Source organism: Lichenostomus cassidix, chromosome 1Aa (genome assembly GCF_008360975.1).
Source record: "Lichenostomus cassidix isolate B80296 chromosome 1Aa, HeHo_3.0, whole genome shotgun sequence".
NCBI lineage: Eukaryota > Metazoa > Chordata > Aves > Passeriformes > Meliphagidae > Lichenostomus > Lichenostomus cassidix.
Genome location: NC_139480.1, coordinates 29,563,339 through 29,635,427, shown reverse-complemented (window position 1 = coordinate 29,635,427; position 72,089 = coordinate 29,563,339). Strand labels below are relative to the sequence as shown.

The 72,089-nt window shown below is 40.0% G+C and overlaps 1 protein-coding gene across 2 annotated transcripts; it reads left to right on the top strand.

Moving 5' to 3' along the window:
* Positions 1-38,836: 38,836 nt before the first annotated feature.
* On the top strand, positions 38,837-55,067 carry SLC38A2 (solute carrier family 38 member 2). 2 transcript variants are annotated; one of them, XM_085043866.1, is made up of 16 exons: positions 38,837-38,978; positions 39,657-39,844; positions 40,079-40,160; positions 40,292-40,407; positions 43,278-43,351; positions 43,453-43,545; positions 43,741-43,822; positions 46,742-46,824; positions 47,768-47,826; positions 47,951-48,100; positions 48,833-48,912; positions 49,013-49,113; positions 49,507-49,631; positions 50,286-50,430; positions 50,548-50,645; positions 51,412-55,067. In XM_085043866.1, exons 2-16 carry the CDS (start codon positions 39,726-39,728, stop codon positions 51,508-51,510), a joined length of 1,506 nt encoding a protein of 501 aa, XP_084899992.1. In that variant the 5' UTR covers positions 38,837-38,978; positions 39,657-39,725; the 3' UTR covers positions 51,511-55,067. The 2 variants fall into 2 exon arrangements, with proteins under 2 accessions (XP_084899992.1, XP_084899984.1); XM_085043858.1 differs by having other exon boundaries at positions 50,286-50,645.
* The last annotated feature ends 17,022 nt before the right edge of the window (positions 55,068-72,089 follow it).

Sequence of the window (72,089 nt, the reverse complement as noted above, 5' to 3'; positions counted from 1 at the left end):
GTTAAATAACTTGACAAGTTTGAATGGGAATCTGAACACATCTAAGGTAAGATTTTAATATAGAAGTGGCCAACACACTGTACAGGAATTTGTTCCTTTAACAGATGCGTTATCAAATATGTGAAATATCCCAATTTTGACAGAAAAGAATGGACTAAATCCTCATCTCAGTTACTGACTGGCTTCAGTTCCCATGGGATGGAATTTGATGTGGTGAATTTAACAGGAAACAATAGACCAAGCAGTCTCATTGCCTGTAAAAATTAAACACTGTATTTTCATAACTTGGGAGTTATGTAAGGAATATCTCAGAGGCACAGTTGTAAGAGCTCCACACTCTGCAAATGCACTTTGAAGGATAAGGCCAAATGATAATTGCCTCCAGAACTTGGGAAGTATACAGATCTCAAATAATTACAATCCTTAGAGCATGATAATCCCCAACTGCATGAGCAGTTTGGAAGTGGTTTAATGCACTTTTGGAGAGAAGATGTGGGAGGAGAGGGAGCAGGGAAGGGAGGAGGCCTTTGCACAGCCAAGTGTAATCATTCTTGCTATATGTGCACATGCATGTCCTTAAGTAGTTACGCACCTTGTTCCCCTGGAAGTCCCTAAGAGCAGATGTAGGCCACATATACCCATACCACTCACATGCACAAGATTGAATACACCCCACCATTTTCAGGAGCAGAAACTGAGCTGCGACCATCTTCAACCTCACTGGATTAGCTGCTTTTCCATCAGTAAAAATATGTACAATTTGGTCATGCAGGACAGTGGAAATTGCATACACACCCTTCTATGTGTACATTGGCTAATGGAGATCTCAGCCCAGTGTTGTATCCTAAAGTGCTGTATCCTATTTATAACTAGCTCCTTTTAAATTTAATAAAATACACATATTTGAAAAGATTTATGAAAACATTCATCCAGCTGAGAGAGCGGCTCTCAGGGCTGGTGAGGACTGGGAATAGGAATTAGATACAAAAATTCTTAACAGCCCAGCCTTCATCTTTTTCTTGCTTTTTAATTCTTCCCCGACAATTGAGACACCAGGACTGTGGCTTTTGGGCCTTCTGTCTTCTGCTTCATGTTTCCCCTAGATTCAGAGCTAGCTTGCTTATGACTGGGAAGTGATATTGGAAGAAAAATGTAAAGTCAGATTTTGAAGAAAGATTTGAAGAATGCAAGCAGAAATAAAAATTGGCTGGAAGGGAGCTGCAGGAAATGAAGAGAAAACTTCTATCTGCAAGCCTCGTGTTCCAAGAGAGGTAGATTTGTAGAGCAAGAGAATCACTGCTTGAGGTTCCAACAGGCACACCATGTGAAACTCTAGATTTCCTTCAGAAGAGCTCTAGCCTGACCCTGTGTCCCATTAGGTGTGTTCCTGGAGAACATTGACAGGATTAGCTTCACGCAAAAGCATGTCAGTCAAGATGTGTACTCCAAGACTAGCAGCTCAGTTTGAGGACAGCCAGTGGTGATGATGGGAATGTTTTCTGCAAAAAGCATTTCTGATCCAAACTTGCTGGACATGCCCTGGGAGACATGACATTGCAAAGGCAAGGTAACCAGACAAAAAGAGGCTTGCTGGAATTTTGAGCAGGGAAGAGATCTTTGAGCTCCATGTGGGTATAAATTAGGAACTCATGCAGACCACACAATCAGCTCATGGCCCTGCCAGACCATGTCCCACAACCGTGTATGCAGCCCATGCTCTCAGTATTTCTATACCCCCAATACTCTCTGGATGTGAAAGAGCTTTTGAAGTTGGCTTCATATGTATGGTTTTGCTTCTGTTTCACATACCTCATATCAGAGCTCATAAGATGCACTTAAGACCCAAAGAAAGATGCAAGTCTTCAGTGCAGGGACTACATAAGCCTAGGACTGAGTGTTAGCACTGGACAGCATTTCTAGATATTTCTAGATATTCTTACACAGAAATACCATTTAGCCTAAAGAAAAATCACTGAGCTGATTCTGTGTGTCGTCATTTAAGGTAATGCAAGAAGTCCTTCGAGATATTTCCTGGAAAAGTAGTCCATTTTCTCATGCTGCTCTCTGCAGGGCTGGTACCACAGTAAAATCAAGTCTTGGTAAAATGTTCCACCCATCTTTTTAAACACATACTTTCTGAGCTCTAGTCTCAGAGACAGAAGCCTGCTATTTCCAAGGTTTTCTCTACTGTGGCCATTCAATGCATGCCAAGGAGACAGAGTCAAGGTCCATCACAGCAACAGAGCACCACTGCTGGATTCTTATAGGACCAAGAGCAGCTGGGACTATCAGACAGTAAGGAGGGAGATGCAAAATGGAAGATAAGCCTTCTGCTTCCTTCTGCATTCATGCTGAGATTAATGTGGGAAGTATGACCGGTGAATACAGGCTGTCTTTTCAGGCCATCATCAATGCCACACTCATGGTCTGTGGAAGAGTAAAGCCCCAGCTCAGGAGCAGCCAGAGTGCCTGCTGGGGCATGCAGGACCCTACATGTCTGCCAGGCTCAAATGAAAATGGCAACAACTCATGTCCTCCAGGCCACTTTTAAAGAGCAAGGTATATATCTATGTAATATCTAATTAAAATAATTAAGCTTTAAGAGTAAATTACTACATAATAATTCATTTCCTGCAAGAGATGTACCTCTGTTCCTCTTTCCCACTTAATTCTTTTGCCTATCTGCTTTTCTGCACTTAGCAACAGAGGTCAATTCTTGACTCCACTATATCAATGGGCATTTCCTACTGGCTTTCAGAGGACTTGTAGTCTTCCTGTCTTTATCAATGGAAAGAAAGCATAAAGACTTAAGTAACAGATATTCATTAGTCATAAAGCTAGATTATTTACTAATGCAAATAAGCTGTTGTTCTGGAGATACAAATCCATCCAGAATTATTCACAGAAATGGTTTCTGAGAAAACCCATTCCATCAATACCAAAGGGCAGAGGTGCAGAAATTAGGTTCCAAGCTTGAAACATAACACAAGCTGCAACATGCAAACAGGCAAGTGCAGCCCAGAGTATTATATCAGAGTGCTTGTCCCACATGCAAAGTGACAGTTATCATCCGGCGGTGTCAAGCTGTGAAGTGTCTAAGGTGTGGTTCTTCCTGAATTTCAGAACATTAACAAAACAGTGACCATATACAGTGGCAGGATCTTCCTTGGCTACCAAACATCATCCTGTTCCAAAGCACATGATTTTGTTTCCCCCAACCTGCAGGCTCATTCGTCACTGTATCATTTGAGTTTCATGCTGTTATAACTCTGTTAGCACCAGGTCCATAGAAACTCTGATCGCCTGCTGATATTGAAAGAAAGTACACATCTTTCCAGTAACATAAAACCAGGTTTTGTTCTGTAGCTTTTTCCAAACAAGCTGTTCCACTGAATTCAAGTGCGTGACAGCTCTGTAAATTAAGGGCCACTTGGCAGCAGAGTCCTAGAAAAGTTAAACAAAATACTTTATTAAAAGTCAAAACTTGCTTACATAAAGCAGGTGGTTTTTCATCCCTTCCTTGTACATTATTTAACTTCTGATTTTTTTACATACTTGTATTTGTTGTATACTTCTTTTGCAAATGCCATAACAGGAAAAGAAGGGGGAAAAAAAGAAAAATAAAGTCAATTTTTAAAAATATTTATTTAACATTATTATCCAGGATATTGTCCTCCCATACTCAAGATGAATACACAGCAATACCCAATAATTTTAAAATCAATAAAAGAAGAATTGTCTTGTAGTTGTCTTGCATTTAGCCATTTCAGCTGAAAGAAACAAATGAACAGCTAAAAACAGCTGAATCCAGTAGAATGTAAATAGGAGATCCTTGCCAAATCTTTCCTGGTTGCAAAATGCTCTACCAATTTTAAAGATTCCATTGCGATACCTTTGTACTTTATTTATAAGGCTTTCAGTAAGCCACTCCCTTTCCATATTTGTTTGAGCTTATGCCCGTATTCCCATGATTAGTGCAGAACAAATCTAGGTGAAAGGTTGATCCTCTTTCACACCAACATTCATCTGAATTTTTCTCCTCTTTCTGAAGATATATTTTTAAATCAGCAACTGCAATCTTAGAAGAATTCAAGCAAAATATTTGAAGATCTGCTGAAGTTTTTATTTCTTCAGAAACAAGGCACCTTTCTCAAAGCACTTTCACTGCCCATTGTGTCTTAGAGATGTTATTCTAAGGAGCTTTTATGAAGTTTCCAAATGAGGAAAACCTTTTCCTGCTTTTCTCATTTCTCCAGCGGACTGAGAATTCTTTGAATCAGAGTAAAGAGACCAACTATTTGGCTATCTTTTCGCTCCATCGGTGATATCTATACAGTACTGGATGCGCTCCCAAAGTCCTGCCTGAACATATTCCAGGCTGAGCTGTGCAGGACTTAGGAGGGGTTTTCTGAATGCTGTCTCTCCTCTGCACCTTCGCTGGGAAAGCATAAATGCGTTCCCAGGGTGTTGCACAACTTTGCCGCAGGTAAAGCATGAGATACCGAGTGGGAATGGTAATTAGAAAAAATTCGAAACTGAGTGACCTTCCCTCAGCACTAACATGCCATATAGTACTAGTTTTGTCCTAACATGTGAGGCACTTCTCTTCTGTATCTAATCCAGGAATCACTTTACATTTCATGAATCTACATGCACTGTGAGTCAGATATAAACAGAATTGCCCAACCCTTTAAAAAATTCCATTACACTTACTCTTCCTGCCAATTCAAGTGAAAGTTTTCAGCAGAGCAGGTGGCCTACAACTCACCAACCTTTTTCCTCTGGCATGAGAGGCTGGGATGAGACAGTGGGAATCACTATCCACATGCAGACATCACCAGCCGTGTTTGCTCAGCCCAGTCCTGCTGAGGGCCCTTTTCAGGTCTCTGACACACTCCAGTCTCTAGTTGGCCTGATCCTTTTTGGGTGCCAGTCTCACTGAGACTCACCAAGGATGTGCTTCAGATGTCTCCTTGTTCCTTGCTCTCATGGCACAGGGCTGGCCAGACAGCTACAGAGTTCAGGATCGTCCCTTGCTGAATTACACTGCTCCAAGACATACCCATCTAGAGCTCTGTGGCTTAAAAAATAAGAGGAAATCCCTACAATCATGAAGTATACTTTCTTTTTTCTTTCTCTTTTTTTTTCTTTTTTTCCAAATCTCATTATATCTCCTGCCAACCCTTGAGCACCACTAAAATGGAATGAATTTATTTGACAGGCAGCTCCTCTTTTACTGCAAAAAAAAGAAGCTGTGGGGGGATTTACAGATACAGCCTTGTAGGTACCTCACAGGTTCACAGGCAAGCTGAAAGAAAACAAGAATGTTTTGTTTGCAAAAACACAGGATAAAATACATTGTTTTCAAGTCCTTGGTGCTGAACAGTGAAAGAGGCATATATTCACTTGCCCTGTACTGCACAAGCTGCTGGCACAAAGGGTAACCATGGTTTTCTAACCAGAAGCTGGGAGAGGCTGGCTGATATATACCAGAGAGTTGAATTTAAAATGAAGAAAGTTCAGAAAAATTAAATAGAAAAAAAAATTAAATTAAAAATTAGATGTGTTTAGAAAAAGTAGGCTCTTAGGGTTAGAAAAACACAGCTTTGCCCTCCACCTAGTTCCTTCCTGAAGTGCTTGCTTGCTGGCTGGTTACTGCCCTCCTCTCCCACTATAAAACATTACAAAAAAATCTTTATCTCCAACCTCACTTCAGTGACTCACACCAAAAACATACCCTTTTACTTCCCTGAACTTCTGAGGAATTTAGAGGTGCAATCCTCAAAGCCCCAAGGGAAGTTTGGCATTTCATAATAGCCTAGGAGCCCCACCTGAGGTATGAAGAATGCTTTGAAAACATGCCTGTGATTAATTAATTAACATATTGGCACGTAACTAGCTTTATAACACTCCACCTAATGTTTCGGCTTAGAGCTGCCTGTGCCTGTCACAGACACTGTGTGGACGGATGCCATTATCTTGTAAAGAATAATGCATTTTACGTCTAAGTAAACATAACAATGTAACATAGATACAGCAACTTGAATTAAGGATTAATTACAGTGATTCGTAGTGCTTAAAGAGTAGGCAGTTTACAAAGCAAGGAAGCAATTACTTTTAAAGACAGGGTTTTTTTGCTTCAACATTTCTGAGTGGTTGCATCATTCTTACTCCTGACAACAAAGGCAAAATCAGCACAATCAAAAACAGCCTCTCCTGTGAGAGTCTCAGCTCAGCCCTTACCATCTATCTGCTCTCCTAAGAGCAATGAAGGGTTGCTCTCCCCACCTAAGGCTGTAGCCCTCCAGTTTCTTGGGTAGGTGGGTGATGGTCAGTGGCCTAACCTGGACCCAGGGTGAGGTCCTCAATGGGCACCGATAGATGACGGATAGCTGTTCCAGCAGCCATATGCACCAAGCAATGTTGTGGATGACATGATTCAGATAGTCCTGAGATTTAGGCCCCGTGCACTCTTTCCTATCACCTGAGGATCTCAGCTGCATCATTTAATTTGTAGAAAAATATGTTTGCTCAAATATGGGGAGTTACATTAAACCTTCCTTGAAGTGTTAACTAAATTACTTGGTTAACCAGGGTATTTTTGAATATTTCTGGTTGTTTAGGTAAGCATAAAACCCACACAACCATAACAAAATACAACCAAAATACTTAAACACAAACCCTCTTTCCCCCTTTCAGCTAGTAGCACAACTTCTTTGTTATATGTGAGAGGGTCTTGGGCAAGTGCAAAATAAAAGTGAAGAGTTTTGCATTTAGCCCTGAGAGTAAGGAGGTTCATGGCCATCCATACATCTGTGGGAACACATTTCACCACACAGCTATAACTGTCTCATTTGCTTATGGCTTCATCTTGTTGGTTGACAGTTTTATTATTGCAAGGGGACTGACAGCAGGGGATTACTTCATCAAAGGCAATGCTGGTAGGACTGCTACTAGGTATCCAGGTGGGATTTTTGGGTTATTTTCCATCCACTTGGAAGGGCAGGGTCAGTCAGCAATAGGAGGTTCTGAACTGCTATTAGGGTCTGTCAACTCCAGATCCATGAAGAGGAGTTCATTAAGAGTTGAGAGCAGTTGTCCCTTCTCTTTATTTTCTAATTCATGTACTATCTTTGCTTTGGTTTGACTGTAGGCAGCAAACCTCCTGAAAGACTAGGAAGCACTAAAAAGACAGAGGTTGTTTATGAATGTCCTGTGAATCAGAGGAAAGCTCATTTGTATTTTGTTTTCTAGGTTAAAACAGAGAAGAAAGAAGTAAGCAATACAGGATTCCCTTTTGGAAATGGTGTGAAATCTAGATCTTGCAATCATGTTCGTCAAAGGCGGTTGCTCTTCTTGTGATGAGCAAGTTGCAAGATGAACATCAAAACTGGATTAGTGTTCACAAATAAAACCTTGAGACAAAAAGTTATGATGGAAAACAAGCAAGTGGGATTCAGTTTCTGAAAAAAATACTCAGGAAATTACTAAACCCTTTGGGAAAGAGCAGCCTAGCCTCAGTCACTAGAAAAGACAGAGTTGATACTGAATGCCAAAATGTTTATATGCCTGGAAATTTATAATTCTGCTCTGTTGGTACAGAACTAAAACATGTTCATATTTCTCAGATATCTGGAGATATCCAAGATATGGATACCCCAATACCAAAATGACAGCCACAAATTAGAAGGAATTCAGCAAAGTGCAACAGTGGAAATACAAAACCTACAGATTAATGTAAGTTGAAAGAGGAAAGCCTGAAGGTAAAAGAAAAGAACTGGTAATTCTTACAAAATATTTGAAAATCGTGACCAGCAATAAATTAAACTGTTTAGATTGCTATGCTAAGAAGTAAGAAAAGTGGAATTAAGACTATTAATCTATCCTACTCCTTGTATTACTAAAGAAATACAAGCATTGTGTAATCAGTAGTCTCATCTGGAGGTGGAAACTAGGAACTTGTTTATTTCAATTTCATTGTTGCTGTGTTTGCTCTCCACTTTTTTTACGTACTAGTGTAATTTTTTTCTCTAGAATAACATCATAATATGCAGAACTGGTTCTCCAAATGACTTCACTCTCTCTCTCTAGACATATATATATAAGGTAGCCAAGAAAAAAAAGTGGAGTTTTTTTCTGCTGATTAAGTATCTGTCATTTCCACTTTTCTCACTTCTCCACAATTTTCCAAATTGTGTATTCTAGGAGTTACTATGTTTTCTCTCAGCAACAAAAGCATTACAACCACAGCCAATGTCACGGGTGCTGAAGACTCAAGCATGTCCTACAAAGGTGAGTCTTGACCCGACCACTCATTGAGGACCATGAGAATAACCCCACACCACTGCAGGTGGTCAAGTTTGGCTCATGATTACATGACTGTTAATAGACTCAAAGGTGCATTTGTAACCAGAGCCCTATTGCCTTGACAGGACCATAATTCACAGGCTAATCAAAAATAACTGATGAAAGCATTTGTTGTTCAAGAGACGGAAATAGCCTTTGAAGGCCATTTGCACCCATCAGATTTCATTACATAACACTGAAATATATTTTTCTGAGCATCTGGAGATTTCACATTTTGCACCTTTCTAATGCACAAACTTCATTCTTTCAGAAAGGGATGATAGGTGAGAAAAAGCTATCAGGTAAAAACTCCATAATCTGTTTTTCTTAGTCTCCCTTCAAATTTTAAGTCAATTGTATAGCTAGAGTCAACAGCTGAGTCAGCAAGACTCAGCTGACTCAAAATATCTAGAGTGATTGTATATTTATTACATTCTTCACAATTTTTATTCTCATTGCATGGTACAAAACAGTGTGATTTCAGTAAGAACCACCCTCATAAATTGTTACATTTACCATTTAAGAGTCTCAGTTAGTTTTGAAAAAGTTAAAGGAAAAGTTTGAAGAAAAACAATAAACATGGTTATGTGAGAGCTATAACACATCATGCTAACAAGCTGTATAAACTGATTATACATTTATATGGAAATCTAGTCAGAAGGGATCATTGAAACACAAATTCAGTAGCACTGTATGCCACTAACCTCCTTCTTGGAAAAAAATTACTTATTTATAAAAAGATCAATTTTTAGTTTCGTCAAATATTTGGATAACAAATGCAGTGAGAAAATCCAGTCTCAATTACTCTTCTTCCACTCAGCTTCCCTTGACAAAAGTTAACCTAATACTATTACACTACTGATTAATTATAGTTTAAATCCTGCATAACTTGCTTTATGAAATTTTGTGGTTCTAGTTGAGAAAAATTACTTTTGAAACCAAGTGGAATGTTGATATATCAGATCTGCAAACTGCAGTCCTACACAGTTGTAAGGAGTCTAGTTGTTTGTGTATGAAAACAGCAATACAAAATAGTCCAAAACCTAATTTAAGAGCCTTGATTTGGAAAGAAAATGTGTCCCAAAAGAGGCAAAGATTCAAGGACTTGCGTTTAGTTTTTAACCTCTCAGATTGTTGTATGACTTCAGCTGCGGGTGCCAGCACATTTTCTCAGTTGTTTCGTGGCTGTAGCAGATGTGGTTTTTGGTGGTCCTTGCTGGACAGATGGCCACAGCCAGAAACTGCCCCTGCAGCTGGCCATAATTTGTACATTTGTTAGGAGAAGGGAGGCCATCTACAATGTCATTCCATTCTCTCCTAAGCACATGTTAGTGACCCTTTCACTGGCTCTGCCCAGGCTTGATTTCTCCCATGGCAAAATTCACTGGAGGCTCTGGCAAGGCTTGCACTGATTTCATGCCTTATGACTGTGTCACACCCCAGCTTCAGAGACTAAAATTATCAACGTTATGTTTTCCATCGCATCATCAGCAATGAAAAAGGGAAGCAGGACATTAAATTATCGGCCACATGAACAAAACTCCAGGTGGGGTAGGGTGTTGTGCGAGCATCCTCCTCAACATCCCATCCTTCTGGTGTTATGGGGACAGCCAGCACTTTGAGGCTGAGAATAATTTGGCAGTATAAAAAGCCAGATTTATGCACAGCCAGCGTTGACAGGATTGACCTCTTGAGCAGTCCATGTCTTACCAGTGGAAGTATTAATCGCTTACTGGGTGTTAACCCCATAGCAAGGGAACCCAGCTATGCCGTTACTCCACACACACCAAGGCAGGTAATACATTGCCTGAGATGGGATTCTGCTCCATTCAATAATCTGACCTTTGCAAGACAGAAAGAGCCCATTAGGAATTAATGTACTGCACATAGAAATGTCTGCTTGCATTCCTCTTTCACAGACATGTGTTTGGCGCCTGGGGTATTAACTTTCAGACTTTGTTTCTTTTTACTGCATATTCGTCTGCATACTGTTGCCTACAAATGGGGTGCAGTAGAAAAACAAGCTGTGTTGCCTTTGCCCTTTCCCTTTTCTCTTGGATGCAAAGGTCATTCGTTCATAGGATCATAAGTGACCTTAATAATTTCTTATATGAGGCGCCATAATCTAATGAGAGTTTACGTAGAATTTTGGTCTGAACAGTAACCCATATTAAGTTTCTATTTATAAGTAATACAGGATTTTTTAATACTGCGGTAGCAATAAAACAAACAGCATTGTAATGAAGTGTCTCTGGAAAATGAGATGAAAATAATAAATGCTTAGACAAAAAAGTAAAGGCAAATCGTTGTTTAATAAACATAAAGTTGCTTCCAAAATTTTATATCCTTATCTGCTTCAGAGGTATATTATACTCTATTTTGATTAGGCATCTTGCATAAATTAAAAACAATTCTCATTTTGCAGACATGAAAATGTAAAATATTTTCAGCAGGATCTTAGTCAAAAACCATCCAAAAGATAGTTTTGACCATAACGCAAATAAATCAATCTGACCAATGAATTTAGAATTTATGCTCTGAAAACTATTCACACAACAGAAATTACTAAATTTCTTCAGAACTAATGTATCCCTCAACTTCATATGTGAATGTAGCCTTAAGTTCAGTCCAGCAATTTTTTTAATATAGTTGAGAATATGTTTTGATTCTACATCTTTCTCTGTGTTCCTGTGCACTTTTCATAGTTCTACTCCCTTATCACTATTTTGCAAGAATAACCATGCAGGTTTCTATTTTGACACTAGCAAGTTACAACACTCAACAGACATCAACAATTATATAACTTGAAAAAAAAATATATATAAATTGTTTGGAAAACAGTAACTAACAACCACTGGAACCTGTGCATAATGCATATCATATTCATGTGTATAACACATAGTCTTCCAATATTAAGCAAAAAGTAATTTCAACAGTGTGATGTAAGTGCTTACGCATCATAAAATAAAGGAAGCTGGAAAGAACGTTTATGTGAATACACTGCAGAAAAGAGTAAACGGAAGGAAAATACTTGGTGCAAAAGCAATTTCATCATCTTTTAACATGACAGCAACTGTGTGTCCACATGTGCCCAGCCACTCATTGCAGAAAAGCTGAGATTAAAATCTCCTGTGCATGAATACATGTGGACAATGATGTTAACACTCGTCACTCAAAAGGGGATAAAGAGGCCATGGGTCAAAAAAGGATGTGAATTTTGTTAGCACCATTATTCTCATGTATTCACTAGCACTAGACCTTGTAAGGCTTTGAGAGCAACATTCCTTGTTGTGTATTCATGGTCAGAAAAGGCTCACACAGACCATAATAAACATGTACTTTCACACACTGAAAGGGTTAAAGTACTCACCTTACCAGATGGATATTAATGGCGATGATGTATTTTGGGAAAAACAAACAAACAAATTTTCGTCTACATGAAACACAAATAGTTTATTATTAGTATCATTAGTATTAGTATTAGTATTAATATTTTTGCTCATTGTTTAAAGATACTTCTAGGTACCTCTGGATTTCTAGCTTAAGATCCCCTACTGGGAATTTCTCTATGAGATTTCAAACACAACAAAACAAAACCAAACCTTTCCTTGGCATTTTCACGGGTCTGTCTGGTACTGTAATGTATCAGTAGTCATTGATAACTGATTGCCATGAACCACAGTAGCACCTGTTATTTTGCTCATAGAAAGGCATATCAATCTGCAGCGAATTTAGTGGGGTTTATTTCATTATTCAACAACAGTTCTACTAATTTCAAACAGCTGCACAAAATGGGGTGTTGTTATTGTATAGTTAATAGTGCATTTGTAAAGAAAACCTAATCTCAACGCTCTTATACATACACCTCATTATACTTGCAAACTGAAACAGGCAAACTTAGATACAAACTCTCATGTTCTTAGTTTACTCCAGTGAGAAATGAGTACTTCATTGTCTGTCTTGACATGAATTTTAGCCCCTATTCTTTTGCATACACAGAAGAGGGAGCTCACATGTGGGTTATACTCCTCAAATTGTCTCTCTACCATCACCATTACCACTCTCACTCCAACCTCAGGTGGTCAGAGAAGCAACACACCAGTAAAGGAGCACAATACCCTTCCACATGAAGCAGACCGTCCCAGGAGAGATCAACTGCATTACAATGCTACATTAATGAACTTTATTACACATATCTAAAGAGGAGTCCCATCTGAAAAGTTTTCTTTGACAACCACCATATGGGACCTTAGTGGGCAATGGGACCAGCAGTCATGCAGCTCCAGCTGTGGATCATGAAAACATTAAATCATCAATCACATCAAACCATTACCTCTCCTCTTCTGGAAAATATGAAGGTGAATTCCCTTCTCTCCATACCTTCTTTGCTTTTGCCTACAACAACAGGTGAGCAAAGTTCCTAACCAAAAAAATCTGACACATCCTTTTACTATAATCACTTCAGTACACTATTTGACTCTAATTAGTCCTTAGTTACATTACAGATACTTGGCCAGAAAGTTGTCTTGCCTGTACTTGATAAAAATGAGCAGAAATGCTCCAACGAATGCACAGACAAATCTTCTGTTAGCTATGGGTATAAATCCCAACCTTAGTGTTCTACTAACACATTTCTAAACTGAGTATTTCTATTTCAGTTAATTTCCAGTTTTAATCACCTAGATTTTAAATCAGCTGCCCCCAAGAAAGGTTGTGAAATCTCATTTACTTCCTCCTCAAATGAAAACCAGACAGCCCTTTCTCTTCACAGACAAACAATATGACTCAACCATTATTTTGTGAAACTACTCTATGAAAGCAATAAGATTTGGAGATGCTTAGAGGGAAAGAAAAATCACCAAAAGAAAGATTCTAACCAGCTCCATGAACATGTTCCTCACAAGTGATTAGTTTGCTTCTCAGGAGAACAGTAGAAAGCATAAGAGGAAGGAAGGAAGGAAGGAAGGAAGGAAGGAAGGAAGGAAGGAAGGAAGGAAGGAAGGAAGGAAGGAAGGAAGGAAGGAAGGAAGGAAGGAAGGAAGGAAGGAAGGAAGGAAGGAAGGAAGGAAGGAAGGAAGGAAGGAAGGAAGGAAGGAAGGAAGGGGGGGGGGGGGGGGGGGGGGGGGGGGGGGGGGGGGGAGGGAGGGAGGGAGGGAGGGAGGGAGGGAGGGAGGGAGGGAGGGAGGGAGGGAGGGAGGGAGGGAGGGAGGGAGGGAAGGAGCTAGATTTGGTGGCTTCTGGTCTCCGTCCAAGGCTTTCTGAGTGATCTTGGCTTAGAAAATTCTAAATCACTCTGCTCCCTAAGTCCATGCATTACACAGAGATGACAGTAATACCACCTCTGTGAACCCATAGAGATAGTTCCTTAGTGGAAAATCTATCTCCTAGTAAATCTGCATCAAGCACCTAGGATATTATTGATCTCTTATGCAGGTTGACGTGCTGTATGATGTAGATAATGATGATGCAATTGCTGCTCAACAACTTTCTGAGAAATATCATCAACACCTTATAGAGATAAAGTTAACCTTTTGCACTTATTCAGTCCCAAATAAATCCTATGGTTCTGTCTTTCCTGCTGCCTAATCCTGTATGCACCTATGTCTTTGTCAGCAGAGTTCTTCCGTACACTATCTATCGCCTGCATGTGACCCAAAGTCACCAGCAATTGCTCTGTGACCCATGGCCTCTGATATCTGCAGTGCCACTGGGCACACTTCCTAGTGCTGTGTGGCAAAGGGACACACTCTCTATGTAGGAGTAAGCAATGGAGGAAGTGTTGCAACTGATGTTTACTTGAAGGAGAAGTCCTGTTATGCAATAGCTTAACAATTACAGAAGATAAGAAAAAGCTGCCCCCAGCTCCCCAGCAATTGCAAACCCACCTCTGCCATCTCTCAGAGGTGGCCTGAAGCAGGAGGCAAGGCCATGCTGCAGTAAGGTGTCCCTGAAGCAGTCACACTGCATTGCAGGCTTAAGTGATGATCCTGTAATCTGAGTGTGAGAAAGAGCCTGTGTGAGTCTCCAGTCATGGGGTCATGTGCTGGCCAGGAAGGCAGGACACCTGAGTTTCCAAACCTGCTCCAAGTACAATAATATGTAAACAGATTTGTGTTATCCATGGTAGAAGAGCAGGTGAAACAAATCTCAAGTACTCACATATACTCACACAAATGCAGGTACATAAATGTGCCCTAAGAAAAATGAGTCACTCCACATCACTTTTGTCTAACCAGGCTAATAACTCTAAGGAAGACTTCTGAATGGAGGAAGCTCCACCTACAAGCTAGAGATAACTCCAAAGCTAAATAAAGGGCTCAAAACATAATAAGAAAATAATAATAATATTAATAATAATATTAATAATAATAATGAGAAACTGGGAAAGAGCGAGGCCAGGTGTTTAGAGGTCTGCAATGGCTCCAAGTAAGGAAACAATCAAATGACTCGGGACTCTAGTCAGGGAAACAAATGACTGAGGGATGTACCAGAAATGTGTAAAATCACAGGCATCATGGAGAGGGTAGACTGGCACAAATTTTGTGCCAGTTCAAAAGTGAGCACTATCAAATGAAGCTCCAAATAACAATTCAAACCAAACTAAACAGTGTAGTTCTCATTAAATGGGTGGAGTTCCTAGCAAGGAACATCAAAGATGCTAAAAGTTGATATGGACTTAATCAGCAACCAGATCACCTCTTCCTAAATTTTTCCCTAGGCCTTTCACTTAAGTTTACTGGTAGTTTGGAGGTAGAAATATTTTTTAATTCAGGAATAAGAGCAAAAACAGTCACCCACATCAAACATTTTAAAGTCAAGTTCCCTGGATGTGGGGAAGTTGCAGGAGTCAGTCTACTTGAAGTACCAGTAATGAGGCTCCCTCTCTAAAACCATCTTCATGATCAGAACACCTCCCTGTCAGATAAGTATCACAGACATTGTGTTGGGGCTGTGTGAATCCTTGCTCAGACCTAGCACAGCCCTTCTTATGCTCACCCAGCCCCATGGTATCTCTGTTGATTATCAGTGTCTACTGATATTGACTATTCACATCAACTTGTTTCACTTACTAACTCCACACGCCTCCCTGCTTTGGCACCCACTTGTTCAGCATTACTTACCTAGAAGATACATGGGCACTGCAGGTTGGAGTGCTGCAAGCCTTTCCTTGCTTTTGAAGTAACACTTAGAGACAGCTCCATGGTGCTCAGGAGCAGTCCAAGCTCTGAAAAATGGACACTGTCAGTCTGTTAAAGAACAAAGCTGGGAGCCTACACATATATAGGGCGAAGACTGGCACTCCTGAGGAACAAGCTAAAAACCCCTGTTGAGTAGGGAATTACTTGCAGGCAGCCAACTGGAGATAATTTTTTTTTAAGGAATACATTAAGGGACACATTCTCTGCAGCTTGGACACAATAAATACGTCCAGTGGATGAAGATGCAGATCCCAAAAGGCAAATGAGCCTAACTGGAACCAGCCATAGGTGCTGAAACAAACATTCATAATAATACACAACTCGCTATAGTCCTGTACCTTTGAAAGTTACCCAGGTTTTATAATCTCTCTCCTTGGCTAACTTCTATCTAGATTCCACAAAAACTGTCAATGGAGTATTTTGGACCTTGCCCTCAACACAAACATGTCTTAAAAGGAGAATCAGTTAGCTAAATAGAAAAAACATTGATGAAAACTTAATTAAAGCAGATGGAAGAAACTCCATTGTGCATCCTACTCTGGGAATACATGAACCTTATGGAGTTTGAGGTTTTGTGAACCTAAGGGATTTTTAAACTCTCTGAGGGCTTACAAAATGAATTTCATTTCTTTTTACTCTGTCATTTAAACTCATGGTTTATTTTATTTCATATAAGGATAATTCAATCTTTTTAAACCACAAAAAATGTTTTTCTAGCTACAGACAATCATGTGCAATGTATTAAGGACAGAACAGCCTCCAAGTCCAAGGTTTGGCACAATCTCAATCCTAAACAGACATACTTACAAAAATTGGGATTTTTTTCTTTCGCTTTTCTCTGCTGCTTTCCCAGGGTGTCTCTTTCTTTTTCACACTGTCAGCTCTCTGACTCTCTTCTCACCCTGTTTTTTGCCATATATACTTGTCTTCTCCCTTTTGATAGTCATCCTCAAAGATTTAAGAAAAATGTGCTCCCAGTAATGCTGAAATCAACATCAAATTTTTAATGAATAATATTTCAGCAGGCTTGGAATCTGTCAGAATGATTTAGCCCATGTCTAATAAGAACAAGATGTCCATGGATTATTTCCAGCACTCTCTCTTGTAAGTTTATCGCTTCTGATTCAGAAGCACTGCATTTTGAACAGCACCAGGCCAAACTTTCAAACAGTATTTATGCAAATTAAAATTGAAATTTGTTTGGGTGTCTTCATGCTCCCATTTACATTCACTTACCATTAATATGCCAATATGTGCAATGATGACAAAACTAATCAGGCTAAGGAGCTAATTTTAAATAAATACATAAACAATTCAATAGTTGTGTAGAACCTAGGTATCAGTACTTTTTTTTCAAATTTGAGATAGCTGTAAACAGTTAATGGGGATTTCTTTAAGAAAAGAGAACTCTAAAAATCAACACATATGTATCGGTAAAATATTCAGCAAGAATACTGAGCATTCTCTTTATCAGTTACAGGGTTGAAATACTGGCTCATTCAGCTACTCTGAAGCAACAGCCCAACCTCCAGGGCCACCAACCAGCAGCAGCAGCAGGAACTTTAAACCCAGCTTCTGTTATGTGGCACATCATCAGTAATGGCACATACACCTCAAATCTTACCTATCCTCATGCAAAAGCACCTTAAAATCTAAGAGGTTTATTTGATATTATTCATCCCAGGACACTGGAGTAACATCATAATATTTGTGTGAAAGATGGATCAAGAGCCACCAGTTTTTAACTGGGTTCTTTCCTTAGAGACAGGTAATTCAAAGTCCAACAGCATCTTCCAAGGTGAAGAAAATTCTAACATTTATAAAGCAAGGTAACTTCCAAACAATAGTAAATAATGTGCTATTAGAGGCACAAATTTCACAAATCACATTTTTTACAGAAAGACTAAACAGAAGGTGCATTCACGTACCAGCAAACACTGTTTTACCTGAGTCTGGTGTGCACAGAGCATGCAGTTTATTCATTCCTTCTTGTGTCACAAAATGTAGAGTAGTTCACAGGCTGCAGTGATTCAAATTTCCATGTTTTGAAAGACTGCAACTGCTTCTCCAGATTGTAAAACAAAACCTTTTCCTTGTGCCCCAATGCAGAGCCTTCCAATGCAGACAGAAGATGATCAGAAGCCTCTCAGTGCTGGCCACTCTGCACTGGTTTAAACACTGAAGCAAAAAAAAAATCAAAACAAGTGAGGTTTGCACTGATTTTTAGCACACTTTGTTTTAGACTTTTATAAATCTAGAAGCATTTGCTGCATCAAAACTACACGCAGAAACCAAGTAAGTGTATTTTGGATCTGAATTTACTTTTTGTTGCATTTTTAAGTAAGAGTCCAACAATATAGGTCAATCTATTCTCAGCCTACAGTCTTTCAAATTATAGTGATAATCTCCCTATTACTGTCAGCAGTGTTAGCATTTGCCTGTTACTCTGTTGCCTGGAAGTCCTTGGCAGAAATCAGGATTCTGCCTGTGTAGATGCCGCAAACAGGATGTCGTGAAGAAAATCAGTATTAACTGTGATTATTAAAGTCAGCTGTAACCACTGCTTAAACCACTGCTTAAAGGAAACTTTTGGAAAATCTTAGACCCACAGTCAAACTAGCTGCTCTGGCCGCTTATGTGGTAATTGCTCAGTCTGTAGTTTTGAAACCCTTAACTGCTAACTCTGGCTTTAAATTGGAGCCTCTCTTCCTGTTAAAATCCCAAGACACAGAATCAACAGACACAATGGAGAAGAGGATGTTATTCTGCTTCATAAAGCATTAACTGAACACAGAACATGGGTAGAGGCTGTACTAAAATATAAGCAAACCACAGTTTTATATATTGCAGGCAGTAAACTGTTCTTCTAAAAAGTACTTTCTTTCTCTCCAGAAGCAGGAGGCTGTAAGTACAAACAAATGGTAAAACTACTATGAACAAAACAGGAAGAACTAGGGGAGAAAAAAATAATGGACTAGTCTGTCTCTTAAATTGCTAAAGACCATCTTGCATTGGTGTACTTGCATAACCTCAACCCCCTTTATTATTAAGAAATGAATGTAGATTGTTTCCTTTACAAATATGGCAGCCAGAGTATTTCTGTACTACTACATAAAAGGTTTCTTTCCTTTACAAAATGCCATGACTCCAGTTAGCAAACAATACAGTTTTATTAACTCGTTACCCAACCTCACATGCAAAGCCATAAAACTTGTGATAAATTGTTCTTGCTCCATGTCTCCCACAAACAAATGTCTTTTGACAATAAAGAAGCAATAGCCCCCATCCTCTCCACTGAATTTGTGTTAGTTTTGCAGTATTTCTGTACTACAATGAATCTACACCAAAGATTTGAGGTGAGGGCACATATTTCACAAAATATGAAACAAAATGCTTACATTGTAAATTCCTCTGTATCCACAGTTACAAGAGACATGCAGCAGCTTGCTGCTTTGCTGTTGGAGAACCTACAATGAAAAAACCTGAACATTAAACATTTTAACAACTTGATCTTGCAAGTTGTTGAGGCACCACCAATGATTTCAACTGGAACATTTGTGCTTAAAGATAAGAATGGGCTTGAGAACTTTTCTAAGTCAAAGCCAGAGAATTTGACTTCTCACAGCATTTGTATTTCTCCTCCTTTGAAAGAGTAAAGTTGATCGTGACACTTTCCTCAGCTGCTTTAATTAGTTAATGTGTTCTAGATCTAAGCAAATTAGAACATGCTTTTCTTTTCACTTAAAACAATATTTTTCCTGTATGCCTAAATACTTTAAAGAAAACCCTTTCTCTGCCTAACCTGAAAATAACTCATTGACACATTATTATATTTTATAATGAATTAAAGGGGGTACTTTGAGTTTGTGATTTACCATGTTCTTTATCTGATTGTATTTGCTCTCCCTTTTTAATCAAAAAAGAGGAAATAGATTTATCTATGGTGAAAGCATGACACAATTACCAATTCTGACTTACTTTCCAGAATCTACGATGAACTTTTTGTACCAAGGTTTTACAACTATTGTGACTCATCTTCCTAGCACAGAGATGTCATCATGTTTGTGAACCTATGTTTTCTTTTTTCTTGCCTCAGCTTCTGTTCTGGCTTTAGCTGAACAGTTTAATCTTAGACTTTTCCCATTGCTTCCTGTGTTAAATCTGTGCTGCTGAGAACACTTTGCTGATCTCTTAACCTTTAGTATTCATGTTTCCTACATACTGCATAGTCATATTAAAATCAGATATTTTCTTGGAAACATTTTTAAGATGGTTGAAGTATTTTGGACTCTTGCCTGTTAGTAATCTTCCTGCACAGAATACTATAAATCAGTGCTTAGCCAGTTGAACTGTGATTCTTGCTTGTGTTATAGGTGCTCTCACATGTTCTCATTCTCAAATTACTGGGATTCTGTTGCAGCAGGAACTCCATAAATACAGGAAGAAACAGGAAAAAAGAACACACTGTTGCCCAGATTATACAGGTTTTAAAACTTTACCCAAAATGACACATGACTTTCATCAATTAACTAAGTTACAATGGTTCTCACGGTCTTGGCCAGGTCAAAACAGCTGGTTTATTAGAGAAATTTTTACAGATGCTAAAATGTTTGTTCAGTGCTTCACTTTTTATGCTTCTAAGTTGCAAATTTCAAATGCAAATGCAAATGGTCACAGTAATTAAGTTTAATACATCATCCTGCAGTGTTCTCTGGATCTTAAAGTCAAAGACAAAATTTGGATGTTCTTGTTTTGTCATGTTGAAAAGCATAATAAATGTGCATATTTTCAGACCACTTGCTTTAAAAAGTTGAAAAAAATAAAAAAGTCCCACCTGTGCCCAGTCATCTCCAGTCTTCCAAATAATTTCTAGAATATTTTAACATATTTACTCTAGGATCAATTTAGACATTGTCTCAATGGTTGCTTCACTTGTCACTGGTTTCTGCAGCAAAACCAGCTCAAGAAACCTGGTTTTCTCCTCTTTCACTACACCAGTTTGTTGCCCCCACAGCAATCCTCATGGAGCTGGTAGTGGGGCTCCCACTAAAGAGAAGGCAAATTGCAGAAAGGATCTAGGTCATGAGAAAGTCTGGAGAGCCTGATACATTGTGGTGTAGGGGCAGGAATGGGAGACGTGCAGAACAGGCATGTGCAAGGAGGCAGGATTCCTTGAACTGGCATTATCTTCTTAAAACAGACTGACATCCTGAAAAATACCCTCCAGTGGCTAGGGACCAGCTCTGCAGAGGTGTGAAAAACTGTTCCAAGTTCCTATAAAATCTTCAATGAAGGTGAGAAGTCACCATGTTTTTACCAGTAGTTGTGACTTCCAAGGGCAAGTTAATCATAAGCATTAAAATAGGTTACAAACTCACCCCCCACACACCCTAAAGCCTACAAATTACAGCTACAAAAATTCCTCCTTTTCCTGGGAATGTTTGTTCCTTTAGATGTTTTGATGCTGTTATTTCACTGATGCTGCTGTCACCTCACACTTTTTTCTTAAATGAAAATTCACTAATGTTGAGGCTAGATTTAAAGAAAGCCCTGTCAGAAAAACTTCTCTGGCCATGGCCCACCCAGAGTCAGTGCTTACCCAGACAGACTTCCCCAAGCTGCTCTTTCAGGCCTCCATTCTGGGTGAGGTGCCACTGCATGAATAGTCTCCTCTAACCCAGTTCTGTCAAATCTGATTCAGTTTTTTTGTTGTTTGTTTGTTTTTTAATCTTCCACTAGAAAGTATTTAAAGTCACTCAAATAATTTTGACAGAATAATGTTAGTGAGTAACCAGACATTCAGTTCTGATGGATACTGGAGGTAGGTAGGGGGATAAATATTTACAACTGGAAGAAAAGTTGCAGGCAGGTGACAAAAGCCTGGGTAAGTCAGACCTGTCACCCCATTAGCAGATGCCATAAATAGGTGGGCTAGTCTCATATGGGCTAACAAAGCCAGTCCTAACCCTTCAGTTACCACTAACTCTTGCTTTTCAGTCAGTCTGCAGCACCTGGTACACAACAAGTAGACAAGGAAGTTCTAGTCCAAACAGTATCTGGATTTTGGGGTAAAAGATGGAAGAGTAGCAACAAAAATTAAGTCTGAAGTTTTGTTGACACGTCACAAAGTGAAAAAGAATTAAAACATCCATTTAAGTTTCAGCTTCTCATTTCAAGTAACAATACTGCTTGAAATGCAAAATACCAGCTCTGAATGAGAGTTGCAAAAATACGGGGCAAGTTAGTCTCTTAAGTTACACATTTCCTAATTTTAATACACCATGGAGAGACCGCTGCCTTATCTTATTGTCTTGGATTTCTCAATTTCCTTTTTCCATCAAATATGCTTCTGTTGTGGTCATATGTCATTGATTTGGTAACTACATTTGCTCTCTTTCAGACTAGTCTTGTATTGAGTAAACCTTGAGTTAAATCCCGGTCAATCCATTCAAACTGTGGTTGTGCCAGAACTCGGAATTTTTTATGCCCAAAATCACTTATTAATTATTCTGATGTTTGAAATACTATTGAATTATTCTGGTTTTATTATGCTGATACAATTCAGTGTCAGTCAAGAAGAATATCAATATAAAGCAAAACAATGCTTGATATCAGGCTATATTGTTGTTCACTGAGTAACACAGCAGCAGGAATCAGCCTCTCTGAATAAATTATATCTTAAGGGAAAATTATCAGGTTGACACATAATTTTTTATGGTAATTTTTCCATGCCTTACTCCTTCCAAAGGAAATATAGGGCTATATTTTAGAAACCATGTAATACATAGCAGGTGTGGTATTTGGTAACTTTACTTGCATTAAGTAAGCAAACACTCATAAATAGCCCTTGCAAAAATCTGAGTTTGGTCTCAGGAATCCTGTCTTGCCATGCCTAAAACAAAGGAGTTATGTATAAGTGTGTATTATTTTTGCAGCTAATTTCGAGGTCGACGAGAGCAAAACATACTAAAGTGTTTCCTTGTGGATCTGAACTGTTTCATTTACTGAGCTCAATGACAGAAAGGGCAAGTGCACATGCAGTTCAAAATATTTATTTTCTTGTAAATAGCCTTGGAAAAGAGTGCAATCATTGTTAACAAGAACAGCAAATTCATCTTTATCATGAGTTTAGAAAGGGAAGATTTAACAGGAAGTTCTAAGAGAGAAAGGCAGTTTCACAACAAAATATATTATCAAAAGACCATTCTTGTAAAGTATCTATTTATTGGAAGTTGTTAAAAAAACCAACTGTAACAGAAATGTAGTTCAAAACACATGAAATCTCAAAAAACTACACAGAAACTGAAATATATTCGGTGCCTTATTTTCATGGAGAAGCAGTGATGAAGCAAAAAAAAGGTCTTTGTCAGTATTCTTTGAGAAAAATACAATTTCCTAATGAAACATGACATTTATAGCATTTAAATGAGGGGGGAAAAAAATCTCTGATTTCAAAAGTGAAAATTACAAGATTTTCCATGAATAGGAAAACTTAAACACCATGGTTTGCTCTGAGCACTACAACAGCTCTAGTTCCTGGTTCTAGTTCTAGTCCCTTGTCTAGTTCTAGTTCTAGTTCTTGTCCCAACAATATTTCTACTTCCTGCTCATATTTCTCACTCTTTCTTTCTTCCCCCACTTAAGAATGCCCTTTTTATCTAGAGAAACTGGGCCAAACTCTATTATTTAATTTTTCACAAAACAGTTTTAATTAGGATTTTTTTTCTTTTTTTTTTTTTTTGTTCTGTTATGTAGAGCTGATTTCATCTGACATCCACAAGCACAAAGATGGAGGGACTGGAGCAAATATAACTCCCCTGGTTCTATGGAAGAGCCACAGATGCTTCAGGCTATTGTCTTTTTGGCTTTGGGCTTTATGAGGACCCTCATCATCACTGCTGCTGAAGAGACTCAGACCTCCCCAGATCTGGATGGTTGGATACAACTTCACTTGAACTCTCTCAAGTCATGGCATATCAGTAGAATAATCATCTGTTCACACCACACCTGTCCTGTGAGCTGCAGTAATGAAGAGTCAACTGGCCAGGACATTCCATACCCATTCCATTGGACTGTACTTACCCCAGATACAGCACTTTTCAATATTCCCATTAATGGTTTGCACAACTGAATTATTAGCACTCATATCAGCTTTGCGAAGGATCCAGTGCTTGGAAAAGCCATAATATCTATGCACACCACAGGATTTGAATTCACTGAAGAAATAGAGAGGATGCACTACCGAAACAAGATGCACATGGTCATTAAACAAATGGAATGTGTTTCATTGTGGACAAATCCAAAGTATAGCACTTGGGAATAACTGACTGAACAAATATAAGACAGGGATGACTGGATAGCAGTTCTACAAATGGGATAAGAGGTGGCAGTGGGTCACAGAACAAACGTGTGTGAGCAATGCCACAAAGTTGCAAGGAAAGCAAATATTATCCTCAAAAAGGGTCAATAGAAAGACTTTGTTCACATGGAGTACTATCTTTGGTCCAAAGTATCATTTCCGGGTATGTCATGAATCAAATAGTGAGAGTAGAGAGGAAAGCAGGGAGACCTCCTTGAGCCTGGGAAACATCGAAAGCACCAGGCTCTTCCTCATCTACAAAGGAGAAGACTGTGGGTAGACATGATAATGGTCTTCAGATGTGTAAAAGGCGACTGCAGAGAGACCAGACACTAGTGGACTTAAATTACAACAAAGGGAGAACTGGACTAATCACTGCCAAGAATGATTTAGTCATCCATGTCTTGAGAACAGAGGACGCACTAGATGTCTTTTAAGAGCTACTTTGTCTGTTTTCTATGACTCCTTAACTGTAACCTTCAATAAAATCTTTTAATTGCTCCAGAAGCAAAATACAAGCATTTCAGCACATTTGGAGCCTTCTTTTTCAGTGTATGTTTAAGTCAACCTAGTATTCCCCAACTGAAAATTACTACCTCTAAATTTAAAAAAAGGCCAATATGTCTACACCAACTGTGAGAAAAGGTAGAAGATAGAAATACGACTTCTTAGGAAAGAATGAAAATACTTTTGAAAAAAGAAAAAGAAGAGAGGAAACAGTAACAAGACGATTGCTCACAACAATCATGACTGTGTTAATGCCTGACAGCTGTAAATGAATACTATACTAAAGACCTATATGAATTTGCTTCAAGACAAAATGAATCAACAAGCTTTAGCAAAATAACTATTTCTTCCCCAGACACAAGACGTTGGGATAAAGTATTCACCTCATTCTTTAAAGGAACGTTTTTTCCCACAGAAGAAAGTTAGCTACAGAATTAGAACAGATTAATTATTGTAACTATTTTACCACCACCCACAAAAGGGAGGAGATTGGATCCTTAGGCTTCCAATTACCCAGAACCTGCTCTTTAGACTCCAGACCCAGTGTTCCTCTTTTTTTTTTTTTTTTTTTTAAATTCATCTAGATAAAATTCTAGGAAGGGTTTTGACTGCATTACTTCTTTACTCAGGAAAGTATTTCCTGATATTATCAAAGTTGGCAGAAGAAAAGAAGTGAAAGCCTTGTGTCAAATACTGCTCCCGTGCAGAAAAAACATCTCTGTCACTGATTCCATTCACAAGCGCACATGCACAAGAAGTCATAACCTGGTGTTTTAATTCAGAGGAAGGATTGCACAGATAGCTTGGAATAAAGTCTGTGATAAGCTACAGGTAGTAAGAGTCAATTAGCAGAAAATATGCCTCAGCATGGACTCTGCCTTGCACCACTTGTATGGCAGCATTTGATGTTAGTCAATATCTGCCCCTCCTTTACACAACTCTTATCTCACCAGAGTACAAGCGCTTAGGAGTATGTCATGCTTTGCAAAGGTGAAGGACAAGTTTTACAATATGGTTTTGATAAACATTCGAGTTGGGCATTGAAACAAAACTCTGTGGAGCAAACAGAGTGGAGAATATTATGTTTGAGAGTCAAGTGGAAAGATAGACGGAAGGGAAGGGAAGGGAAGGGAGGGAGGGAGGAGGGGAGGAGGGGAGGGAGGGAGGGAGGGAGGGAGGGAGGAAGGAAGGAAGGAAGGAAGGAAGGAAGGAAGGAAGGAAGGAAGGAAGGAAGGAAGGAAGGAAGGAAGGAAGGAAGGAAGAAAGGAAGGAAGGAAGGAAGGAAGGAAGGAAGGAAGGAAGGAAGGAAGGAAGGAAGGAAGGAAGGAAGGAAGGAAGGAGGAAGGAAGGAAGGAAGGAAGGAAGGAAGGAAGGAAGGAAGGAAGGAAGGAAGGAAGGAAGGAAGGAAGGAAGGACCACCAAATGGAGTTAACAGTTAGAATTTCAGATTTTGCATATGCAGAAAAAAAAAAAAAGACTAATTGGATGACCAAGCTTCTGTGTAACTTGAAGCACGTAAATAAATTTAAATTTTCACAGTAACTGTTTGCTACATCTGGAATATGGAATAACCTCTTCAGTAATATTCTATCATAAAAATCAGAAGCAGTACAGGAAGACCAAAAGTAAGCTATTTAATGTTTCATTTCCATTGGAAATAGGAGATTTATAAAATGAGAAAGGCAAGACTATCAATTACTGCCCACATGTTTTTTTTTATTTATAGACCTTGAGAACAGTGAAATACTACTCTTAAGAATGCATGTCATAACGAAACCCTGTGTCAGCTCATCTTGGGAAACTTTGACACTATTTGCCTGTATATTTAGGCACAGTATTAACAATATCTGATTGTAGAAACTAATGAAAATTAGAATAAACAATTAATTTTAAATTTAAGAGTTTTTACCCTGTATCTTTTAAACTTGACTGGCATAAGCAACATGTTCATTTGTCAGAAGAAAACTAAGAGTTTCGTTAGCCTTCACTGTCTTGCAGCTTCAGTAGTTTTAAAGAAGGCAATATTTGTATTTGAGTATTTAAACAGAAAGATAAGTTTAAAATGTTCTACCCAGTACTGAGCATGAGAAAATACGAACTTGGGTCCTGATCCTAATATCTGTGTGCCTGTGAGGAACCTACTGACTCCACTGATTGCCAGGATGTACATGCCCCACTGAATGAAGTCAAACCATAAACAAAAGTAAAGCAGATCCCATCATACTTCGTGTCTTCTCCTCTTCTCATCATGTGCACCCCTAAACACACCATGTATCTCAACTCAGCCCAGCTGCAAGAACAATTATCAGTAACCAGATGTCTGTAATCACAAATGTAGCGAAAGATACTCTGTCAAGAGCTGACATGATGGAAGACATGAGCTCTCTTTATGCATTGCATGCAAAACAGCTTGTGTTGTTTAGAATTATCCTCGAAAGCTATTGACTTTGCACTGACACAAATGAGGAAAGTTCCCAGCCAGTTGGGCTGTGGGAGCAGTAAAACTCCAGTGCAGCACAACCTTTCCACAGCAAGTTTCTTATCATGACATTAATGTGTGTTTGGAACCTGAGACCTTGCTTGGCTCAGAAGGATTACAGCTTCAAAGACAGTGGCTAGGAGGAACCGACTGAAGAAAATCCAACTGCCTGCCCACTTAGATTTACACTACCAATTATATTATCTGTTCTGCATTCCTGTGTGCCTAGGTTCTACATGATTATCCACAGATAGATAAAAGGCTAAATTAGTCATATGAGTTCTGATAAAGTTTAAAAGAATTACAGATTGGTTATTGCAGCTGCACACATTTTACAGGCACATAAAAACAAGAATATTTGTAACTTCTACTGTTGAATTTTTTTTTAATAATTACGTGGTCTAATACAGCAATTATCATCTACATATAGTAGTGTTTATTTATCTATTTGTGTGTACAGAAGCATGAAACGTGATAAGACAATATCTTAAGGTTCTACAATCCTATGTGCTTTAAAAAGGAAAGTGTTTGCATAGTACTGTTAACTCATTTGGGTAGAATTCTCCCTATGTAATTCATTCAATAATAAAGAATGAAAAACCTTCAGATAAGATGTTACAATAAATGTACTGGCATGTCTTTCGTTCTATAAACTAATGTAACACCTTACTATACTTCAATACTTTTAGCTTGTGGATTTATCATGACAAGGAAAGAATAACAGCTATACTTTAATATGCAAAGGCTGTTTCCTGAATGCTGGATTTAGATAGAAACCTATTAACCAAGCTATGCGTGCAAACATAGATCATCATAATCTACTACCATATCATCTTCATCATAAGCAACAGGAACTTCAGACTTAATTTTTTTTCAAGTGTAGTGCTGAGTAAGAAAGTATTTTGTTTACCTGCAAAAGCTTGTAGAGACTCCACACAGAGAGACTCACACACCTTTCTGTTAATAACTGCAGGGTTTGGACCAAATCCTTGGTGAAGGTCTTTGACTGTGAACATATTACTATGTAAGTACAAAATCCCTACAGTAATAAAAGGTATCTTGAAGTGCTGTAAAATTTTGGAAAAAAATTATTTATTTCTGCTGCATGAACTGAAAGTTGTCCTGAAAGATATAGCCTGGTAGCATGAAGCTGTATCATCTCCCTAGGAAAAATGTTAGTATATCATGAAGATGTACAGAGAAGCTGGGTCTGAGGCTATACTTTTACCAACATGACCAATGAAGTTAGGCACTATCAAGAAATGAGACAGATACATTTTGCCACAAGGGAGGATGAGAGAGAAGCCTATGGGAACCCCAAGCCAAGCAGGCAGAGACCACCAGCACCCCCATAAACAAGGTCATCCCCCATTCTGGTAGGGCCAGGGTGATGGTAGGGTCACATTTCACCAACAGACCATGAACTAGGTCCACGGTCCATCCAGGGGGTGCAGCCAGGTGTTCCTGCAGGAGAGCAACAGGGCCAAGGCCGACTATCATGTGAGTTCAAGGTCCAGTCAGGAAACAGGGCTGGATACAAGGCTGCCTACAGTGTAGGTTAAAGGGCCTGCCAGGAAGGCAGCCAGCAAATCTGGACTGCAAGAGACAGGAGCTGGACAGAGTTCCACATATACAACCACACAAGCAAGAATGGGATGCCCAGGCCTGAGCTTCAACAGGCAAGGTGTGGGTGGGAGTCCCAAGGAGGCTTGGACACGGCAGCTACAGCTCATACAAAACCCAGATTTCACAGCTCATACAGAGAGAGGCTTCTTACAGGAGCCAATTCTCAAGCAAAGGGCCAATATCCTGGCTCTGGCACTACTTCATAGCTTGTCAGTACCCAGGTCCTAGCCTGTGCTTCTTCCTCCCATGGCTTGGAGATATTTTGTTATAACAGCAAAGGACTGACAGGACAAGGTTATGCAGAAGAATGGTCCATTCTGGGTTGTCAAAGACCTTAAGGGACATTGGGAATACATGAAAAATGGGACCAAAGGGGATTTGTGTCAGTCACAGGTAGTCTTACACTCAACGGTCTTTCTATTTTTGGGAAGATGGTGTTCAACCATTTTGCACCAGTGACTGGCAACAAGATTATACATACGCAGGGGAGAGCTCTGCCTAGGGCATACTGCAGTACAGGGTCCATGACAAGATCTCAATGGAAATTTAGTGAACACAGTGATAATCTGGTAGCTCAATGAGTTTCTGGCCTCCCTGTGACTCCTAATAAGCCTTCCTCCACCCTCTCCCATCACTTTCTTTTGACAAAGCTTCCTATATGTTCATTTCAAAACTTTGCATAAAATCAAAAACTACAGAGCAGTTTTTCTGCATCATTAAGGTTTGGCAATGTGGCAACCTGATCTGAGGAGTAAGGGTCCTGGACCTGAAGCAGAATGAAAGGAAGTGAAGCAGACAAAGAATAACAGAACAAAACATTTCTTGCCTGCACATAGGGGAACTAGATGGAGAGGACTGGAAAAGCAACACTGTTAGCTGTGTTTAATTTTCTACATTTTCGTATGATTTTCCATAGGTCAGTTATTCTTTTTACTGTGATATTGTCCTATAAAGCGGCTGTAAGAGGAAAAAAATCTAAATTTTTATACTTTCTGAGATCATTTCGTTCACAGTCAAGGTCACTAAGTTTCTATTTGACCACAAATGTTTCTATTTGACACACGAATGACCACTAAGTTTCTATTTGACACACAAATGACCACTAAGTTTCTATTTGACACACAATTCCAACAATATTAAAATAAAGAATGCAAAGTTTGGGGGAAAAGCATAAATGATGGGTATGTCTAGTACACTGATACAATAATTAAACTACATTTCCTTCATCCTGTAGCAAAATTTTTATTTATATTATCTCATCAATTTTGTTTGTGAGACTTTTCCATTTCAGACTGTTAACTAGAAAATCATACCAAATTAGATCATGACCTTGAGGAGTTCTGTAAACTAACATGACATTAAAAATAACTTGGCAATCAGAACAGAAGGGAACAAATTGTGTATCATGATAGCGTTCACTAGCCACAATTGACTCCAAAGTCCCATTAAAACCATAGGTTTCTCTTTTTAAATGTATTACTTATTTTATATTAATTAGTGCATCTACTTAAACATATTTAATAATTGTTACGGCCCAAGCAGCTGAGATAGAACTCAGTGCCCTTGAGAATGTGGAGGATTGGGATGCAATGGGAGAAGTGCCAGAAGAAAGTGAAGAAGAGATGGATTATCCCAGTAACCTCCCAGAAAAGTATTACAGATAGTATAGGCCCGTTATCTCTCTCCAACCACTCGACGCATGCATATCTCATTGTTAGACATTGGTAAATTTAGACTGTAAATTACTTGTATTCACTTTTCTATTTGTTCTGAAAACTTGTAAACCCGCCTAGTTATATACCCTTATAACCTGTTGTAGAGCCTTTGTTCTGGGCTCTTCAGACGTCTCTCCAAACTCTCCTATCCCCGATGTAACCCCAAATAAAGCTGAAGAGACCTCATCTCGTTCTCTCGCCTGAGTCGACTTCCAGAAGCCCAAATTCATCTCCTGTGTAGCTCAAAACAGCCCTTCTCCCCACGGAAAGAACTTTCCTGTGGCATTTAAAGCACTTCTGGTTATGACTTCAGAAGTAGCCGCCACAAATAATATTTTAAATGATGTTGAATTTCTGATGAAGGGATATTATTCCTCCCTCTAGCTTCTTTATTCTTTAACAGAAGCCAGTATCACATCCTTAAGCTTGCATGTGCTTACCTGTGCAAGTCAGTGTACTGTATGTGGAATAAAAATGGAGAGTTTGTGAATTAGGTTTTCTGTGTTTCTTAATTTGAGGTACTTATCAGTTGTATATGCTGTTCCACATGTGTACTAATCATGAGTTGAACAAAAAAAAATTATTAGGTATTCTAGACGTTAATTATTTATAGAACCATCTGTATTTTAAAATTATTCAGATAGTTTGTACAATTTATAGTTACCTTTTTATGTCATACCACAAGAAAAGTGTAACTTTTTTTAGTATGGCATGTCAAAATCCCATGTCAAATTCCAGGGACATAATTTCAATATATTCCATCACAAATACAGCGACATGAAATCTATCAAATCTAGTTCTGCAAAAGCTGTAGTACATGCACAAAAAATCATGTACATGAAGACCATATGACTATTCAGATGAGTAACTTTCCCACACAGTGAACTCTCAGTATTATGGCAACTGAGGTACCCGTGGGCTACAAGAAAATCCAAACTATCTGAATCATAACATAATCTTTTTTCAATCCAAGAAGGCCATCAGAAGAAGGGTGTAATAAGCACTTGCACAGCAGCAACCAAATAAATGCAGTCACTCTTTCCCTGCTGAATGCAATGACAAAACTTTTTATGGAATACTACAGGAGTAAAATAAACCTCCAAAAATGTACATTTACATGCCAAATTACATATAAGTTGTTATTGGTCAAAGGTAAATTTCCATCTCTGTTAAAAGATTATACCTATACATTTAACAACAAAAAAAAAAAAAAAAAAGGCAAATTAATGGCTAAATGAAACACGAAGAGCTATGCTGGTTTTGGAATAATTCTGGTTCTAACAGCAACATAAACTAACTAACTACTTAAAGAATTTTAAAGTAAGTAATAGCTGCAGATGTTTCTGTAAATGTAAACTGGATTCTGCTTGTCACAGTCCAAACATGTACTTAAACATTCAAAGAAAAGCCAATTTAAAACATCATATACGAAGGGGAAAGAAATGTATTGAACATATTTATGGTTCCACAACAAAACCTTCCTACATTTTTAAAGAAGAAGGCAATATTTACAGCTTCTTGTAATTTATTTTGGCCTCACAAACTATTCATGTTATATATTGGTATTATAAATTGTAGATTATTTAGGCTTAGACTTAATCACTCTAGCTATGTACATGTCTTTCTTGAGTTGAGAAAACATTGCCAACAGAGTTCCGTGTCTCTCTCAGATCTACTAGTACTCATATATTCAGACAAAATTTCCTCTGAATAACTGCACTGCAAAACTGCCACTTCAGCACATTGAAATGAATACTACTACATTATTTTCTTTAATAGCAAATCATTACTGCCAGTAAATAATTCAATGTGGATAGATTTTAATTTGCGCTACATGGCTGCCTAAACACATTTCCATTCCCCTGCTTATAGCATTTCCAATGAAGTCAGCTATAATGCTGTGTCATACTTTCATTTCCTAAGTAAGGGGCATAACAGTGCTCGCCTGATACACAGGCGAGAAAGTCTACAGTTCCTAGGAGAAACGGGGCTGTCAGTCATTCTGTGAAAGTGTGACTCAGCAGCTGCATATTCTGTAAAAGTACTCTGCCCATAGGAGATAAACAGGAGTGAAGATGTCATTACAAGCACATAAATCCTCCGGTATGTATATAAACAAAAATGTCCTTACCACCATACAGAATCTATGTAATAATTTTTTTACTAATTTATTTCAAATCTTCTCTTTGCATACAAGGAAGACTGTATAAACTAGGTTATTTAAACCATTCTTAATTGTTGCCAGGAACTGATCCACGAAGATTTCTCTGACCAAATTAAAGATGTCCATTTTGTTCACCGAAAAACTGTACACACTAAGGTAGGAGAGTGATTTTTCTTCCCACATGCAATGAGTTCACAGATGTAGCTCATAATTATTTGCAACTAAAAACCATCTTTCAAAAATAAAAAAGAAATGGCTAAAAATTTTCTACACATGGACACCAGCCAACTTAGAATACTGAGACCTACAGCAAACAGTCAGTCTTAAAAAGATGAGGGAAAAGTCCTTCCTCAGAATGTGCAGATGAACATACACCAGCATGAAAACAGAACAACAACAAAAAAGGTCAAGGTAAAATCTACTTGCTGCCATTTTATGAGAGACTCCAGGTCTAAATTTCATTCTCTATTGAAGGAGAAAACATCTATAACCTCTTAAACAATCCTCATTTTCTCTACTACAGGAATACAGGGGAACCAAAGATATTAAAGTTTCTATCAGATTGACTAGGACTGTTTGGCTTCAAGAAAGACAACCATACAATGTACAACATAGGTGTATAAAACCCAATTCTTACTGTGCAAAACATGGGAATCTCAAATGAATTGATCAGGAAAAAGTCTGGGGAAAAATTAACAAATGGAAGAAGTTTTTGTAAATGCCTAAGTAAGCTTTGTCACTGCTTATGATAAATATCAAACATGGGTTCAAAAGTGATTCAACAATTTCATGTAGATGAGTATCAGAAACTATGAAATACAAACATATGAATACAACCTTTGGTTCAGTAAATCCTAAATCTGAAACACCAGATTGCTCGAACATACAACTGTCCTGTCCTCTTTCCTACTCTTTGTCATGGAAAAATCCTCTACTGGCCACTGTCAAAGTACCAGATTTTAGGGACCTATTGGGATACTGTAAATAGCTATTCCTGAGCTTCATCCAATGAATATAAAAAGTGGAATTTTAAGTTCAGAAGGTAACGGTTGTCTACCACAAGGTAGGATCCAGTCCTCAAGATGTTTAGGAATAACAGCAATTTTACCAAAACAAGGTTAATGCATGTTACCTTACACACATGAATTTACTGAATGAAGATCCAGTAGTAATATGTTTTTATTGCCACCTGTTTTCATGGTATTTTTTGACAAGAAATACAAAGTAAGGAGCTGATTTTCTTGGTTCACTGGGGCTTCATTATCCATCAAAATATAGTGCTTGTTGATCTCCTGCCCTAACTGGCCTTTTTCTTTGCCATATCAATGCATATATGCTTATTCTAACTGGTAAAGCACAGAAACCTCTTCATATCTACACAATTGTTCCAGTTTTATTTGCTTCTGCATACATCTCTTGCATAGCAACCTGCCCAGATAACTTCATCTAATTTCTTAAACTTACACTATTTTTAAGGGAGTCACAAAAATGCAAGTGATTTTCAAAGAGGTGAAGCATTATTTGGTTGACAAACAATGTCCTCAAAGATCTGCTGACAAAATAAGTGATACTGATGCAGAGACTGCTGTAATTATGGCAATAACATCTCTGGGAATTCAAATGCACATCTTCAATTGTACTCTCTGCCACCAGCAAACGGTAAAAGAACAAAAATAGTAGCTCTTATTCCAGTAAGAATCTAAACAAAAATATTTGGAATGGCTTATAGAAAATGACAAGAGTTTCAGTTAATTAACAAATACCATTTCCAAAGCTTTTCTAGATTTGTACTATTAAAAAAAAGGACCAATAATAAAAACTAAAACAAAACAAAAAACCCAAACAAACAAAAAAGCCCACCACAACCTAAAAAACTTATGTAAATTTCACACAGGAAAAAAAGCATCAGTTTGCTGAGTGGAAAAGATGAATCAAGATTAATGGAGAAATGCTATTTTTAAAACCCCTAAAAATGCTACAGAGTTAAAAATATCAAGTAAAAATTATTTTTATAGCAGCTGGCAATGTCCATTTAAGGCTGACAATTTCTTTCAGATGACTAGTACTACATATCTCATGTAGCTCTCACTGTTTTGAGTTTATTGCAGTATAACAGCATAATCAGATGGTTTTAAAACTCAGAATCTCTCCCTGTTTTTGGCTTAAATCCAAGTTATAATTATAGTAAATGTACAATTTTTTTGAAAGAATACTGCTGCTTATATTCTTAACATAGTGATTTTGTTGTTTTCATCTTGCAAAACTGAAACTAGACTAGGATAAACACAGAGGGAAAAAATTAAGGCTTAAACCAAGTTTAATATGTAACTCCAACGCACCATCACAAAGCCCAAGAGGCAGGATATGCAATCCTGCATTCCTTGTGCACTCGTAATACCTCTTGGCTTCAGTGGAAGTTTTGTTTAAGAAAGCATATAATCAGAACCTATAATTTCATTAATTGCATGCCAGAGGCAGTCCATGTGAGGTAAGAATCATGAACCAAACTGGTTGGAACGATGGTGGAACCCACTAGCCCCGCCTGCATCTTTGTGGACCACTGAGTCTACGCAGCAAAACCATGAATCCTCGTTTTCCCCACTCACCCATACTTCCAGCTCTTCCTCATGACAGGCCACATCTGTCATGTAGACAGTAGTGCAGATGTTTCGTTCAGGACACAATACAGCTCTCAGGTCTGTGTTACTGTTCTCCCTTACCATCCTTCCCCAGACTTTTGGCAGTATTGAGGATTTCACCCAATGCAGATCCCTACTCTTTTGGGATTTTTATATTATTCATACTAGGCACAGACAAAATGAACGTTATGTAGCTCTTAGTACAGAGTGCTTTAACATATTACATATTTCATTAGATATCCTTTGGGCAATTTAGGAAGTATCATCTAAAAACCATGTGAATGGACTTGACTTTTACAGTATTACTGTATACATAACTTTTCCATGCATACCATAAACATAAATGACTCTACTGGGTGTGTGTTACAGATAGTTTTATGGTATCACTTAAGATTTATTTGTATATCTAGGAAGAAATAGCATGAAAAAAGAACCTCCCATATTATAAAGGCCTTTTATTTGCTCAAACCTGAGCAAAGAAAAAATACGGGCACTTGCAAGCTACTTCTTTTTCTAACATAAAAACAACTAATCAAATTTTAAAAGAAACAATTCACAGGATGAAAAATTACAGGCAATGTTACAGTGAGCCATGAATCTACAGATAGCTCTCCGCTGCACACTGGCATTTAGAAGCACACAGCAGACAGTTCTTCCAGCTACAAAATGCCCATTACCTCCCTGTATAATAAATTGAAAAGTCTAGTTAATTTCTACCTGTGTCACTGAACACAACTCCATTTTTGCAACACCTAACTAACAACTAACTTACAGTTTCTTTTACAACAGCCTTAAAACATAAAGCGGGAACAGAACCTCCAGACTAAAAGGTAAAAATTCATTCTTAACTATCCTAAATTCTCAAACTTTGTAAGGAAGCTTGCCATGTGTAATGGCACACAAAAGAACAAAATAAAAAGGAAACAAACGGAAGGTGTAAAAATGAGGGTGACTTAGGGATATGGAGGATGAAAACAAAGGAAACGAAAAAAGAACAAAAGAACACTTTTTAAAAGGGAGAAAGAAAAGCATGACAATGAAAACAAATGAATCGTTGAAACTATGGTGGGAGGAACTGATGAATATTAACTTTTATTATTCCGATTACAAAATACATTTCAAAATTGGATGAAACACATTCTATGTATGTTTTGCCAAGGACATTCTTGGCAATTACAAAGTCAGGAAAATTATAATTCAATCAGTGAGGCATTACTTAAAACCACTTGAAAAAGTAGATCATTTGAACCAGCAAACAGACTGCATGAGTACAATTTTAAAGACTCAATATTCGGTGCAGATTGCACTCGCATGTTGCAGAGTTCCAATAACGGGGCCGTTAGAAAAACAGCAATTTTTCTTCCCGGGTGCATTTCATTAATCTTTATTCTCATAAATGAGCAACAAAACCTCATCATCATTTTCCATATAAACTGAGGACAATTCTAGTAAAAAAAAAAAAAAGAGCACTTGTAGAGTAGAACTTTTATTTTGCTAAAAAATCTGTTTTAAACTTTTAAAAAAGCTGTACTGTCCACGACAGCTAGATCACATCTCTAAAGATGGTTGCTGTATTTATGGGGCGCATGTGGGACACTTAACCATGCACCAAATCGGTGTGTTTGCCTTGAAACGGATGATACAGTCCTAAAAGCGTTAGGAATACGTCATTACGTCTGTTGCTATGCTGCCAAAACCCACAACAAACAGGTCACCTTGACCTCTGCCAGGTACGCTGTAATTTCACAGAACTGCTGACACCCGAAGAATGGGATTGACTGAAAAATGCACCAGGCATTGACCATTCCCACTGGAAAATGACTGTACCCTGCCTTCCCCGCAGCAGTGCTTATTTACATATCGCTGGGATTGCGCCGCGAAGGGGAGCGGCGCAGCCTTTCGTCAGGTCGCCGAAGCCTTTGCAAATTGCCGTCGTGCAGTCAGATTTTAAGAGGACAGAAATCGCCACGGACTGGCACTCCTGGCGACTCTACCAGCCCTCACGGTCACAGGCCCCCAAGCCGCGCTCCGCCGCGCCCGCAGCGGGGAACAGGCGGGCGCCGTGCGCCGGCAGGTGCGCAGGGCCGGAGCCGGCCGCAGCCCGGGACGCCCCGACCGAGCCCCGGGGCCACACTGCTGGCGGCTCCCGCGGAAGCAGGTGCGCCGCCGCCGCCGCCCCTCGGAGCCCGGCGCTGCGCGGGAAGGCGCCGCAGCACATCCCCGCCGGTCCCGCCCCGCCGGGCTGCGGGGGGTGCGTGACGTACCGCGCCGCTTGGGGGCGGGGGGACGACTGCAGTGATGGAAAATTTTCGGCTCCTGCATCTCCTGCGCGTGCCCTCGCCGGTCCCCGCCCCTTCTCCGCTTCCACTCCCGCCCCCCATCCCGGCGGCGGCGGGGGCGGCCCAGAACCTTCGGCGGCGGGGACGGTCGGGTGCCGCCGCCTCGCGCCGCCCGGAGGATTCCCGCCCGCTTGCCCCGGCGGCGGTCGCGGGGCAGAGTCACTGTCCTGCCGCCGCTCTCCGCCGTGGGGAGCCTCGTGTCCCACTCAGAGCCGCGGGCACGGCAGTGGGCCCAGGAGCTGGGATAGCGGTTAGGGATTTGCTGTCCCTCCACGGTGCGAGCTGCTCCCGTGTCCCTGCGGCCGCCACGGCCACGGGACAGCAGGCAGGCAGCCGCCCCTCGCACCCTTCACGGGCCCTCGATGCTGCGGAAGGAGGGAGGGAGACAGGGAGGGCGATAACACAGAGGGGTCAAACGACTCGGTGGCGGGGCATGCTCCACGCTCGAGGCGGGCAGCACCAGACTGGCGTGGGAGTGAGCTGCTGTCGCAATGGCAGGAGCTGGGGAGGCTGCTTTGCAACGCCCTGTCGCTCTGGAGAGATAGCAGCCAAATGGGCCCCCCAGCCAAGCCTCCTCCGGAGCTGTGGCCTTGCTCCGTGTGTGTGAGGGGCTGCGGCGGACAGTAAAGCCCCGCCGCCCACTCCCACCGAGGACCGAGCAGCAAAACTCTCGGTTACCTGAGCAAAAGGAAGCAAGATATCTGTTTTCCCCTCTCTTCCCTACAGTGGAGTTTATCGTGAATCACATCAGTAGGGGTAGTCCGTCATTCCGGCTCACTTCCCGAAGGAAACGCTCGGGGAGTGTGTCGGCTGCCCCCGGTGTCCGGGCTTGCACGTGCGCTGCTGCAGGTGTTAAAAATAGCGAGTGACTGCAGCGAGGAACTATGACGGGCCGGCGGCACCGCGTCCCCTGCCACGCACCCAGCTACGGGGGGGCGCCGGAGCCCGGAGGCAGGCGCGGGGTGGAAAGAGGAAGGCAGATCCTGGGTGAACCGGTAGCCACCCGGTGCTGCAGTATCGCTGCGGATGCTGCACCGGGCCGGTGGAAGCACCTCTCAGGCAGGGCGCTCTTGACAAGCACCGCAGCGTCCTGTCTCCGCCGCGTAACCCAGTGCCCCAATGTAAACACTGGAGAGCTGCTCGGCTCACGTGCTAGCGGCCCCGCTCCTGACCCCCGCCGGGGCTCGCCAGTGACCGGCGCCACCTTTCAGTCGGGGACGCGCCCCCTCCCCCGATGTCCCTCCGGCCCTGCCGGGCGGCGGCAGGGGGTCAGTCGGGCAGAGCAGGGGGGCGGCGCGGCAAGCGGGCGGGCGCCGCGCCCCTTGCGATGACGCGCCCACATTCCTGCCTGAAGAGCGGCGGCTCCCCGAGGGGGCCGTCAGACCGGGAGCGACGCCGGAGCGACGCAGACGCGATTCTTTCTTTCCTTTTGATACCGCTGGCTTTTTTTACGTGATCTTTTTTCTACCTTTATTTATCTAGGGTCTTGTTTTTGCTGACATTTTATAGTTAAGGGCTTTTTTATCCCTTGCAAGAAGAGACAGGAGCATCTCTTTATTCCGAGGCTTCGGGAGAAACCCTCGCTTTCAAGCTCTTGCGCAGAAGGTACGGCAGGGGCTGGCTGCTGCCGGGCTGCCAGGAGGAGCGGGGCGACTTTTCGGACGGAGCGCGGCTCGTCCTTCGAGCCTTTGTCCGGCGGCAGCGCCCCGGCTCGTGGCCAAGACTCTGCCGGGCTCCGCCGAGACTCGCGTAGGGACGCGCCGTCGCTGCATCCCGGAAAGGCGGCAGACCGCAAAACGACTGCGGCGCGACGCAGTCCCCCGAGCGGTTTGCGGGTTTCCACTGAAAACGCCGGGACGCGCGGTGTCGCCGGCGCGGAGGAGGGAGGGAAACACGGGGAGGGACAGGCGCGGGCCGGGAGTCTCCGGCAGCCGATGTGACAATCGCCCGTCGGTGTTGCATCAGGCTGCGCTCCGCTATCGGGGCGGGGAGGCAGAGGGGGGAGGGGGGGGAGTGCGGCGTGGCGGTGCCGCTGCCTCGGTGCGGTGCCGGCCGGGCGGTGGCGGCGGCGGCGGCGGCGGCGGCGGCGGCGGTGGCGGTGGCGGTGGCGGTGGCGGCGCGGGCCGGGCGGTGGCAGCCGCGGCGCGGGTCTCACCTTTGTCCGCGCGCCCCCCGCCCCGCGCGCCTGGTACTTTTCCACTCGGCGGCGGGCGGGGGCCGCGGGGCCACGTGACGGCCGCGCGCCTGCTGCGGCACTGACGTCGCCTCCCGCCCCCTCCGCAGGCGCGGCGAGTCCCGCCGGCAAGGACAAAAGAGCGGCCGCCGCCGAGCCCCGACCCCGGCCCCGCCAGCATGAGCAGCGCCGAGATGGGCAAGTTCAACATCTCGCCCGACGAGGACAGCAGCAGCTACAGCTCCAACAGCAACGACTTCAACTACCCGTACCCCACCAAGCCGGCCGCCATGAAGAGGTGAGGGGCTCCGCGGACCCGGCGCTGCCGTGTGTCTGCCGGCAGTCCGCACGGGAACGCGGGAAGCGCCGCGGGCAGCGGCGGGCGCGGCGCTCCGCGCGCAGACACGGGGCAGGTGGGGTGGTTCTTTCGGGGTTATGCCAGCAATTCTCTCTTTTCCCTTGGAAATGGATTGGAAATGCTGATCGGCAAGTTGCCCGTGAGAGTCACTAATGATGCAGTGTTGTCTTGCAGCCACTATGCGGATATTGATCCGGAAAACCAAAATTTCTTGCTCGACTCCAATCTTGGAAAGAAGAAATATGAAACTCAGTATGTAAGTACCTAGCAATGACTTTCCAAATAAACAAACAAACAAACAAAAACGTTTTGCCAAATTTACGTTTGTTTTAATTCTGAGATGAGTAATAACTTTCTATTAATTATTACCTATCTCCCTTTCCTCAGCATCCGGGTACTACTTCCTTTGGAATGTCAGTATTTAATCTGAGCAATGCTATTGTGGGCAGTGGCATCCTTGGTCTTTCTTTTGCCATGGCTAACACTGGAATTGCTCTTTTTGTGTAAGTATCTTTTGGTTCATCAAAAAAAAACCCATCTTTCTGCTTCGTAATTCATAGTGGAAAAATACTTGGTGTAAGAATATGAGCCCTAGAAAATAACCAGTCATTTTCATAGGTGCTGAATTGCATTTTAGGATTTATGGCTTGTTTTAAATTTAAAGATTGTGATACATTCAGAAGAGCTTGCAGAAATTAAACAGGTTCATTGCAAGTTCTGCAAACCTCAAAAACATTTTACAGTGAATTTTACTTGACTTAGTTGTAGCTTCTCCATGAATAACTGATAGACTTCCCCTGAAAGTCCCATTATCCAAGTCCCGATCAGGGATGTGGTCTCCCTTTCCTCAGCTGACATCATTGTGCCAACAGAGTTGCAATGACCTTAACCAATAAAGAAGTCCTTTTTATTGCTATGCTTGTACTCAGTTCAGGGAACTGGTTTCAGTTACACCTATAAAAATTGTCTGCCTGCAAGGGAGGATGTGGAATGACCAGCATATCTTTATTGACGTGTCTACAATTGGCAAAAGCTTTGAGGTGTAAGACAGAACAGCAATAATGACATAAGGAACGGAAATGACATAAGGAAACAGTTATGTACAGTGGTTTTAAATCTTGGGAAAGTACATTTTTCATGTATTGGTGGAGGCAGTTCAGCTCACACGACATGTAACATCAGTGACTTGACTGCAAATGAGCATCCATGGATGTGTTTAAAGGAACTTTGTGTTTTTATCCTGGAAACAGATCAATGTGCTGAATGTTCAAGAACGTGTGAAGAGTTTAGTTCAAAATTTCCCTGACTCTGCTGCCAGATTTCCAGAAAGTAGGTCAGATTTATTTCCAGATGTTTCACAGTGTATCAGGGTGGTGCTCAAGTTTCCTGAGGAAACTACCAATGTGTAAAGTTGTGATCGAAAGGATTTTAAGTATATGGTCACTTGTTAATCTTTTACTAAGATTTTCACTTGCTTAGGTGATGCTAAACTGAATTAATGGCTTAGCATGAATCTATAAGAGATACTTCATCTCTCTATACATCAGTTTCATGCTCTAAAGACGTTCTGCAGCACATGTAAGATCATCAGTGTAATGCACATTAAAATGTCTTTGAGGAGAAAAGACAATTTAAGGCTAGCTATTTGAAAAGACGGGAGGTCCGTTTTTCTGAGGAAAAAATGTTCAAAACTGTCAATTCAACAATCGGGTGCTGAGGCAATTTAGTTGCCTTATATTTTCAGATACTGCATTCGGTTCTATTTGTATTAGTGCTGTTTCTAAGACAGCTAGCTTGTTACCTTTCAAAACTTAGTATAGATTTTATAGTTCTGATGCAGGAGAGCAGTTAATCACAGATGATACTGAGGAATTTATGATGGCACTGAGGGCATTAAAGGCTTCCTTAATAATAGGGTTACAGATTCAGATCCAGATGCAGTTGATTAAGGCAGTAAGTTCTTCGAAGACTGTGGAGTCACTTGTGTCAGTGCTGTGACTTGTCACTTGTGTCAGCACTAAATGAATTAATAAAATGGTCTGAAAACCAGAAACAGAGTGAGCTTCTAAGATGAGTTTGCTGTCTGATCTTGTCAATGCTGTAGGCAGCCATTCTAGATTAGGTCTGAGAGGTTCAAGGTCTGTGCTGTTTTAAAGTAGTGTAACCCTGGCACATCTCAGCTGTGCTGTTTCTAGTTGATGGCTGAGTCAAATCCTAGTTAATCTCTACCTGTCAGAAATAGAGAGGTTTATTTGTGTGCATGTGTTAGTGTTGAATTGGCACAGTAACAGAAGTTTCCTATACAGATCTGTGAAGCTTCTCAGATCTTCTTGTTTCCAGTTCTTTGTGCTGCGTTTACTAACTTCACCAACATTAAAAATGACACAAAAGGAAATGTGCTCTGAGAAATTAAATATGCTCTTTTTGAGCCATTTTTGATATGCTGATTCTCGGGTTTCCTATAAAGCAAAATGCTCGTTTTTGTGTAAGAAAGACCAGGGTTCTTTTTTAATGTATTGTAATTTTCCACTGTGTTCTCCAGCAGCCAAGAAGTCCCCCCTAGCGTGCCACTCCGGGAATTGCATTTGTTGTGGGAGAGATTTGTTGTTGAGAGATCCGAATTTTAGGTGATGCAAATGTGCTTCTGGAAATAATATGCATTGCCTGTAAAAGCTGTGGGGAAGATAAACAAGCCACTAGTGATTCCCATGTAAGCACACCTGAAGAGTTAACTTCTGAGGAAAGATTTTTTTTTTTTTTAATGACAATAGATGTGTATTTCCATTTGAAAATGCAGCTCTCAATGAGTCTGAATTTTCAGTCAGTCCTTTAAGGCTTTTGCAGTTTCATCCTTACATAAAGAAAAGACATAACACAGGTTTAAGCTGAAAAGCTGATTTAAGACCAAGAGATAATCTTCACTTCAGCTGTAGTTAGCCTCAACTGAATGTTCAATGTGTGCACGACACACTATTAAACAGGGATAGGCGGAAACATAGTTTCTTACAAGGATGCAACCCCGCCCAATTCGCACACATCCCCATTATACTTTGTTAAGTTATTTATATCAAATGTGGCCAATTATAATAGCCTGACGCTTGGCGAAGCTTATGCCACTTCACACTGAATAGAATCATTGTTCAAGCCTACACTAGAATTTCTTTGTATGCCTCTGAAATGCAATTTAGTATAAAATTCTTTCTAACCACGGCATTAGTTGGGTTTCCAGAACGCTTTTAACTGACCTTAGAATCTACATTTTTTCCCATATATTTTAATATGGATAATGTTTATGTTTGGTACATATTTATATAATAGAGTTACAGTAAGTCATTTATGGCTATTACAAATTTGCATGTTTTTCTCTCCCCAGGATACTCCTGCTGTTTGTCTCAATATTTTCTTTGTATTCAGTGCATCTTCTTTTGAAGACTGCCAATGAAGGAGGTATGGCAAATTACTATTTTACAAACAAGTAATATTTGTTTCTTACGGTATCTTTGTGAAACACACCCTTCTAATGAGATATCTGTTCTATTTTGTTTTAGGATCTTTATTGTATGAACAGTTGGGAATGAAGGCTTTTGGTATGGCTGGAAAACTTGCTGCTTCTGGATCAATCACAATGCAGAACATTGGAGGTGAGGACAAGATCTTAAAATGTCTGTACTGTCAATAGTAATTGTTCCCTGCTTATTCTTGGAGACTTATTTGTCACACAACATGTGTTCATTAACTGCTTGTGTTCAAGTGAAGTTATGAAACATGTTATGTGATTCTTGCATCGTGTGGCATATTCTATATTTGTAATGATCTATGATGTTATTCACCTACAGCTATGTCAAGCTACCTCTTCATAGTGAAATATGAGTTACCATTGGTCATCAAGACATTTATGAACATCGAAGAGACCACAGGGTAGGTGTTAGAACTCCTCATCAGAGAAACTATTAGGAGAAACAAATACGGAGACTGTATATATTTTTATATGAAGACCACGTTCGGTACACCGTAGGGTAGCTTCTTATTCAGACAGAGATACAGTAAGTTTTCCCTTCCCCTGAGTGCTTCACTTCATTTAGATCCAGCCTGACCTGGGAAAAGGGTAGAAAAATACAGGTATCGCATCATATTGCAGAAAGCTGTTCTGTAAACATCAGGTAAGTGTTCATGTATGTACCAGTTAGTACATACACTTGATAAGGAAAGGCAAATGTAATTGTGGTTTGTTTTTTTGTTTTGGTTTTTTGTTTATTCTTAATGCATTCAAACTGGTTTGGTCTGAATAATTCGGTTTTCTAGTGTTAATATTGTGGGAAGTGATTAAATGTAAGACTGCGGTGCAGATATGCAATGAATGTCTTAAGGAACAGCTCTCAGAAAGATACAGAGACTAAACGATGACCTAAACCACAGTTTATATGCCCAAGACCAGAATGGTACGTTCTTTGCCATCTGGTCCTGGAGACACGTTGGCTCCAGAGTGGCTTTCCTGCTTGGCTTTAAAAAAAAATTGCCTTGAATAGGATTCATTTTGTCTAACCATATCCTCTGAAAGTTTGATTTTGAGTACATCGTTGATCTGGTCTTTGTATAATCAGTGGAGAATGTTGATCCTCTGTAGTGATCAGTTCAGTGCACCCACCTTAGACACATTTTGCACCTCTCCAAAGAACAGTTGATCATATCACTCTGTATTGAGAGGGTGTGTAAAAACAAGATGCTTGAGTTCAGATGGATAGAGTTAAGTGCTATAAATCTCACTCTTCAGAGTTGTACTTCTGTGCCTTGTCCTGAAGTGTCCCAGTCTTGAGAGGGCTGAGCAGCTCAAGACTCCAACTTACACCTAAGCCTGAGTTCAGAAGGTAGGCATTTTTCTGCCTGTGTTCCCCAAGGGGTTCAAGCCATTTGGTGATGTTCATACAGCTTGCTGATAAATATTGTCATAACAACAGTGCTAGCCATATGTTTTTTTTTCTTTTTTTTTTCTCTTTTTTCCTAATGTACTCAAATCCTGCACCTACCCTATTTACTTAGTAGTGTTATGTTTACAAATTCTTTGCTGGGAAGGTTCATTTCTCTCCTTTGGCTGAATTCAAGTCCCTGTTTTTCAATTCTTACGAGAGCCCCTGGAGTAGCCAGTATTTAGAAGGGGGCTCGGAGGCAAATATTTTTACTGTCCCATCTTCAGTAAAGAATTCAAAATTGGTTAAAATTCAAGAGGGAAAGTTAAAGTCTGTGAATCTCACTGGATACAGCTGCTGCTCTGCAAATCTGGCAGAGAAAATTAAGAAATTGAGATCTGTATCTTAAATGTTTTCTTGTTGGCTGGCACTAGGTAGCTGTACACTGATTTAAAGTAAATATTTGCTCAGTGCTCTGGCAATTGTGAACCCCATTTAACTGACTCTCTCCATGCATTGCTTAGGGGAGTCTGGGTGGCTACCATTGGCATGGATTCCACTCTGGCAGCCTGGGGCCTAAAATGTAAGCACTTACCTGTTTAAGTGTCCCAAAATAATGCTTACTGTAAAAGGGCTTCTGGAATTCTGAGACAACTCTATTATTAAAATTTGTTTAGCAACTTCTAAAGTACTTGGCTATATTTTAAAACTGCACAATCCCATTCTTTACTCTTCAGCACGGAAAAACTTTGAAGTCCTTGAACTGAAAGTCCTGATGGCCTCTCTATGGTATGCACAATAACAGTGCATGTTCTTATGATTGTATCAAATGCAAGGAGTTTCTGTGTTGTGATTTCTTTTAAATTTGCCACAAGTCTACTATATTTAAAAAACAAAGACAACAAAAGGTGTATGGTGTTAATGTCCTATACATCTGAAGTTTCTAAAACACTCCTTTTTTACATCTAATTATCCCAGGTAAAACTGAGGAAAAAGATGACTACATCATTTTTGCATATACTATATAAATCCAGAGCAAGTTGGTTAATTATTCCATATTTTCACTGCCATATAAAAAGGCTACAATTCAGCAATTGCGTTTGCATATAGAAATTTCCAATTAAGGTTGTTTTCCTAAACAGTATACAGTCAATTTTAAAATAAATATATTGTTAAATTATATTATAATAGGATGTAAAGTATTAATATTTGGTACTTTACTTGCTTAAAGTGTACAGGATGATCCTGTATGACTTTCTTTTTATGTATTAAAAAAAGATTTTAATCTTCTAATGCTCAAAAATATTTTGGGAAAAAATAGCTGCTGCTTCTTACAGAATAAATGGCAAAAATGTTCTGAAGGAAAAAACTTCTGAGGTTCTTTCCAAGTTTTCCCTACTGAAAGGGACTAAATGTGCCTCCAAGAGACTCCCAGTGCTTGTTGGAGTTTTCTCAGCCAGTGGGCTTGAGCTACTGCCTTACCTTCAGCCCTCGCCTGTTTTTCTTTAACTCCACAGGGCACCCAACAATTTTATTTCCATTAAAAGTGGAAACCCTGCTGGGGCCCTGCGATATTCTAACACATCTGGAGAGCTGGGAATCAGCACTTCAGAAAATTACTGTTTTTTTCCGTGATTGATCCCAGTTGACTTTTTTGTAACCAATCATTTACTTTTCTGTCTTCTGACTTCCAGATGCATATTGTTTTTATAAAAGGACACTAAAGGAAAGGCACAATGCAGGCTTGGGGTGAGATAAGAAGCTATTGTAGGGTGTTAGGTCCATATAGGAAATAAAATGCTATCCTTTGTGACATCAGGTAGTGCATTTTTTTAAGGAGCCATATGTTATAGAAAATAAGACTAAAGAACAAACTGCAAATGTAGTTTTAAAATACTTGATTACTTACAAATACTACATTTTTTTTCTACAGAGAATGGTATCTCAATGGTGACTATTTAGTGCTGCTGGTGTCTGTCTTCCTCATTCTTCCCCTGTCCCTACTCAAAAATCTAGGTAAGTAGTAGAGAGCAACCAAAATAAAAACCCATTGAAAATACTGTGGGGAAATGGGTTGATAAAATGTTTGAGTCTTGAAATGCTATGTGAATTAACAGCTGTCTTCAAACTTGTGTCTTGGGACTAATTAGTGTTTAGGTAATTGCTGTCAGTCTCCTTGAAGAAAGGAAAAAAGTCAAGACAAATATACTAAATTACAGATGTGTTTGTGAAAGGTCAGCAGATAGGATGGCATTAGAACAAAGCTGAACAGTAACTGCCTGTCTTTGTTCTTATCTCAAAGTTGGACCTATTTTGGTCAATGGTGGAATAATATAATATTGTTACCAGCTATCCTGTAACAGCCTTCAAAGAATAGGGGGATGCTAACCCTGGGCAATATCTTTTCATTTTCGATCCCAAGCAGTAGCATAATACTCATACTAAATGCTTTATCTGAAATGGCTGTAATTCAGTGATACATAGGAATAATTCAGTTAGCACACTATTTATTCAGAGAATCCTGTAGTGTAACCTTAATAACTGAGAGTCTCAATGTGAATTGCTCTCTCAAATCATTATTTTCTAGAATTTAAGTAAATCAGTAAAAACAGGAGGGAAAAGGATGTTGTTATTTGATAGCGCGTGCTATTAGAATCAGTCCTATAATCATTCATACAGTTGTTGCTGCAAGGTGTTTTAGTTTGCATCTTCTTTTTTAAGTTAAAAAGTTTAACATTATAGACTGACTTATATACAGACCCTAATATGTCTTTCAGAACTTACAGCTCTGGGTTGAGATTAGCAGAAAGTCCATGAATAATTAACTTGTTCTGTGTAATGCTAAGAAAATTACAATCTAAAGAGATCACTGACAGAATATATTTTATCATAATGTTTTGACTTGAGTGGTGTTTCTGTTTACTGTATCTTAGATTTTTTTAATCTTTCTTGATCACAGGGTATTTGGGCTATACCAGTGGCTTTTCCTTACTTTGCATGGTCTTCTTTCTGATTGTTGTAAGTATAATCTTGTAAACTTTCAGTGCTTGTAAAACTGCACTTCAAAGTGAAATCAAACAGTTTCTGAAAATTTTCACATCTTGCATTAGTCAGAGTAAAAAATGCATGGTTTTATTTCTAGGTAATTTGGAAGATGTTTCAGATTCCTTGTCCTATGGACAGTGACATTGTGAACATGACATTAATAAATGCAACACTGGCGTCTTCAGTAGATGGAAACATAACAAATGATGATATGTGCAAGCCAAAATACTTCATCTTTAATTCACAGGTAACTGACTGAAAATCATATGCTCTGTTGGAAATAGCTGAGACGAAGTACATAGCAGATAAATTAGGTTGTTTTTCCTTGAAGCAATTGCCCAGTTTTAAAATTGGGATGTATTAAGACTTTGTGTTCCAGTAGACTGGGGCACTGTTTACCTCATGCAGACTGGGTGTTTCCACATTCCAAATACACAGAAATTAGAGGAGGTTGAGGTGCCTGTTCAAGTGGCAAAAAACACATCTTTCATGCTTCAGCACAGCATTTCTCAAACCTTTCTCAAGGAAGTTAGTGAAGCATTTTAAAAAGTAGTTTGCAGAAGATGAAGAAAAGTGTAAGCACATGCAAATAGGATGTTTGACATGTTCCCAGTCACAAATCCTTGACTCTCATAAATGCTGCCAGTTACCGTGGTGAATCTCCACACATCTGAACCCAATACCAAGTTCAAGATATAATGGCTTAAGGCTTTAAGTTGCAGAACATGATTTTGAATGCAAATACACAAATACATGCAGCTCAGCATGCACTTCAGTGACATTTGAGACTATTTGGTACCTGAGGGTCTGAGGTTAAGAAAATACAAAGTTGTTTTCACTTTTTCCAAAATTTCCATTGTAAAGAATAGCTGGTCTTTACCACAAAATAAGGTCAAAAGTAGAAATCTACTGATGGTTTTTTAAACTAAATTTCGAATGTCTGTTGAGATACTTAAGAAACATACTTTTTTTTTTCCAGACTGTTTATGCTGTCCCAATCCTAACATTTTCTTTTGTCTGCCATCCTGCAATTCTTCCTATTTATGAAGAGCTGAAAAGGTAAGTGTTAGATACATATCTGTAATTTCATTAAACAAATAAATATAGTATGAAACAGTGTGTTCTCAGTACTAACAATGTTTCTTTTTCTTTCATACAGCCGAAGCCGTAAAAGAATGATGAATGTGTCCTATGTATCTTTTTTTGCCATGTTCCTCATGTATTTATTGGCTGCTCTCTTTGGATACCTGACATTTTATGGTGAATATTGCCTTTTCTGCTTTCTTTTAAATTATTTAATACTACTGTGGGTTCTGCAAACCCACATTTTATTTTAAAGATAGAACAAGCAAGCATTTACTATGTATTCTAAATATACACTGTTTGTTGGGGTTTTTTTAGTATTTCTATAAGTGTACACCCCAAAGGAGATCAGTAATAGAATTAGACCCAAGACATAGGATTAAAATTGGATTAAAACAGATTCCGTGCCTCCAAGTCATCCCTGTGTAGAATGGATACATTCTTACAACAGCTCTTGAGGCTTTCAATTCATATTGATGTAACTGTAAAATTTGCTTAGAATCTAGAGCAGAAGCACATGTTTAAGAAATATGTCAACTAAATCTAATTAAAATACTGTTTTCTTTATAGGAAAAGTTGAACCAGAACTGCTTCACACCTACTCTGCTTATCTGGGTGCTGATGTTCTGCTTCTTATTGTGCGTCTCGCTGTACTCATGGCTGTAACCCTCACTGTACCTGTAGTTATTTTCCCAGTAAGTGATTTTTTTAATGTCTTGCTACTATTTTTTAACACCTGTACTGCTGCAGTCATTTACTGATTAGGTAACTCCCATTTATTAATTGAGAGAGTTTTTCTCTTAACTGAAAGAGGAAATTTATTCTAATATGCTTGATGAATTATCCTGTACTGTTAATTCAGTAAATATGTAATATTTACAAAGCAGTAGATACAGATACATTCAGTTCTATTGTTTTCCTGGTATGGTTTTTTTGGGGGAAAAGAAACAGATTTCCCCTTTGTGAAAATACTTACACTGTTGTATTATCAGCTTACAAAAGTCAGCATGTTTTTGTAACTACATTGTGGACACAATCTGGCCCTTTATGTGTATGTTGTTGAACAGCATCCTTAGATGCTACAAAATTTCCTGGAATTTTTTCTTGTTCAAGCCAGATGTTTTTCCTTGGCTTTTTTCTCCGTATTACTTTCATCTTTCACCTTCTATTAAAACCTGAAGCATTCAGGACAATCATGTTAAAATACTTTCATGATTGACTGTTAAAATACTTTCGTCCTTTTCAGAAGGAAGGTCTAATTCAGGTGACAAATACACAGTCTTCTAAAATGAAGACTAAACTGTCTTTCTTTTTTTTCTTTTTCCTCCCCTCACTGCCTCCTTCCAAAGATCCGCAGTTCCATTACCCAGCTGCTGTGGGCAGGGAAGGAGTTCAGTTGGTGGCGTCACTGTTCCATCACTGTTGCTCTTCTGGCATTTACCAACATGCTTGTTATCTTCGTCCCTACTATTCGAGACATCTTTGGATTCATTGGTAAGCACTTTTTTGTGAGGTCGAGCAGTCTCTCACATTTCAGAAAAAGCAGTTCCAATTCAATTAGAGTGTCTTTATGTGTTGATGAATATTTATTTTCGTGCTTTTTCTATACAGGTGCTTCTGCAGCTGCCATGCTGATCTTTATACTTCCTTCTGCCTTCTATATCAAATTAGTGAAGAAGGAACCGATGAAGTCAGTGCAAAAGATTGGGGTATGTATAGAAAAATATGTAACTACACTTGCTTACAAATTCAAAGCAAAATATTTAATTATCTTCATCAAGATTAATGAATTTTGAAGTACTGGTGAAGGTAGTTGGTGAATTGGCATTTAATGCTATCTGCATAGTTGCAAGGAGTTACATAGGAAATCAAAACCAAGGAATTAGCCATCACAAGACTCAGTTCACTTCAGTGACTTCTGTCAGCCCCTGACCCTCAATGTCAACAGTAGCTGGGTCATTCTGTTGCTGGTAAGAACCAGATTTCAACAGAATACCCTAAGAGCTGTATAAAAAAAGCCTTAACGTTCTTCAAATATTCTTTTAAGACTTATTTACATAATTTTCCCCATAGAAGCTCATCTCTGCCAGTTGTCTGGGTTGATAGTTCTTGGTGCTCTTACTGATTATAGACATACTGACTCAGAATGAAATCAGACATGCTGAGACAGAGTCAGGTCAGCACAGTGGCATAGCCTGACTGCTATCAGCAGCTACATTCACTTCCCTTAGTTGATGGTGCGGTCTGCTATACTGAAAATAAATGTACTTTTTGATTTGATAAAGGACCCCAAATATGAGAAAGATACTTAGCTCCTTGTCACTGACTTTATCTCTTGTCTCTTTTGTTTTGTCCTCTGTGAGCAATGGCATTTGTGTTATATATGGGCATGAATTTGTAAGTGTATGTTGTGGTTTAACCAACACCGTGTCGTAGCAGAATCTGAAATACTTCTTTTATGTTTTCTTTTTTCAGGCTGCATTCTTCTTTCTAAGTGGTATACTTGTGATGACTGGGTGTATGACACTGATTATTCTAGACTGGACCCAGAATGTTACATCTGATGGCCATTAACTGCCCTGGTTTAATTTCTGTAATACTCCACTTCAAATGCCAGTGTTCACTCAGATACCTACTGAGAACGAAAATGAGCTATTCAGCTTCCTTTAAAAGGCAGATTCTTTGCTGATGGTTCTTCTGATTGTAGAATATCTGAACTCTGTCTTTAAGAAACTATTCTGCATGATGGAAGTGGATATTAACATCAAACCACGTGAGTGTCTGGCTGAAGGAAGTGACAACTTTATTCCATTCCAGAGAATGGACAGAACTCTCTGTAGACTTTTATCAAGCCATGTTTGGCTTTTGTCATTGTTACTTGGATATTTTGTTATTTTACTTGAATGTGCCTAATGGAACCATTTGATGTGAGAAAGAACTCTTTAATTTACAGCAAAGTGTTTAAATAACCAATGAGAGAGCGAGAGAAAGAGAGAAACACTATTATTTTTTGTACCAAAAATTCTTATGGACCTCAAAAGCACTATTTTGACTTTAAGAAACATTTTTCTAAAAAGAAGGAAAAAACAACATAGAAGAGCTCAGAAAAAAAATTTCAATTAGTGTCCTAAATTAAATTTAGTTTGACTTTCTTGATCTCCTCACTAGTGTCACGAGTGACACGACCCAAGGGAATGGCCTGAAGCTGAGTCAGGGGAAGTTTAGGTTGGATATTAGAAAAGGTTCCTCACCCAGAGGGTGGTTGGGCCCTGGAACAGCTCCCCAGGGAAGTGGTCACAGCACCAAGCCTGGCAGAGCTCAAGAAGTGTTTGGACAATGCCCTCAGTCACCTGGTGTGATTCTTGGGGTGTCCTGTGCAGGGCCAGGAGTTGGACACAGTTATTCTGATGGATCCCTTCCCACTCCACATATTTTATGATTCTGTAGAGGCATGATTAAAGTAAATTTTATTTTAAAAATGCTTCTAATGACCAAAATGAAAATTAACCAATTCAGGTCAAAATTCTCTGATACTAAATGCTTCCCCTGAAATTCACGTAGTTCGAATGAGAGTGAAAACAATCTGGAAAATCATTTGTTGGCTTATGTAAGTAACTAGAGTTACCAAAAATGGTGTGGAAATGCAAATTTTCAAACTTCAAATAAACCCGCCCTTTAGAAAAAAGTACATTTGAGAAAAGCGCAAGTAATCTAAAATTGTAAAGATGCATTGACATTTCCCTTCTTGAGGTACTCAGTAGTGCAATTGAGTAAAACAGGGTTTGGGGTTTTTGCTTTTTTGGTTTTTTTTCCTGTTGTAGATATAAACTGAATGGCACTGGAGCATATGATGCCATTAATACAAAACTCCCTCCTCAAGTTCCCTTTATTAATAAGGTCCATTGTCAGTTGTAGCAATGTTTGTTGGGTTTTTTTTCTGTCCAAGCTATCTTGAAACACTCTGTAGGAAAACAAAAAAGTCCTAATGTAGTCTACTAGTTGTATAATATTCAGAAACTGTACAGTATTTCTCAAATTCCTCATCCATTTTTGGATTTTGAATTACTTGACTATTCTGTTTCTGAGTCAAATTCACAAAACAACTGCACCAATATTTCATGCTTGGTACAAACTCTCTTCACATACACAACTGGGATTCCTCTTCCAATTTATACTGTATAGTAGTATTAAAGATAACCTCATAGGCTGGATAGTCATCTCATACTTGTTTGCTTCAGAAATAGATAAGGTTCTAACGAGCCCTAGCTGATGAAACAGGTGCTGTATGGTTGTGATGAGCTATTTTGTTTCTAGTGCATGTTTACTCTTCCATTCTTGTCCCAGGTTGAAGAGAGGTAACACTTGTATAACAGCGTACTTGGCTTATAAGAGGTTCTCAAACACAGCAATATTGGGTACAAAAGCCTAGATAGAGATTATTAATGAAATAGTCATGGCAATGTGGTCAACTGTCTTCATCTGACACAATGTTTTAAAAATCTGATTTACAAAGTCCTACTTGGTCATTGTGTCAGAGGGGGCAAGTAAGGGCCTGTAATCCATTGATTAAACAGTGCCTGAGACTTTTTTGCTCTTACAGAATTATAAACAAATCTAAACAATAGTCACCATTTGGCAGATAATGTCGATGTCTGCCCAGCCATTTAAAATCTATGGAAAAACAACTGCAGGTATTTTGTATTGATACTTCTGCATGACTGTAAGTACTGGTCACTAAGACTATAGTGTAAAACTCTAATGACAAGTTAGATTCCTCTTGTGTTATTTGTATTATTGATTCGGTGGTACTCAACTGGCAATTAATGATCCTGGAGTCAACACTGACTAACTCTCTGTAGGTACTTCTCTGCCTCAGGTACTGTACATCCATGGCTAACTATCCCATGTTACCTGATCTCCACGTAAGTGCTGAGCACGTGCCTCCTCAGTACTTTGGCAGCTTTTCTTCTTCCTCCACAAATGTGCAAAGGTGGAAGAGGATTAAAATGTTGTCTACCTTTGAGCAATTTGTAGCACATAAGGGTTGAAGTACTTCCCTTGCCAGCATTTAAAAAGAGGAAAGAAAGTGAGAAATACCCTCCTTTCTCACGGCAAGCATAGAAGAGGAGGGAGTTGTAAGTGAGAAGTTACTACAAAGTCCTTCTTGGCAACCAGAAGGGAGGAAGATTTTTGTGATGACACCTCATAGTGTATTGTACACGTCACTAATTCTCTGAATGTAGCAATTTCCAGATTATACATTATGTGTTACATAATTTGATGACTGACTCTCCACCTGCAACAGTTGAGTTCCACTTGGCTGGGTCGATTTCCAACGTGTGATTTTTTTTAATTATTATTTTTTTCCAAACCTGTCTGTTTAAAGTTTCCTACACTACAAACCACCTAAAAGAGCAGCTTCAGTATTAAACCACTGTTCTGTCACCTCAGTTAGACATTACTGTCTTCCATGATATTTCAGTCATAAATGTAACATGTTATTTATAAAGCATTAATCCATTAAAACTAAAACTATTTTTCAATATTTATGATAGTCTATGTACATAAATTGTATGTGTGTATATACTGTAAGTATAATGTATATAATGTAGGCTTGGAGTCTAGGATTTATGTATATATTCCTCTCTCATTACTGATTGTTACATCATTTCAATGAGTTGTCCATGTACATCTGTATAACAGCTGTCAAAGGAAAAAGCCTTTTACAACAATGTGTAATGCATACAGAAATGAAAGAAGTGTGTTACACCTAAGGTGTGTAAGAAAACACTAAGATTGTATTTATTACAAATGTATATGTTGCAATAAACACAAGAATCACTTGGGTCCATAGAAAGCATTGTTCAGGTTCATGTGTACTTTCTCTCTAAAATTTACCATGGATGTTACGATTTCCTGAATGCAGCAAGTTAACAACCTCTGCGATCTAACACTAGGGCGCCGGATTCGGGCATCCTGCGGTACATCCGTGTACATATGTAAATACCCACCTTGTTGGGAGAGGCCAGCAGTCTAGCTACGGTTGCTGGCTGGACTGGTGGCCAGCAACACAGTTTCAATGAAACATTGTATGTTTGTTTTAACTGAAATAAATAAATAGGTAATCCTAAGCAATGGTGTGATGTTTTTCTTGGGGGAGGCATTTGGAGGATTTTCTTTGGAGATTATGTTAAAGACTATGTTAAAAGTATGTTAATTTCGTGCATATTTAACTTACTGAGCACTTTTCAGGAAAGGTGGAAATGAAAAATGGCATACACCTACATCCTCGACTTGGGATCCACAACTGTACCCTACAAGGGAAAAGAGAACAAGTCTGGGCATTAAAATGAGAAATTAAATCCTACAAGGAACATGCATTATGTAATTTCTTTTGTGGAAAAGGCATAGCTGGAGACAAGACCCAATGTGTTAGATCTTGTATAAGTGTAATAAGTGAGTGAGTCTTGCTAAAATCTTATGCCACTTTCCTTCATTTGAATCTCCAGAAGACTAACTGCATATGTAAGAAATTTCAAAACTGGTGTGTCTGGTTTGCTTCCATTTTGGAAACCGACTGCAAACCAAGTGCAGTTTATCTGTTCTTAGTTCTCCGTAAGTCTGTATCAAGTCAAATGAATATCTGTCCCAAATATTTAGAATTGGGTGAAAGACGCTGGAGTTATTAACTCAGTGTGTCATGTGTACAGCAGAGTTGAGTGCTCTGAAATTAGGAAACACCTCAATTAAGGTTGCATTAATTACAAGATCACATAGTATTTTTTCCTGGAATTCCCCCTTAATAACTGTTCATTATTTTGGTTTTTTAAGATGCTTTCTGTGTGTTCATAGTGTTTGCTCAAAGTCTAAAGCCCATCCTTATGAGGGATGAATGTCTTCATTCCTTTCAAGTTCTCATTTTAATGTCATCTTTGTGAAACATGAGTTACTTATTTTCACAATGTTGCAGGCCTTCGAGAAGGTATTAATCAGTACACAGCTCTGGGGACCTGGAGTGTGGAGAAGCAGCACTGTGGCACAGCCATGTATTTGAGTCCACAATTTTATGTCCTCCACTTGCTTATTTTGTGTTTCAGCATTTGCTTATGTGTATCTGAAGTATAACTTTAAACAGGTTTGGCATGATGATCATTCTTGAAACAAGAGCCCTAAGCACCAACCTGGCCATTTGGAAAGGGTGGTCATATCTGGAAAGGCTCATTCTGATCAGGTGCCTGTCATCGCACAGGAACTTCATAGTGCAGAAGCCCTCTCCCTAGAAAGCTGCTTGACAAGCCCAGTTAAGCTCACCTTTACAGTCAGGCAATTCCATCAATTTAAACAACATGAGAAGCAGTCTTTTGTGCATTTTATTTCTCGCACGAAGGGAACATGGATCAACTTGTGAGAAAAAAAAAGAACTGAAATTACATTGGGATGGTGTCTGAAATACCATGATTTGAGCCTGTCTACCTGCTACAAGGTCTTTGCTCCAGAAGAAAGTCATCACTTCAAGTTCATTCAAAATGCTGAGCTTTGTGAATGTCTTGATATCTGTTCAGGTGACAGATGGCACCTTTACTTTCTTGTAGTTCCCCTGAAATTTGCTTCTTTTTTTCCACCCTGGCCTTGCCAAGTCTGTCCTGTCCCAAGGTCCTGCCTAGCCATCTCACCCCTCAGTGTTCATGCAGCAGCTGGATCATATCAGGTCATGCCCTCAGCTCCCCTGTGGCTTAGCTCATACCCCTGTTGGCAGAGCATCACAGCTCCCATTCAGTCTATATGCCCAGGTTTCCTTTCTGGAGAAAGAGTAGAGCATGGCCAGTGTATGCCCAAATTTCAACACCAGGAGAAACCAAGATGCTGTGAGGGAGCCTACATTCCTTTGAGGAATGTGGTGCACATGCCATTCCATCTCCACTGTAGATGTGCCCAGCACCAATTTCCTTGGCCTTTCTGCTTCCAGTCTCTTAAGTGTGACAGTCCAGACCCCATCTGCTTTCACGTGCATTACCGTCTGTCTCCTCTCACAGCTGCTTTTGGCTGTCACGATGTGACTCTGTCAACTCTGTCACTCTTGCTCACACCCTTGTCCCAGTTTGCCAGGTCCCCTGGAACACCACCTCTTGAAGCTCCTCCTGCAAGCCACCTGCCTTCATCTCACTACCTTCCTGACTATGTCCCTGGCCCAGCCCAGCAGCAATCCTTCCACATTTAATTTACCCAGGCATAGCTGGAAATATATTCCTTTGATTTTCCTAGCCTCTATCCAGCTGGTCTCCTTATGGCCACCACTCTAACTACAAGCCTTATTTTCTTGTTCTCTGGCCACCCCTCCAGCTCTTCAGCAGCCCAGAGAAGTGCATTCCAAACTCAGTTCAGGCAGCTCTTGCCCCTCAAGCCTTTGGCTGAGCACAAAGCCCTGCCGGAGAGAATGGCAGGGGGCAACTTTTCCAGGAAAAAATGATTTATTATTTCACTATGGGAAAACATACTCATTTCCCTGATTTTATTCTCAAATGGGCTCAATCATTTAGGCATAGTTTTTCCACACAGATGCACAAAAACACCACCCTGCTGCAGTTACTTATGATGGAAGATGTCAGGAAAAGCACCTGAAGCTAGGTATCATTTGAAAGAACAGAAACATACTCCAATAAGAGAACAGTCAGGTAACAGATGATACAACTAGCCTTGTTTGAAAATATTATTTAAATTAGAAATAAATAGTAATTTTAATTAATATTTACATCGAGAAAAAGGAAAAAAATGTTTTCCAGTTGCAGAACATAATTTGGTAGGTGATAAATGTTGAATAGGTGCAAATAATAATGTAGAAACTCAGTATGGGTCTTGGAAAGGAAGTGTAGCTTATATAACTAGTTTTTTTGTGATCTTTAATAGTCTTCACATCATCTCCAAACAGCTCAGATTGCAGCAAAATTAAATGGAGGCAAGTAATGTGCCCTGGATATCCCCAAATGCTCAGGAGTTATTGGGCTGGGGCTAATGTGGCCAATCACATCTACTTTTTGTTAAAATAAATATCAGTCCATGAACATCCAATATTGCTCCTTCCTGCTCACTGCAGTGAGATGATTCGATGCGCTGGTGGAATGTACCTTGGGACTGGAGCCCAGGTGACTCCACAGGACAGACAGACAGACAGGTCCATGATAGGTGGCATGAACCACCCTCCAGGCACCTCACCCTGCTGCGGCACTGTCACTTGGAGGCTCTGCTCAAACCCCACTGAGGACTTGGGCAATGAATAAAACTGCAGATGTTTCCGTTGAGGGCAAGGCATAAGGAGCATGCCCCAGTGCCATGGCTGAGGAAAACACTGAGGCAAATGCTAAGATGGGGATCAAAAAGGCCACAGCAGAGCCTCAACTTTGTCAAAATGTGAAAAGCAGCCATGCAGAGCATGAGCAGTTTCCCTCTTTGTCCATCAGAAAACAGTGGCATCCAGGAGAACTTCAGAAGATTCGTTTGAAAATAGCTGCCCCTAAAGTATTTGCATTTGTGCTTGCTTTGCTGACACAACTGGGGAGGCATCTGCTGTCAAACTGTTGCTCTGTGAGGATTACTGGACTTAAATGAAAATGACATGCAGGGGAATGTGTTTTTCTAGGAAACAAGTGAGAAAGCTCCTAAGGACACCGGCTGCAGGAAGCTGCACCACCAACTGGGCCGTCACAAGAAGCTGCTGAAGTTACCAGGGGACAGCACTGGGTGCATGTGTTTCCTGCCAAGGAGTATCAAGGTTGCTGCATCCACCAGCCTGCCTGCAGAAATCGAGCCAAAATGCCTTGAGGGCAGAAAATTAAGAAATCTGCACTAACACAGATTGACTGCCCATGGGGACTGTCCCTAGCCTGCTGCAGTCACCCAACTCAGAAGGACTGCGTGTTTTCTGCTTGTGCCAGGTTTTGGCACTTGCTTTCATCCCAAAGATCAGATCCCAAAGGATCTCTCTAGTCCTACTGCAAAGATGAGGTTTCCAGGCACAAACAAGGCTTACATTCTTCCAAACAGATTATTAAAACCATGGGTGTCCCAGAAAACATTTTTTAAGTAAACGAGCCCTGCCTGATGTAATGATCATGGTTGTCTTTATGGACACACTGGGAGCAGAGGTGCAAGGACCATTCCAATCTATTTGCACTCACATGGAAAGACAGTAAAAAGTCAAATGGGAAAGTGAACACAAATTCCTCTTCCAGTAAACCAGACAAGAGCCAATACTGATTTCCACACCTGCATTGTTTTTCTCAGTCCCAGAAGGATCCATGACTCTCAAATGCCTCTCACACATTGTGCTAAGGAAGCCTGTACTCGCTGTAACAGCCACTGCAAGTTGGCTTTTAATCTTCATTTCCTCCATGAGAGCATTCATTTCAGGTATGCTGTATTTCACATCCTGGCTCCTTCAGGTCTTATACAGTTAATGTGAACACTGAATTGATTATGAGACCTAAGTGCAGCAGCCTTTTTTTCCCCCAAGATCCAGCCCTAAGTCCTGCAGTGAGCTCCTATAAACTACCAGAGAAAATACAGGCCATGTCACCAGCTGGGCCACACTGTATTTCAAAACCAAGTTTGGAATTTAACATAAAACAAATGTTTTTGTTTTCTTGCTGCCACAGATTTCCACCCGTTGTGGTAGGTCAAATGCAGTACTTCACTATTCCTGCACTTAAACGAGCCAGTTTCCATCTTGTGGTTAAATTTCTCAACGCATTTAAACAATTGGTATCTTGGATCAACATACTGCTTATCTACAAGTCCCAGTGGAGAAGTCCTATGACGGTTATTATGTCTGAGCATGGCTAACTACTAGAATATCCAGCTGTCCTCCCCTGCAGACTTTAGTTTGGCAGGGAACATCAGTCTTCTTCTGCATTTTCTAGCAGCAGCTTCACCAAAACTAAACCTCTGAAGTGTTTCCTTTCTTGCTTGAATATGGGTAAGTGTTGGAAAGAATCAGACACAGTCTTTGTCATCCAGTATCGTTAAAGAGCCATGAAATCCTTCTGAAAAAGGCATCAACGACTACTTAGAGTGACTACTTTGCCTTCTTGTTTTTATAAATACTCAGTAAACTTAAATATATGGAATCTAAAGTACTTTTACAGTTTATTTTGTTTCTGTCAGTTCTGCTGTTATCTGAGTCGAGCTGCCCATGTGATTCAGACTTTTCCCTGGTGAAGGGACTGGAATGGTGCTTTCCCTGTCTGTGCACAATGAGTTATTATACATAGTCCAATAACACAGAGATAAAAGTACAGAAGTTCCTCTGCAGAATTTTTCCTGCTTTCATTTCTCTCACTCTTCTTCAGACTAATGTATTGTAGCTTTCCCTTCTCCCTTCACTACAGCCACCTAAGACCATTCACTTTTCTAATTCTCACATGGGTTTACAAACCCTTGACTCTTCTTTTCACAAATAAATGTCTTTGCTTTTCATTTATTTTGTAGCTTCCCATAGGATTTTTTCAAAGACTGTAAAGACAAAGACTTCAAAGTGGAAGTACATAGGTCCTTTCCACCCAGTCTAACAAATTGACTGCCATGTTTTATAGAAGTATAAAAGAGGAGGAATATTTTGAAGACTCTGTGGTAAAGAAAAAGTGAGAAATATTGCAATATCATGGTAGTGAGTATGACAGCCAACTGATGCATTAATGTTACTAAACTATGGATTGCTTTTATCACTGGAGAGCATATCTGAAAATATAACTGCACAAAGTTTTCTCTGTATCCTCCTGCTGCAGCTTGGCCATGCTCCCCTGCAGACTGATTTGGCTTGCAAATCCTCAGAGTTTGTGCTTTTCCCCATTAGCCTGCTTTCCCTGTCGCCTTCCAGGGAGCTGGAAGATGTGGAAAGCTGGCAGATGCAGGGCCAAAGAGGTGGGCATGCCACCGAGCTGGCTGCTGCCCAGAAGAGAAAGATGTCCAAGACAAAAACTCAAGTGTGTGCTAACAAAAGGGCTGCTGGATCAAAGGTTCATGGTGCCTGAAGGGTGGGAATGAGAGCTGCCAGCAGCCAGTTTTCCTGCACAGGGAAAAGAGCCACCAGTGTTGGCCAAGCACCCATCACAGTGGGGCCTTCTGGTCCCTCATATCTCCTTCTCACCCTCCCCAGTGTTTTCACAAGCAGGTCAGTGTCACTAACGGCTCCCACAAGCAGGAGTGAAAATGTAGACAACAACTGCATTTTTGGACTTGGCTATGGGACTTGCTCAAGCAAAAGTCACAGGAGAGGAAAGCAAGCCAGAAGAAACACAGGAGAGAAAGGAGGTCTGAAGAGGAACAGAAAAGGAGAATGATTTCATAATGGTGACAAAGAGAAAAAATAGACTCACTAACAAATTAAAGCAGAGATGAGAAGAATGGCTGTGAAAAACATCAGAAATCCCAAAGTGATTTTGTGGTTATTTGTCTGTCTCCTTGCCTTCCCTGAACAGAAAGTAAGAAAGGAGTTTGTGGAAATAATCCTGGATAAGGTACATATAACAGAAAGTGTGAAGAACTGAACATCAGCCAGCCCAGCCTGTAAAGTAGCTCAATAAGTATTCATAATCATTTGGAATTATTTTGAAATCATGCAAAAAAAATACTGGAGAGAACTGCATGTGTTGACAGTCTCCAAGGGCAACCCAGAGTCATTACTTAACTCTTGTTACTTAGTGCCCACAAGGCTATCTCCTATCCCACTGGCACATTAACATAAGCAATAAAATAAATCACTGAGAGCCGGAGCCTTTCCTGCTGACTCTGAGCAATTACCAGCATTTATTTGCTCAGTGAAGTCAAGGAGGTAGCTTGCTGGAGTAGCATGGAGGTCCACAATCCTGTTTAAACATGGATTCTTAGAGCAGATAATTATCACAAATAAGCGAAAAAGGGATGACTAAGTTTTTTCAGGCTTCGCTTGTTTCTGACTCTTAGACAAAGATGGACTCTTTTCCTGTCGTGGTTTTCAAGGTGACAGTGAGGAAACTGATCCTGGAAAACCAAGAAGGTTCCTGGCATGACAAAGTGTCTCAGGGCAGCCAAGGGGTGCTGGGCAGCAATAGCTGGTGCAGCCCTACAGCAGCCCTTACAGGCAAGCTGCAGGCTGACCATTCCTCCTTCTCCTAAGCAGCTACAGAGTGAATACACGGGCATGACTGTGCCTCTCTCCAGAAAAAGGCTCTCACACTTTGTAAAAAGCTTTTGTACTGATGAGTTTTGGTGCTACAAATACAAAATGTAAAACTTACTCATTCCCTAGGGAAATAGTGAGCCTGATCCATAGTTTTGAGGGATCCCAGGATAGTTGCTCTTTACCAAAACATACAAGTGATGCTGTAGGCTTTTCTACTCACAGTCAATTACAATGCTTTGAATTACAAAGATCTCATAGAAATTGCAAAGTCATAAACAAGGCTCTGACCTTGAGTTAGTAACTTCATCTCCTGAAAATAAACTTTTTAAAAATGGTAGGAATGATGCAATTTTCCAGGAACCAGATGGGAAGGAAAAGAGAGTAAGTATTTTTTCTGGTCAAAAGATTAATGGTAATACTCACACTGGAAGGGAGGAATTTGCCTTGACTCACAGGAAATACCTTTGTTCTTGGGGATTTAAAAACAGCCTTTGTGGAACAAAATAGATGGCCTGAACTATTCCTGTGTTTTGAGGAAGGATAACTTTGCCTATTGAAAAGAATAACAAGGTGAAGAAGTATGTTAATGGAATGTGAGGCCGTTTTCATTTTTCTTTGTAGTTGACTGCACCAAAGGCAGATGACAGTGGTGAATTATTTTAAAGATCATAGCCACACAGAAATTGAAAGAAGTTCAGTTTTCGAATAATTAATTTGGATCATGTTGATGTTGCCAAGTTGTTCACTTGTCTGGAACACACAAAAATTGATAAATTCTTTGCTTTGAAGAGGTTTATAGTCTTAACAATGGTGATCTGATGTGATATCGGTACTAGTTGTCACACACTTACCTTCACTTTTTTAAACCAACCACAAAGTTAACAAGGATTAATTGAGGCACAATCAGAAAGAGAGCTGCAAATACCCTCCAAAATCCAGTGAAGGTCTTCACTTATCATCTAATCAACTTTTTTACACAGAAGAATGTCTGGGGCTTATTAAAACAGTCTGCAAACCTGACAGCATAATTATTACAGTCCTAGGGCTGCTTTTATTGCAGGAACATAAGCAGTTGTACTCCAAGAGCAATGATGCTGGTGGAGAAGATGAGCAGTGCTTTGGTCCAGCCTTAATTCAGCTTTGGTCCTTAATTTGGAGCTCTGGTGATCCAAATGAGGCATATGCTGTAAGTAGCTTGAATGGTCTCACTAACTAATGCTTATTTTAAAGTCATTTTGGACTCAAGCCTAAAACAAGTTTTTTTCCACTCAAGACCTCCTATACAGAATTAATTTGGAAGTTGAAGAAAGGAACTGGAAAGCAAACTTTGCACCAAAGCGTGCTAGTACCAGGACATGTGCTGAGAAAGGTGACAAGGAGAAGCCCTGAGGCATAAGAAGAGTTACCCCAACTCCTGTGTTTGCTGTGGATAACTAATCCTATTACAAACCATGCTGGATCCTTACCAAAACTGTTCTCATGATATTTTCCAGGCTGAAACACCTGCATGTGTTTCACAGCATCAGATATAGTACCCATAAGAGAGAGCATGGTGTCAGCATGGCCGGGAAGGCCAAGCATGGCAAAAACAAGCTGTGCCTCTGGGACGCAGTTGCCTGGCATTCAGCCTTGAACACTCCAATTTTTCAGCTTTAGGGACTCTTACAAATATTCCCAGATGTTCTTCCAGCTGCACCAGTCAAGGAATTTCTCACAGATGTTCTTTCACAGTAAATGTTCCAAGGAGATCCTCAGCTAATGGACCTGAAGGTGTTTTAGGGATGACATGGCCACTTTTGGAAGGAGAATTCTCAGCAGGAGAGTTAGGACAATGCAGATAGCCAGCTCAGGGTGGCCGCTGTGTGAATGCTCTGCTGCTGCTGTGTGAGTGTTTAGTTTGAACAGCAGCAAGGTGTCAGGTGCCACCTGGCCGCGTGGGGTCCCGGAGTGGCTGTGAGCAGGAGGGCAGCGGCGATGCTGGAGATCCCCAGCCCCTCACGTGGGCCAGCAAAGCCACTGTTATCCGCTGGGCGAAGTCATATGACAGCACACAGAACAATATCGCTGTGTTTCCTTCCCATTGACTAGTTAGTGACCAAGCTGACACTCCTGAGAAAATTAGGAAAATTCCTGCCTGCTGCTGCTAAGTTGTAAAGTTATGAAAAAGGAACTATTTCCTTTCAATTAATGTCTCATTCTTCTCTTCTTCCAGTCTGCTTTTTCATTCTGCTGTGATCTAAGACATTTTAACATTATTTTCAGTTAAGTTTACTTTATAGGAAGCACCATCCTGATGTACTGCATTAATTCTTAAAGAGGATCAAATGAAAAAAGATTTAAATATTCAAATTTGGAGGTTATTAGGATCCTCTTGAGGATGATTTTCTTGTCTTCCATTTCCTGTCAGAATTTGATTTCGCAAATGAAGCTGACATATGCAAACTCTGATCACACCTTGCTATTAGCTTTATATTTAGACTTACGAGCATGATTCAGATTTAGCTAGGGATTATCAGAATTTCAGCTGCTCATTTCTTTAATACAGAAAACAGTTCTGCAAGGAAAGCACATCTGAGGATAACAGCATGATAGATCAATAAGAGCATTAGATGTCATAACATATTTCTATCAAAGATAAATCACTTCCCACTTGTCTGAAAGGTGCATACCTATCTCCTGGAACTGCAAAACAGAGAAGAGACAAAGCTATATATCCAAAACCAAATACAGGGGAAACAGAAATAAATAAAAGACTTTTCAATTTAGATGTCAAAGAAGTAACATTTAAATCTTTCTATACATGTTAAACAGGACCTTGGAAAAACTGTAGGGCAGCAGAGGAACACAGAAAAATCCATTTTAAAATCATAAGAATCACAATTTAACTTTGATACTTCCCTCCATGAACCTTGTCACAAAAACATATTGTCTCCTTCATATGATGTAAAATGAAAGAGAAGAATATGCTGTGATATATATCACAGTAAGTTGTATTCAACACATATTTGTAACAAAAGATGTAGCATCATGGTAGCCAAAAGACATAAGAAATAAGACAAGTTTTGTAAGTAGGGATTACATCTTCTATTAGATGAACTGGTCTAATTAAAAAAACAATATACATTTAAAAAAGCATGCAGGAACACAAGCTCTTGTACAGATATGAAATAGAAGCAGCAAACCAAAGTTTGCTATGAAACTAAATTTCACTGCACATCACTGACTGCTCCTTTCCCATTCTCACGTCAGGCAGGTGATACATTACCACATTACCCCTCCCCACACTCCAAGGGATAAATTTATCAAATCTCTCCATTTTGCTGAGCAAGTACCAGCTACCTTTTCTGCTGGGTGGCCTAACTTACACACACCCAATTTGGCTTAGAGCAGTTTCCCTCCACTTCTGCCAAGCTTTGAAGTTTGCCTCTACATCTTACCTGGAGACGGCCATGTGTGCTCAAAAGTTTGCCTTACTCAGTGTGCAGACCTCTTCCTGCCAGAGTGTTAGTGCACCCCATCTCCATGAATTGTGTCCTGGTTTGTTGCCATCTCTCATCATGTGCTAACACAGGCAAGTTTTACTGCAGCAGCATGACAACGATATAAACACTTCAAGCATTAGCGTCACTGGCATGGGAGAAAATAAACACTTCCACAGCAAGAAATAAATTATTAGAGAAAATTATAGACTGGCAAATGAAATATGAGTGAATTCTGTGTGACACAGTATTTTTAGACTGGATAAATGCAGGGGGTGGCAGTCACTTTTGTTAGTAGGCGAATATTTTCCAAGAGTAGCTCTACACTAGATTGAAAAGTCGTTTTTAAAAGTTTTATGTCATTCTCCAAATGTGCAGCATGGATTCCAAAACTCTAAGAGAGCACACAAATAAGTATCCATACTCAAACAGCCCCAGATGGACCACCTGGATTTTGCATACTATCACAAAAATGAGGGAGGGTACAGGGTGTGCTTGCTGTGCCTGCATCCATAGGGCATACTGGGATGAGGTCTGCATCAGTGTATGAGGCAATGCAGGTGAGCTGGCAGCAAAGAGCTATGCACTGGAGGTATTGAAAAGGGAAAGCTTTGTCTGTCCCTAATTAATGACATTGCTGCTCCACCTTTCTCATTATGCAATGTGATATAACATTATTTATTATGCAAGCTAGCCTAAATAAAGGGAAACAAGGTAAGGAAAAGGGCAGGGGGAAAAACATTAATTTCAATCCAAAAATTTTCCAAGCATGAGATTACAATGATGAGAAAAAAATCCCTCCATTTTTTGAAGTTCCAACGCAGCACTGTCGTGTGCAAAAGGCCTGAAGAAAGCAGCCTTTGGTTGTGTTACCCTCATTTTCACATTACACAGGTCATCAACTCTGTTGTCGCAACATTTTCAGGCAATTGATTACCTGGTTAGGAAGCACAACTTAATGAGTCATGAGCAGCAGTGTTTGTTGTGAGTGGCACGTGTTTGTTTAATCCACATGAGAAATTAAATGTTTGTTTAATCCACGTGAGAAATTAAATGAAAAGCATCAGTAGCCATTTCAAACTAGCTGAACGTCAGAGAAAAGCAAATACTTTTATATTTGCAATACTACACATTGGCACCAAACCCTTCTCCTGCCGGAAAACCAAAAGGCAAACAAGGAGCCAGTGAATGCTTGTGCCCATAGAGGCTGCATGTGTCGCCAGCAACAGCTAGCCGTGAAATTGAAAGCAAATATTTGCTCTGCTTAAAAAATGCTCAGACTGTAATAATTGCATAGTGCTGTAAGCTTCAAGAGCTTCTTGACCATTCACGGATGCTGCCTCTCTGCTTGCAGAATATTTACTGTGCACAGGGTGAGGTTCTCAGCAACTGACAATCAGTCACTCCTCTGGTTAAACCCAAAACATTTTCAAACAGAATTATGCATGTGAATCAAGTTCTGATACACCATATTTTTAGTTTCCTGGTTCCCTGTAATACAGGCTGCTGGGGTTTTTTGTGGCAGTGGGCATGCCACAAAGTCCAATCCCTCTTTCATTTAAGGTCCTGATTTAAGTTTCTTAAAACCATAACCAAAATCTTGACATTTCCTACACCAGGCATGCTCCAAGCATTAGGTGGCTTGGGGGAAGTTGTGGGGCTGGATTTGTCCTGTCTCAGCCAAGAAGAGAGGATAGGAGCTTATGGCTGAGCTCGGCTACTTTTTCTGTCATAAATCTGCCACTCGGCATCCAGATTTTTTTTGCACTAAATGACAGACTTTAGCGAAAAAACCAAAAGGTGCAAAACCCAGAGAAAATTGCAGAACAGTGCCATTTACCTGGGATGCATGAATAAATGCAGTTTTATAACCCAGAGAGAGGTGTATCTGCTTTAGGGCTGTGGCTACTGCTGCTGGGAGCTAGAATGAGCTACCATGCTCCCTGCAGGTCAGCATACAGAGAATCGTTTCTGAGTCTTACCTGAGGTTTGTATCACCAACCCCTTCCCCTGTGTTATGAGGCAGCCCTCACCAGGTCTGGTGGTTCTGTGCCCCTGCTCTGATCCCAAGCACCCCAGTGCTGCTCCTGCCATGGTTTGCCCCCACTGAGGCTGCCCAGGTCCCAGGGAGGGTCCTGCTCTGGGGAAGGGAAACAGCAGTGCAGTGGGGACTCTTGAGCACCCAGTCTGGGAAGGGGACATGAACGGGTGGGATTAAAAATCTCTTGTCCAATCTCTTCCAGTGGGAAGTCAGGTCCCAGACAAGTGGTTGTAGACAACTCTCGTGAGTTAAAAATGATAGCTCAGGCTTCAGATAAGCAAAGCTACCTGTGCACCACCTGCCCATTTCTGCCTTTGCAATGGCCCCTCTGCAAACAGATCTGAGCTCAAGGCTTGGGATAGTGTTGTTCCTAACTTGGGTGTGTGCCCCAGCCTGGCTGTGCAACCACAGTCTAGTAGGGAGGCATGCCCCTCCATAGACTTGTCCCTGGGCCCTTGTAACTTCCAAGCAATTATTTACATAATTATGTCCTGGACTCCCTATTATGGACCAAATTTCAGAAAGTGCTTCAGCACAACATATGTTTTATGCATCTCTCTGCCTTCATTGTCTTCAGAAAGTTTCTGGCCAGCCCTAACACTGGCTGAGATTGCCTAAGAGGCACTTGCTGAGACTTCTCACAGCCCCCCAGCACATGCATAGCGGGGTGAGGGACTATGCAAAACCAGCACCACAGCTCCTTCTGAAAACAGCAGTTTTAGATTACAGTCTTCTAGAAAAGCATCCACAACCTGAACCAGGTAGCATTTGTGATGAATGTGAATATTTCAGAACACATTTACAAAATGCAGTTACGCTTTCCTTTTACATCTGCTTTAGGCCATGATAGTAGTACTTAAACCACATTGGGCTACTTATGCTAGTCCATAACAATATTTCCAATGCAGCTTCAGTACCTGAGTGCACAAAATTTGCAGGATCAGGCTATGGCTTGCTGCCAAGGCAAGGCTTTAGGAAGACAGTGTTTTCAAATGGCCATTTTGGACCAGGTCTACACTTAGCAAACTACAGTCAAGCTCTTGCATGAAATACAAGTTCCAAACCCATTCGCAGAAGGGTTTTTGAAAATGTATTTATTGTAAGAGCCATAGTAACATCAGCTAATATACAATATACACTACATATCTGTAAATTTTTGCAATAAAATAATAATGCAAATTTATATATCCTACATATTGTAATACATCTTTTGCCTTCTGGGTGCTCAGAGCTTTATAAACCAGATCTACCGGCAAATCATGTGTTGCACTCTGATCTTCTAGGAACTTTTTCTACTATCAGTTTCCTCAGGATACATTTTTTTAAACCAACTTTTAGACTTTAACATGAGTCTTAGAAATTTTATTGCGCTTTATCTCTGACACAGTCTTGTTAAAATGTTACTGTTACCTGTTTTCTTCATCTCCTGATGGAGGAGCATGAAACAGATGGTGAAACAGGAGGGACCTGTAGATGAGTGAAAGCACTGGGAATCAAAACCCCTGAATCCCTTTTCTGGTGTGAAGAGCCTCTGCCAATGTCAGAGTTGTGTATGTTCCACTGATAATGATTCTCTTGTTTGCTGTAAGAAGGTACACAATTAGTTGTACACCTTGCTAAGTGAACAGCATCTTCTGCTAACATGCATTTGCTGGAAAAGGCTGTAGGACAAGGCAGGTAGCCTTCACTCAGGTGTTCAACTGCTGGTCACACCAAGTGTCCCAGATACGACACTAACAGATGTAAGCCCAGACAGGAGAGGGATTTAAGCTCACAGTGCTGAAACACATTTTAAGTGGGCAAATATACAGCTGCTGGAAGAAAATAAAAGAGATGCTGGTAAGGGGCACGTTCAGTTTTCCATCTCCAAAGATGTCAGAGGAGCTTGTATGAAAGCAGTCCTCCCTCTGTAGAGGTAAATACTGAAAATTAAAGCAGGCATGTGACATCCTCTGTCTTGTAACATTGTGCTTCTACCATTAAAATGACAATGTAGAATTGTACAAAGAACAGGAAACTTCGCTGGGAAATAAAAGTTGCAGGTGCTGTATCCAGCTGGATGCTGTGAGCAGCCTCATTTTTTACCAGAAACCTATAGCACCCAGGGCATGCATGGAAGATCCCTTCATCCAAAAGAAATTAAACGAAAGGTCTTTTGCTTGTAGGATCCTCTTGAGGACATTAAAGAAAAGGGCATCTAGTCTTGAATTAGCTAGTTTTGCTGTAGCATTTGGTGGGAATCCTAAATAAATAATGTATTCTCCATTTTTTCCCAAGTTTTCAATCTTCAGTGGGACCAATAATACTTGCCCCTTGTAGCAAAATATTAGGAGACGCTGAGATGAAAAACACTGTGTAAGTTCAAAGTACTTAATGTAATCAATAATTCTACAATATGATAGACTCCTCACTTCAATCAAGTGCACTTTAAAAAAAAAAATTAAGTACTCTAAATATAATTTCCCCAACACTATCCTTGAAATCAGAGGATTCAGATATAGAGTACTTAACTAGATTGCAGGAATGCATGCCATTTCTAGTCCTGTAATTAGGCAACAGAGCAGATCTAATCACTTCATTACTGTAATGACAGCTGCTATACGAAGCCCAAAACCAGAGGGAGAAATAGGTTACCACACAGGTACCTCAGAATGTGTTTAAGCATGACTGCTAATAGAGCTGCATACTTTGACTTTTTTGTCTGGTATTTGCCTTTTTTCCTTATCTGCAGCTTGAGCTCAATAACCTGTTGGTGAGGCACAACTGGTGCTGGACAGGAAGCTCAGGGGAGGCAGCCACACCAGCAGGGCTTGAGACTTCCCTGGCTCAAGCAGATCACGAAGTTTTGCTATATTTATGAAATTCCAGTGTGTTTAATTTTATTAGTTTAATGCTTTTTCTATGGGACTTTACTCCTCCATAAACACATCATTAAAGACATGCACATTTAATAACCACTGAACATATATGCACAGAGCATTGCCTTGGCCTATAGCACTGCCACAGTCTAGGATTTGCACAGAATATGTGATACCCAAAGCCTTGTAAATGATGGAATAAATTCTGCTTTCACTGATTTAATTTATGTTTAATGAATATTGAATTTGTTTGTATTTTACACAATTGTAAAAGCTTATGTAAATATCAGAAGAAGTATGGGATGGGTCCTTGGTACCACATGAGGTATCTGCCTGGTCTTACAGATGTGTTAACATCAGATTTTAAATAAACTATTTCTCTCGGATTTCAGCCACACTTCCTGAAATAACCCCAGACATGTCAATTGCTCTATTTTGGTTTATTCTTTTAAAAAATATTGGCCATCAAGACGTTCTTAAAGGAGTTAATTTTAATCCAGTCCTCTACACCCTGAGTGTGAAATTCTTGTTTGTAAGTCTAAGCTTTATTGGTTGTTTGTTTACTGCAGTGATTGAAAGAATTCATCCTGAAAAACTTGTCATCTTATAAGATGGGAATTGCCAAAAAAAAAATTCATTCATTTTTTTTCAGATTCTCCCATTTCATGATGTTGCATGATAGTGGGACATCAGCAGAACACATTATTGCAGGATTGCACTAAGATCAGTATGTACAACCTGGATACATAGAGGTCAGCATCTAATTTCACACACAGTCAGGGAAATGAACACTCTGATTTCTAAACATACTGAGTTCCCTCAATTCCCATGGATTTAAGCAGCAATGAGATATGCTCAGCAACTTCAAAAGCTTTTAATTAATGTTATGGATTTAGATATATAATATTTGGCACCTAAATTCTAAATAGAGCTTTCATTTTTTTCTTTCATATATATATATATATATATATTAATCTATTTTAATCTATCTCTTTTTATCAGAGGAACATTCAATTACTGGGCTCTGCAATAGCAGGCCAGTCCCAGATTAAATTAATTATATTTAGTATAATTTAATACAATACATAGCTAAGTATTTTTAGTATAACTTAATTCATAACAGTTATCACTTATCTCATATTTCCAGACACATCCCATTCTCCATAGCTATGTCTGGGACTAGGAGTTGCAATTTGCCAGGACAATTTCTGACAACAAGACATCACAGTTATTACCCCTCAAAATGCGAAGCAAGCCCTTGAAGTTACTCTATACAAATGGCATGGCAAAACCCACCCTTGTCTGGGGAAAAGCAGAGAGGGACCCATCTTTATGTCGTAACACAACTCAGCATCCTGGTAACCACAGTCTGAATTTACTCATTTCAAAAAGATCAGAGTTTTATGGTCTACTCAGACCGTATAAAACTGGTCTATAACACTATAAATTGACGTCAAGAAGCAACACCTTAAAGGCAAGTAAATAAAAGAGCATTTTGTTACACCTACTTTTAAAGTGTGTTTAAATGAAACTTTTAGTTTCACTACAGGCATCTATCATATTTGTAAATCTCTTTTGCTTTACCCACTGCTATTGCCTTAGCATCATGCAAGAAGTTTGAA

Coding starts and splice junctions, on each gene's coding strand:
- SLC38A2 (XM_085043858.1), top strand. CDS start 39,726: ATGAGCAGCGCCGAGATGGGCAAGTTCAACATCTCGCCCGACGAGGAC. Junction 43,546..43,740: donor CACAATGCAGAACATTGGAG/GTGAGGACAAGA, acceptor ATTCACCTACAG/CTATGTCAAGCTACCTCTTC. Junction 48,101..48,832: donor ACTTCATCTTTAATTCACAG/GTAACTGACTGA, acceptor TTTTTTTTCCAG/ACTGTTTATGCTGTCCCAAT.